At 42.3% G+C, this 72089-nt stretch overlaps 2 protein-coding genes across 2 annotated transcripts; one reads left to right on the plus strand and one right to left on the minus strand.

The window, feature by feature from the left end:
* Nucleotides 1-1326: 1326 nt before the first annotated feature.
* Nucleotides 1327-14708, minus strand: LOC139396914 (chondroitin sulfate synthase 2-like). The gene is made up of 4 exons (XM_071143846.1): nt 14231-14708; nt 8508-9072; nt 3583-3765; nt 1327-2957 (listed from the first exon to the last, which is right to left on the minus strand). Exons 1-4 carry the CDS (start codon nt 14509-14511, stop codon nt 1695-1697), a joined length of 2292 nt encoding a protein of 763 aa, XP_070999947.1. The 5' UTR covers nt 14512-14708; the 3' UTR covers nt 1327-1694.
* A 7345-nt stretch (nt 14709-22053) lies between these two features.
* On the plus strand, nt 22054-48923 carry LOC139406005 (protein Wnt-6-like). The gene is made up of 4 exons (XM_071148467.1): nt 22054-22133; nt 28189-28409; nt 46983-47293; nt 48462-48923. The coding sequence occupies exons 1-4, from the start codon at nt 22054-22056 to the stop codon at nt 48921-48923; spliced, it is 1074 nt and encodes a 357-aa protein (XP_071004568.1).
* The last annotated feature ends 23166 nt before the right edge of the window (nt 48924-72089 follow it).

Raw genomic sequence — 72089 nt, forward strand, 5'->3', positions numbered from 1 at the left:
ATAAACAAGTATATGCCTACTCGACAAACAGATGTGGCCATAATGCATCACCATGCAGTGCTCAATGTGAGTGTTCATCCATTATGAAACGTGTCAAATGATCACTGGTGATAACTGTTCCACATGCAATGCGCATCACTTTGCACTGGCAACTTTTTTTCCATTTGGAAAAATATTCTGTTCCATTTTATTCTGTTATATTACATCGTTTTTTAAATTTATTTTAAACAATGAAATGTGTTTTGACTGTGATAAGGGCTCGGGAAATAAGAGCGTATTGTCTGCTAAATTAACAAAAGGCTAAGCCATTGAACAGCCACAGGGTTCTACAAGTAAGCGCAAATGCGGAGGTTACTGCCTTTTTGAAGATTGTGCTCCATGATATAATATAACCAGTTGATATTACGGCTTCAATAAATTAATTTTAAAATGGCACTTGCCTTTTTATTGTTTTAATATACAGGGCAATTAGGATTTGGGTTATTTGAGTACTCGAAAAAAAGGGGTCCACGAACATTCAACAATTGTAACAATGGGGATGGGCCCTATAATATACACATTAAACCGATCATATTCACCGTTTCAAACATTATCTTCCGCGCTGCATAGGTGTGGGAATCGTCTGTCTTTGTCCTTTTTGTGCAATGCACTTCTTTAAAACAAGAGGTGTTGTGCCTACAAGGAAGTCTGTAGTGTTGAAAGCGGTTGTAGTATGAAACCAAATCAGTATGTCAAGCAAAACCTTTCAACCTCTTAATTTCTATTCCATTCGATTAACCAAAAGTTCAGCGTCTGAACTGTGAGTTAGCCTCTCAACAAGGACTCTCACAAAATATCGTCAGACAAACGTATCTGACCAGGGGTGTATTCAGAGTTAAAACATTCAGATCGTTGCATATATAAATGTAATGGATAAAGATGACATAATTCCCTATTCTAAAGAAGAGACAATCATATCGTTCTCTTTTTTTTATACTGTAACCTCCTGAAGAGGCTCTACATCTACAGGCTTGTTTGTGATGTCACCTATGGGGACCTACAGCACCAACACATACCATCCAATCCTCTCAACCCAACAGTAATCTCATTCTGCATCTGATGACGTCAGTGCTGTAAAGCTTCCTTCCCGTTAACATGCGAGTAGAGTGAATCTATATTGCAGATGCCAGCTCATTCATTCAAATGTGAAAAGTGTAATGTGAAAGGAAGGGACTCAAATATTGATGAAACGTATACAATGTAAAACATCTCTACTTATGTTGCTTGATATGATAACGGACATGAAAATACAAGAGGACTGATGGACGTTTAAAAAAAGAAAGAAAAAAAAAAGGCACACAGATGTGCTTTAGTAGTGATTACTAAACTGCAAATGACCAAGTATCAAAAGCTGTGCAGGTTTAAAGCCATACCCTCAAGAGCCACAAAAGGTATGTAGAACTTTTGTAACACGTTAAAATAATGAGATGACCAGCATGACCACCAAATCCGAATGTTTAAACCACATTTGGTTCCACCATCGTTTTCTGTACGGACAGCACATTTTTATTGTAAACATTTAGTTTAAAAAAAAAGTTTCCACTTAGGAATGTACTGCATTAGTTTTAAAACAAACACGCACGCATACACACATCACACTCACGCATACACACAATCACATACATACTAGGTCAAGTTTCTAAGGGGGCTGGTGATCAAGTGCTATTTCCTTGCTCTTGTTCAAATAACAGCATGGCGAGCTGGGAACGGGATCCCAGGCCATCCAGGTTGCTCTGGACACACCTGTGGTAGATGTCCTCACTGAGCTGCGGGTTACAGGCCTGGTAGTGGTACTTCTGGTGCAGAGCCGGCTCCACAGCCCTGAACACATGCAGGGTGGAGTACCTGACAAACATGTCGTAGATATCCAAGGTCTCCATGATCTCCTCGTTCTCCTGCACGTCGGAGGCCATGCGCGTGCGCGTCACCATGTAGTCGGAGTTGTAGAAGCACGCCTCCTCGAAAGAACTGCGGTCAAAGTGTCCGGCGTCCTTGACCAGGTCTACTGTGGGTGGGGGCTCCTGGTTGTGGAAGGCAATGTCTGGGTTGTAGTCCTGGAAGTGGATTGGGAAGAATACCTGCCAGTTGTTGATGGAGTTCATGCGGCAACGGTTGAGGAACTCGGAGTTGACGTTGGTGTTGACGTTGGTGATGAAGAACAGCGTGTCTACTGGGTGCTTCTTGGAAATTATGTCCATAAATTTGATTTGAGAAGGGGTTTCTGTCTTGACACTTATCCACAGGATCTTCACTGCCGGATACTTGCGTTCGTATGCATTGATCTGCGCTTTAACACTGGTGAATATGTCATTCTGGTTGACCTGCTGGGCCTCGAATGGGTCGTAGATAAACAGTAAAGTCAAGATGGCGTTGTCACTGGTCTCAAACAAATTTGTGGCAAACACTTCTAGAAAATGGTTGACGGCACCCCGTTCCTGAAAAGTCAACGGCAAGATGACGTGAACCCTGGTGGCCTCTGTGACGTAAGGCATGGGGATGATCTCGATGCGACTCAGGGGACGCACCAGGTGGACCCTCTTGGTGATGGAGCGACTGCGGCCCTTCTGATTGACCACCTCCAGCTGCAGGTCCAGGGTGTACTCCATGCCCCGAGTGGGGTCGAAGCGGCGGTAGCCGTTGATCAGCTGCTGCTTCTTCAGGTGGAGGACAGGCTTGTACTTCTTGTTCAGCTCCCCCATGGCTCTCTCGATGACGTCGGCCACGTCCAACCGATCAATGCCACGCAGTTCACACTTGGGGGAGCCGTCAATGCATGAATAGACCTGCTCCTCTGTGAAGTAGTCCCATCGGATGACCTCAAAACGGGACTTCGGCTCAAACGTAGGATTGATCCCAACGGGCCACTGGGCGCTCCGGTTGCCATCAAAAGCCACTTTGCTCACATTCTTTATCTCTGCCTGTGGACACATGAGATGTACAGATATAAAAAAAGAACCTCTAAAGTCAAACTGACAGTGATACTGTACTGCTACAATTGAAGAGATTCTCCAGTACTTTCGTATGTTTCAGCCAGTAGTTCTGAAAGTAGTGCTCACGAGCCAAAAGTGGTCTCAGGAAATGTCATACTACGTCACATGCAGATATTTGCACAACATCCTCTCTCTCTCGCTCTCTCTCTCTGCTGCTCATCTTGTTAGCTGTCACTCAAATGGCGAGGGGCTGAATCTCATTGGCATGAACTCAAATTGCTAGGGAGCTGGCCCACGTGGGGAACATTTTTGGGAAAAAGGCACCGCAAGGCTTCCAGAAAACTTTCAAAACTAGGGAATTCTGCATGAATGAACTACACAACTCATCCAGCCCAAAGCAGGAGGTTTACAAAATACTAGTTGGCAAAGTTCCCAAGCATATCTTTAAATGCCCCTTATGTCCAACCAAGAGAACAGTCATTCACAAAACAAATATTCAACTGAAATAAGCCTTCAGCGCTCAATGTTAAATGAAAACAGACAGGGGAGACTGACTGCATCGGTGTTCACTGGACAAAGGATGTTTTGTGGCGTTCAGGATTAGATCGTTTACCTGCAACTTCTCGATCTCATCGTATGTCCTCCGAAGTTCGATTTCAGTGAAGTGTTTGTGTAGTCTGTACATCTGCTCAGGGTCAGATACCGGGTGGACAGTCAAGGCATTATTAAACTGCACATTCTTCACCTTACTCGGATCCGAGTTCTTGCCCATCTCGTAATGGTAGTACTGCAGCCCCTGAAAACAAAACAAAAATGTACGTACAGTGCCAGTCAAAGGTTTGGACACACCTACACATTCCAGGGTTTTTATTTTTTACTATTTTCTACATTGTAGAATAATAGTGAAGACATCACAACTATGAAATAACACGTGGAATCATGTAGTAACACTTTTTGGGGGGTTATCTTCTGCATACCAACCTTGTCACAACAACGGATTGGTTCAAACGCATTAAGGAAAGAAATTCCACAACTTAAGGCACACCTGTTAATTGAAATGCATTCCAGGTGACTACCTCAGGTTGAGAGAATGCCAAGAGTGTGCAAAGCTGTCATTAAGGCAAGGCAAATAATTTAAGACTTTTTGGGGTTACTACACGATTCCATGTGTTATTTCAGTTGATGTCTTCACTATTATTCTACAATGTAGAAAATAGTAAAAATAAAGAAACTCTGGAATGAGTAGGTGTGTCCAAACTTTTGAATGGTACTGTACATTTAGCAAAGTGGTAACATGGGAAATTGGGTGAAAACAAACAGAAGACTGAGTTAAGTCTTGGGTTCCATTTCATCAAATCTAAGGCAAATGGTAAATGTTAGAGCTGTCAATAGTGCTATATTCTTGGTATTTTCACAGCTGGAATTATGGCTGTAGTGGCGGGAAAGGGCTGGGTTTTGATGAATAAATAAGTTGTAGGTGGAGGCTTGACCCCTCACTGGCCAATCAGAACCTGCTCCATGGCTAAATAGGTGGTTGCTTCAAGTTGTGCATTTACGTATTGTGTTGTCATCAACGCTGATTTGAATGTTAGTTTGTTATAGCCTACTTTGTTAAATAGCCTACAGAAACAAAATATATGTAGGCCTGTCCCATATTTGCTAAATATGTTGAACATGTTTGCAAGGCACATTGTTCTAAGAAGTAATTGCACGGCTTCAATATGGAAATGCATTGTTGAACATAGCATTTTTCATTGATATATTGGCTAGGCCAACTGTAAAATAGCATTACGTCTGCCATGTCTCAATGATGGACATGCCAAACATTGTCAATAAGAAAGATTAAAGTCACTACTGATACGGCTTAAAAAGCGAGTGAACGATTATAAAATCAAAACAACTTGTTTTAAATAGGCCGTCTAAATATAGTTACAGCCACAATAACGGCTCCCTGCGAGGACATAATAAATGAGGCAATGTAGACGACAGAGGGTTTTACGCACTTCCAAAACTTTTCATAGGAGATCCAAACAAAGATCCAAATTCAATATAAAAGAGGGGGTAATGTCCCCTCATCATTATAGGCTACACATCCACTCTACAGATAGCATTCGCACTTCTCCAGAAATAGCAGACAGCTCCTAAATTGCATTGCATGCGAGCCATGGACGTTCTCACCAGGAAGCCAAGGACGTTGAATCATCCTAATAAACCGTTTGGTTTTTAATTAAAAAATAGATATAAATACGAGGGTCACCGACCGGCACATTTCTTATGGACATATGTACATAGGAGGTTTAACGCATGTCCAAAATAATACATGGGAGCTGGCTGAAATAACTTATCCACTCACTGTTTTGCTGCTTCCAAATTTGATCTTTAAGTAAAGCTGTGGGTGATTAAGGTTTATTTCAAAGCAGTCTCGCTAGTCAATCCCTTTATTCATAGTCTGCTACCAAAAACAAACTGCCTTCTGAGGGGGAGGGGAGACTATGCTTGTTTTTTTAAATCAACTTAAAAACAAAAAATGTCAAATGTTTTAGGTTTCTAAATGCCAGGGTTACCAGCGCAAAATGCAAATTTCCCCTCTTGTTACAGGAGCGTATGTGTACTGTGCGTCATGGCTGAATAGGTTTGCGCTCCCGCCCTCAAAATCCATGTCATTACCATCCATGTTACCGCGAAGACCTGCTTTTCGTTGGTCTTAAAATCTCACCCTTTGTGCTCCATGAAATTTTCAGACATTTAGCCCTGATGATGCTCCACGATCAAACATTGGTCCTCTGACATGTTTTAGAAAAACTTTTCTTAGCGGCTGTTTCACTAGCAGTTTCCAAACCCATTGACCCTTACAGCCCGTATCGGTCATAGCAAAAGTCAAAGTAAGGCTTCTTTTTGAGCAACAACTTTCTGTACTAAGAGTTCCGACAACCATTGTATTACAGATCCTAACAACATGTAAGACTAAAGCACTTTCGATTATTATTATTTTTTTTCAATTAATGAAATAAAAATACACATAGCCCACCGGTTCAAATGCTCTGCAAGACCCTCCAGTGGGTGGTGAAGACGGCCCAGTACATCACTGGGACGATACTTCCACCCATCCAGGACATCTACTCAAAACAACGCCTAAGGAAGGCACGTGGCATTAAGGGACCTCACACAGACCTATTGGAACATGAGGTCTGATAGTTTCTATCTACAAGCCTTTACACTGCTGAATACTTGAACTGGACTGACCACCTGCTCTATTGTACTAAAAATAGTTCCTTCCTGTATTATACTTATGCTAAAATGTTTTCTATTCTTCTGCCATTTTACTTTGTTGTATTGTTTTACTATTTCTTATTGCTGTTGCATTGTCGAGAAGGAACCTGCAAGTAAACGTTTCGTTGGACGATGTATACCTTGCTTATCCCGTACTTATAGCAAAATAAAACTTGAAAGAACTTCTGTCCAAACAATTCATGTTTAACAAACTTTTAGAAATGGCTTCATAGGAAAAACACTACTGGAATGTATGGTGTCACAACCTAAGAGGAATCAGTGTACGAACACCTACATTACCATAAGTAATAAGACCACTTAAGATGCACTATGCAGAAATCGCTCCGCCATTTCCAGGTTGCTAAAAGTCTACTGCATGTTCGCCTAATTTCAGTGTGACAAAACAAGCAAGTATAGTGTACAGTAGATAATCATTATACCATCTAAACCGCTGGTGAAATATTTCTTATTATTATTTTTCCCCCCACTAATTTACAAAACAAAGTAAAAGCAAAAACTTAAGCACACAGAACAGATCCACCGCCTCTAGGACTTGCTTTCGGTGAGCATGACAGATCTATAACTCACATTTCTATGTGAATTTGGTCAGGTTGCCCAAAAAGGTATGTATTGCAGCTTTAATCTAAAGAGACAACCATTTAGAATAGAGTAAGCATCTTAAGAAGTTAACCAATTCGGAAGAAAGCATTTATCCAATCTGATCAAGCTATTAAAATAACAAATAATGAAATCGCATGAACCGAGGTCACCAACCGTCGGACTGAAAAATTAATTGCAAAGGTCTAAAGAATCAATGTCACTTCGACACAACTGACAACTGTTACAAATACAGTTGTGGAATGTGAGTTGTACTTCCACGTAACACTCTCCCATGTTTTTTCATCTGACTTTTCCCCTACTTCTCCCTCCTGGAGTTGTGCTGGCCCTGAGGCAAGATGACCACGCAGCAGTGAAACAGGCCCTCCGTTTCTGTTCCAATACACACTCTTAAACAAGATGGTTTCCTGCTCAAATGCGACCATAGGAAAAAAATAAAAAATGGAAGCCCAATTAAAGAGGGTATAGAACGTAACACGCCACAGAAAAAAGTTTAGGCAAACTCAAACTGTCTTGCATTAACTACTCATTATGTAAAAAATAAATCCACTTCTAAATAGTATTGCGGAAGAATGGTGTATAACTGGTGATATTGCTGGAACAAATGCAGGTGTAATGTGCATGCGGCCACACTATGGGCCAAAACGGGTAACATATACAAACAGATGAAATCAATGTAGTTATCGAAGGTGCACAGTCTTTAAACTGTCACTTGGACAAGCAGTGTGACTGTGACAGGGCTCCACTGGGTCCCTGACTGTCAGTGCAGAACAGGAGAAGCAAAGCTCCCCGTCACAGCAGAGGGGACAAGTACCCTCAGGGGCCCCAGTGTGAAGACGGGCAAATCTGTCTCTACAGAGAATGCAGTGCTAAAACACCGATGGTGTTACAACCATGTTTTCGCACTAATAATGGTGCAACATGCTTTATTCTATAGATGTCACTAGTACACCCTTTAAGGAGACTACTTTTTAACTACAGATGTAGTTTGGAAAGAAAGTATTCTAACGTGAGGCTGGTGGATCTTGAAAGATGGCTCTTGTGTTTTGATGTTGTAGTATATGGCCTTCAAGTTTTTTTTGTTTTTTTTACAATATGGTGTGCGTGTGTCTCAAGCGATTACGGAGCAGGAACCAGCCGACTACACTGACAGATAATGAGTCAAGTTTATGAGGCGTCATAAAGTCAGGCTCCGTTTCATCTTTTTGGGGGAAGATGCCAGTGAAAGGCAATCGACTTTGTAGTTTCTATTCAGAGCAGACCTGGGCCAAATACACATGTTCAATTCTTGAGCGTCCACTTTTGTGACTATACATTGGTTCTATTGTACTGGACGAACTAAATCCAAGTATTTGACATTATGTATTCAACACAGGTCTGCTTTGTTGACACAAGAAACATTCACTTACTGCGAAACACTTGGGGATGCTTTTTCAGGCACAGATTAAGCCTAGTCGGGGCCTTAAAAAAAACTGAATAGAGAATCTCCTTACTGAATAGAGAATCTCCTTTAAACAAGCTTCTTATTCTAGGACTAGGCCTAATCTATTCCCGGAAAACAGTCGCTTGGTCAAAGGGATCATAAACCCATGGAAAAGAACTCTCTTAGTGGAACTCGTCTGTACAAGACAGTAGCAATATATAGCCTACCTCATGCTCAGCCACACAGTTGGTGTTGGCATAATCAATGATGCATCTGCCCAGCCACTCGTCAGGCCTGGCGCTCAGGATGTCATTCCTACAGTTCTCCAGGAAGGGTTTGAGCCGGAGCAGCAGGGTACGGGACAGGAGGTATCCGAACCCACCGTAGCAGTACCTCCCCTCCATCTCCCCACCTATAAACTCCTCAGGGCTGCCCATGTAAAGCTCCCGGTCTATGCTCAGGTGGTCCACCAGCTGTTGGATCCGGTCTGCCTCGGTGTAGGTGTCGTCCTGGGCCAGGTAGAACCAGTCATACTCATGGACATAGTGCTCCAAGATGTACTTGATGGTCTGGAAAATGTTCCATATGAGCCTCTCGTCCCCATGGGTGACCACGAACATGCCGTGGGGCACTTTGCGGTTGCGCATGCCGGTGAAGAAGACCACAGTGTCCAGGTGGTGGCTGATGGTGCGGTTCACGGCCACCCCCAATGTGTTGATGGTGCTTTTGGACGTCAGGATCCCTACGAAGAGGCGCTGCCGGATCCCCAGCTCTGTACTGATGTACTTAGCCCTGGAAAACATACACACTCATTAATGATTATTATTAATTTTTTTTAAATGCGCAATCCTTAAATTGAAAACATTAAGAAAGTGTCATCCCCAAAACACAGTTTCAGTAAGAAGCTGAGGGATGAGGCTGGAGAAATGGAACCTAGGCTATGGATGCAAGGACCGATCATCCGTGATATCAAAATGGTATTTAAAAACAGTGGTCATTTACATTGTTTACAAAACATTGGAGTTTATTTTTTGGTGTACGACAGTTGTACTAAGCTCACGAGGCATTTGTGTTATATTCTTCAAGAATCAGATGGGTACTTATCAATCAAAATGTATGTAGCAACTATGGATCGGAACTTTAAGCGATTGCTGCTATTTTCAAATGGGAAAAGTTCAATCTAGAGAATCAAGTACACAAAAACACACTAAACAGAGATTTTGTACATATTTTTAGAGTTCCTCGCAAAAGTATTCAGAACCTTTGGATCTCTTCACATTGTGTGTTACAAAATGAGATTACAATTTATTTGTCATTTTTTTGGCAACAATTTATACAAAATACTAATGTTCAAGTGAAAGGAAAAACTTGAACATTTAATAGATTAATAGAAATTAAAATAGCAAATGTATAGTCGTTGCATAAGCATCCAGCTCCCTATGTCAATACATGTTAGAAACACATTTGGCATCGATTACAGCTGCGAGTCTACTTGGGTAAGTCTATACTATATGAGCTTTGCACACCTGGATTGCACAATATTTGCCCATTATTATTTTCTAAATTATTCAAGCTGTCAGAATTTTGGGGGTCATGGCTAGACAGTCAATTTCAAGCCTTATCAAATATTTTCAAGCAGATATACAGTCATGTGAAAAGTAAGTACACCCCCTGGAAAGTATAGATATTTTTTTAACATATTTGGACATGCATATTTGAGCTAAATTCCCACCACATTCTTTGAAAGGTAACCCAATTTAACAAACCACACACAAGAAAATTCACTTTGAAAATGTTACGCAATTAAAATAAACAAATGCATTTTACTTATGAAGAAAAAGTTAGTACACCCCTACCTTTACCATCATATAAAATGGCTAAAATTAGAACCAGGTGCACCAAAACAGGTGATTAGAAAGTCATTGGAGAGAAATGTAGGCCGGTCCAGCCTTCCATAAAGATTAGAAACTTGGTCTGGTTCGGTCATAACCATATGGGTGTGTGGTAACACACCAAAAGCAAAATACCTATCCGAGGCTCTTAAAATAATAATTATTAATGCCCATGATTCTGGGAGGGGTTACAAATCCATTTCCAATAAGTTTGAAGTACATCATTCCACTGTCCGATGGCTCATCTACAAATGGAGAAACTTCCAGGCCACTGGCAATCTACCTAGGACATGTCATCCCACCAAATTCAGCTCAAGAGCTGACTGAAATATGCTCATAGAAGTCTCTAAGAACCCCAGGGTAACATCAAGGGATCTTACAGGCCTCTCTTGCCACAATCAATGTCGAAGTACAGGAGTCATCTGTCAGAAAGAGACTGCATAAACTTGGCCTACATAGCAGGTCAGGAAGGAAGACGCCTCAAGACACGACTGACGTTTGCCAAACAACACCTGGGTAAAGACCAAAACTACTGGAACAATGTGCTCTGGACAGATGAGGTGAAGTTGTTTGGCCGCAATGCCAGACACCATGTTTGGCAAAAACGAAAGAACCTCATACCAACCATAAAGCATGGAGGCGGTGGCATTTTGGTTTGGGGCTGCTTTGCTGCCTCAGGGCCTGGCCAACTTGCCATCATTGAGTCAACCATGAATTCTAGGATTGTACCAGAGAATTCTTGAGAATGTTGGGCCATCTGTCAAAAAACTGAAGCTGAACCAAACATGGATCTTGCAACAGGACAATAATCCAAACCCCAGAAGCAAAGCTACAACAGCACGGCTCAAAAAGAAGAAATTGAGGGTTATGGAATGGCAGAGTCAAAACCCAAATCTCAATCCTATCTAAATTTTGTATGGGGACTTGAAACGGGCCGTGCATGCAAGAAAGCCCTCAAACATGACAGTTGAAGCAGTGCTGTAAAGTAGAGTGGACAAAAATTCCTCCCAGTCAATGTAAGAGACTGATAGACAGTTAAAAGAAACAGCTACATTAAGTTATTTCAGCCAACGGGGGAAACACAAGCTATTGAAGCTAGGGGTGTACATTTGTTGATTTTTGATGAATAGATGATTGCAAAGTATAATCTTTCTGTGTATTTTGTAAATTAGGTTACATTTATCTGTCAATAGTGTTGAAGTGAAGATCACATATCCATCTGTCCAAATATGTTTAAAAATAAATAAAAAAAATCTGGGGGTATGCCTACTTTTTCACATGACTATGTTCCACTTAGGAACATTCGCCGTCTTCTTGGAAATTCCAGTGTAGATTTGGCCTTGTGTTGTAGGTGATAGTCCTGCTGAAAGGTACATTCTTCTCACAGTCTCTGGTGTAAAGCAGACAGAAGCATGTTTTCCTCTAGGATTTAGCCTGTGCTTAGCTCCATCCCATTTATTTTTATCCTTTAAAAAAACTCCTCAGTATTTGCCAATGGCAAGCATACCCATACCATGATGCAGCAACCACCATGCTCGAAAATAAAGAGGCAGTTCCTCTGATGTGCCGGATATGCACCAAAATTTTTTTGGCAAAAGTGTATTCCTTTACAGGATTACTTTAGTGCCTCGTTGCATACAAGATGCAAGTTTTGGAATATCTAGGTCATTATTGTGGAGTCATCCTCAGTTTTCTACCATCACAGACATTGAACAACGTAGCTGTTCTAAAAATCACCAATGGCCTCATGGTAACATCCCTGAGCAGAAGGACGATTATCTTTGTGTCTGGGTGGTTTAATATATAAACCCCAAACAATTATTAACTTGACCATGCTTAAAAATATATTGAATGTCTAATTTGTTATTGTTACCCATCTAACAATCACTGCCCTTCTTTATGAGGCTTATCAAAAGCTCCCGGTCTTGGTAGTTAAATCTGTGCTTGAAATGAGGGACCATACAGATGTAGTATGTATGGGGCAGATGAAGGGTTAATCATTAAAAAAAATCATTTAGTTATTCAGTTAGTGGCTGAATACTTATGTAACAACTAGTGGCTGAATACTTATGTAACAACTACATTTTAGCTCTTGTTTATTTTTAAAATCAAAATGACAATTACATCCATTTTAATCCCACTATGTAACAAAATGTGAAGAAATCCAAGGGGTCTGAATACTTTTGCAAGGCACTGTACATATACATAGAGTACCAGTCAAATGTTTTAGAACACCTACTCATTCAAGGGTTCTATGTATTTCTACATTGTAGAATAATAGTGAATACATCAACACTATGAAATAACACATATGGAAACCTGTAGTAACCTAAAAAGTGTTAAACAAAGCAAAATACATTTTATATTTAAGATTCTTCAAAGCAGCCACCCTTTGCCTTGACAGCTTTGCACACTTTTGGTGTTCTCTCAACCAGCTTCATGGGGTAGTCACCTGGAAAGCATTTCAATTAACAGGTGTGCCTTCTTAAAAAGTTAATTTGTGGAATGTATTTCCTTCTTAATGTGTTTGAGCCAATCAATAGGGGTGCTATACAGAAGATAACCGTATTTGGTAAAAGACCAAGTCCATAAATTGGCAAGAACAGCTCAACTAAGTAAAGAGAAACAACAGTCCATCATTACTTTAAGACATGAAGGTCAGTCAATACGGAACATTAAGAACTTTTAAAGTTTCTTCAAGTGCAGTCGTAAAAAAACATCAAGCGCTACGATGAAAATGGCTCGCACGAGGACTGCCACAGGAAAGGAAGACCCAGAGTTACCTCTGCTGGAGAAGATAAATCCATTACTGCACCTCAGATTGCAGCCCAAATAATTGCATCACAGAGTTCAAGTAACAGACATCTCAAAATCAACTGTTTAAAGGAGCGTGATGCATCAGATTACCTGGCCTCCACAAATCACTCAACCTCAACACAATTGATGGTTTGGGACTGTTGGAAATGCATTCCAGGTGAAGCTGGTTGAGAGAATGCCAAGAGTTTAAATGTATAGTAGTACAAGTCAAAAGTTTGGACACCTACTCATTCCAGGGTTTGTATTTTTTTTAAACTATTTTCTACATTATAGAATAATAGTGAAGACATCAAAACTATGAAATAACACATGGAATCATGTAGTAACCAAAAAGAAGTGTTAAACAAATCAAAATATATTTGAGATTCTTCAAAGTAGCCACCCTTTTCATTGACAGCTTTGCACACGCTTGGTGTGTATATACCAAACTTGTGCAAAGCTGTCAAGGAAAAGGGTGGCTACTATGAAGAATCTCAAATATATTTTGATTTGTTTAACACTTCGTTTTGGTTACTACATGATTCCATGTGTTATTTCATAGTTCAAGGATTTTTGTTTAACTTGACTATTTTCTACATCCAGGGTAATACACAACTACACCATGATGCAAAACTTGACTGTGCATCCTACGCAGGGTTAGGCAAGCACATGGCACCACATTAAATGCAATTCTCCAAATATTATTTCACATACAGTAGGTAGACTACATCAATACAATACTTTACAATAATTTGTTATGGCCCAAAATACTGTACTCTGGTAGCCGAGACTAGAGGGCACAGATAGGGCGAAGGTTGTAAAAATGAGTGATATAGTTTCAGGAATGTTGTCCGTTCACAGATGTTTGTTTTAGTGGTCATAATAAAAGCAGACTCCACAACGGACTGATTTCCAATGTAATGTTATATTGTTCATCAATTGCTATCTGATGTTGTTTAAGTGTGCTTGACATGAGTTGAAAATAATGCCAAAAATGAACAACTGCCGAAGAAAGGTGAAAAACAACCACATGCCTAAATTAACCTAAACTCGTAATATACCTCTGAAAGACAAATTGGCAACATTGTTTTATTGGGAAAATGGGCAATAAAATATCCATTCTGAAAAAAAGTTGTGGGGCAATAGCGTCAGACAGAAGTCAACTGGAAAAATAAGATCTAAAGTAGGCTACACTGTTGAATCATGTTTATAATAACACATTTGACCTTTTCGGGTTTCAACCATCCCTTTTGAGTGCTTACCGAAAAAGTTGCTTTGTTTGGCTTTGTTGGACTGGTTTATATGGCACTATTCTTGGCTCAAAATCTTCCTCGGCATCCACAGTCGATATCGAATTGGGTCTCCTCGCTCCTTTTGAATTCCCATCTTGGGCCAAACGTATTTCTTCACTCGCTTTCCCGTCGAGGACACAAGTTTCCTCTACCCAATTCACACTAAGCAAACTCAAGGTAAATCCCAAAGAAACACCGATAATAACCGGGCCGATCGGCCTCAGCAGAGAAATAAACATTGCAAATCTCATTTTCAACGTTGACTATAGACTACGTCGCCAGCCTACACGCACCCTAATGTGCGACTCGTTGGGTAATTTTATGCATCAACCCGAATAGAAAACATTAGCAGCTGGTTGTATTTAAAAAGGACATTATTCTCGACTAAAAAGATGTAGGCCTATGTAGCTTCTCCTTTGGAATTAATGCAGGATCCTTACGTGTCAGTGGTCTCTAGCTCCGCCTCAAATAAAACACACCAACGTCAGAAATACATAAGCATAGGCGTTTCCAGCACTCTTTCTGTAGCCCTCTGAATCACAGAATTGGTCAAATAAAACCCGCCGACCTCGCCCATGGCTAAATAGATCACAATACTGTGGCCTAGATAAATGTTGGTTTTAATAAAACATGAGCTGTTTTTAAGTCAATCCTTGCTTCAGCTGAAAAGCCTATTTACAGGGGTGCGCTGTCACACTAGAGGGCATCCTAGAGTCACATTCAATCGAACACAAAGCCCAGATTTGCGGGTTAAGACAAAATCAAATAATAATGATTCACGGTTGCTATGAATTATGATACACGGTTAGTGTGTGAAATTCAACAAATGTTAAGCTGCACGACTGTTCAAACATGCCCTACAAGAAGCACGTTGTTGTTGTCTTCTTGACTTGGAAACCTTGGCCTGGTTTTATGAAGGGCCTTGGGTGTCACAGGCCAACAAATGCTAATTAAATAATAGAATAATGATTATGTATGTATTTTTCATAATATGTATCTGAGAAACCTTCCCTAAGAGACTAAATAGAGGACTATGAGGATATGTGCAATTTTAGAGGATAACGCTCTCTGATTGTCACTTTTTTTTACCTTGCAAAAATGACCCTAAAAAGGCCCTAGATTAGAAAGAAATTGTTATGTGTTTAGAACGACACTACATATCTTTCTCCAGGTCAGGCCAGTAGAGGTCACAACCCCTCAGACCAGGTCACTGTCCTATAAGCCCCGACACCTTACTAGAGGCTATGGGAACTAGGGTACATAAATGGATGATAGTAAACACTCAGTTAGATCTGACACTACAAAACAACCTTGTAGATGTTACACTGCAAAATAGGCCATATTTCCAAAATATTATTGTAATAGGCCCATTTAAAAAACTTGTGGTAGCATTAACCTACCTGAACGAGAGCGACTCTCCGTTTGGGCTGATCTGTGGCCCACTAGTACCTCCCCCAATCAGAGGGGAATAAGGCAACCTCAAAGTTAGATCACTTTATTGTCATAGAGACACACAAACAACAGATAGGGGCGTGGAAAGGATGTGGTTCTGTGACACAGGATAAGCTCATGGATCCAGAATAAGACAGAATGCAATGGACTACTAACAACAATAGCACAACTGGAGCAATAATATCACTCATAGCAAAGGACTGTATAATAGAGCTAAATATGGAAGCATCAATCAGCAACTACAACCAACAGTAACAATAAACACACCAAGTTACAATAACAGTAACAACTCACTACCGCACGCACCCCCATCCCACAAGTCCACTCAGAGAAGAAGTGAGGAGCTTGGGAGGTGCTGATAAGTCACTGACCTATATGTGAATGGACCTGGTTAACCACTTGGTGTATTTGTTTTAGTATATAAGAAATGAGGGGGTTTGGGTTGTGCAAAAGGATCTGCTTCACCCTCTCCCAATAGCTGTTTATGGTCCACCTCTTGGCAAGAACCAACATGCGACCAAATGCACCATGTCATTTGACACATATTTTCACGTTTTGCCTCCCCGTTGAAGCAACAGATAGCACTGGTAGTAACCTTGGCTACTTTGCATACATGCATTGCTCATGAAGATTTCCAAACGCAACTGCGATGCGGTATGCAAATTAAATCAAGAACATTTTCACGAGGCAGACGTGCACCAAATCACCGGAAGGTCAACCTATTTTGAGTGTTCCTTGCTATCGGGATCCTTGGGAAGCCCTTACCCAATTGAATTTCAATGGTTAAGGGTTAAGGTTAGGGTTAGGTAAGGATTATGGTTATGGTTAAAGGCTCAATGCAGCCGTTTTTATCTCAATACCAATATTTCTGAGTAACAACCTTACTGTGAATTTTCTCAATAAAAATATACAAAAATACACAAAAATAGCTTTTTACTAGGACTGTTTGAGAGTCGTCTGAGTGGGGAGATGCAATCTGAAAAGTAGCTGTTATTGGCAGAGAGGTTTGAAACTCTCCTTCTTATTGGTCTATTAACACATTTTCTGCCTAGTGATGTCACCAGACAGGCCAAAACTCCATCCCTCCAAAACAGGCAGAAATTTCAGGCAGTCTTTTCAAACATCTCTTAAACTTAAAGGGCATCATACATTTCAAAATGTCACAGTATTATTCCAACCACATAGTGTGGAAATACATATAAAATTCAGAAAATCATGTTTTTGACTGCAATGGGCCTTTAAGGTTATTGTGAGGGTTAAGGTTAGGATTCTGAATAGGGAAAGGGAAATGGGGATGCGTTATCAGTTGTACAACTGAATGCCTTCAACTGAAATGTGTCTTCCGGCACTAACATATTTTGAGTAGGCTATCAGAGATACTCTATATAATGTGTTTAGGCTCCCGAGTGGCACATCGGTCTAAGGCACTGCATCTCTGTGCTGGAGGTGTCTCTACAGATCCTGGTTTGATCCTGGGCTGTATCACAACCAGCCGTGATCTGGAGTCCCATAGGGAGGCACACAATTGGCCCAGCTTTGTCCAGGTTAGGGGAGGGTTGGGCAGGGGCAGGCCTTCATTGTAAAATAAAAAAAATTCTTAACTGACTTGCCTAGTTTTAAAAAAAAAGGTTAAATAAAATTATATATATATATATATATATATATATATATATATATAATGAGGAGATGGTCTTGTTTCTGCTCTAACAATGGGAGTCGTTGCAAAGACAGGAAAAGGAGGTGAGATCAGGTGGGAACATTGTAGCCAATGAGAGGGCAGATACTCGTGTGTGAACGACAGACACAACTCAAATATAAAGTTGTTTTCTCAAAGTTGCCAAAATGCCACGTGCGTCCACTTATATCAGAATATTCGTAACAACCTAGATATATTACGGCACTTGTATTCGATCAAATAAGCCTCACTTAGCAAATTAGCAATCACATATTTTTGCTGACCAAATCCGACACTCTCAAATACCTCCATGCAAAAAAATCCCCACATGGTCTGATTATCGCTATATTCTCGCGTAGATAGATTTTGACGGGAGTGGGGTTTCGCTTCGCCTCTGAGGCTACTCAACTACTCAACCGCTGATTACCAAAGTCGCACTCGCAAGCAACGATCATCACATCAATTATGGTCCCCTGGACGGCCGCAGCATTAGGCTACTGGTTTTCATGCTGATTCAGACCTGTGACACCAGAGACCGGTTCAGGGGGGGCGCAGAACGTTCAGAGAGATTAAATGTAGCATATTGAAAATTATTGTAGCATCCACATTATCCTTAATGTAGAATACTATAATACTGCATGGAATCGTATAGTGTTTTAATAAGATCTCTCTCTATGTTTATAAATTCATGGCACACCTCATAAAATAATTGATGACATCAAAGCTCACGCTACAGAGTAGCCAAGGCTAGTCATGAATTCTTTCCTCTCTTCTCTCTGAAGCGTCCTTTACATATATTTCCACAATGTGGCGCTATATACTAATAAACCATATCATTGTTTTTCAGACAAAACGAATAAAACAAATATTTCCAAAGTAGCAGGGCTTGACTATGTAGTCTACCCACTGTACATACCATCATAATGAACAATAATGTAGTGAAGGTAATGAAAAGAAAAGCACACTGTGGCCCGACAAGGTTTTAGTACTGTACATCTCATTGTGAGCACTGTGCATGACCTGGAGTTATCATTCCAGTGATCCGTGTGTGGCCTGTTAACTTCTGATCACCTCCCTGCAAACGTGCAACACAAACAAAAGACCTCTGAGAGAGGTCTCTCCCGGGAGAGATTCACTAGTAGTACATGAATACTGTATTTCCTTTGTAAGACACCGGCACTGTTGACGCAAGGCAGCACACGGAGACACATGTTGAGCGAGCGAAAATTCAGAAGCAGCTCCACTTATCTCCTTTTGTCTCTTTTGTCTTTTAAACACAGGCCCAAGATAAGAACACATCTGTAGTGCCATGGCTTCGTGTAAAAGGACCCTGCCCAATAGGACAGATCTTGGTGAAATAAAAGCAGCTGTGCATGTACGTGATAGGCACACTATCAGATAGACACTATCCGAGAGACAGTGGGTCTCACTTTCACGCAATTGATTGGACCAAACCTAATCTAATAAACAAAAGTTCAACAGTGATGCTATTATGGAGTATTAAAAGTGACGCACTTGGAAGATGCGAAAACCGCTGGAATCAATTATGTTTTCAATAGGCTGGCCCGATTCTAAGGGGACAATTTGCTGCTGAGGGGGTGAGCTCATGATCAGTAAAAAATGTAACACGTTTTTACAGTCAGAATGCGTAATCTGCATGGGAATTAGGTTTGTGTCGAGGAAGCATGCGGTCTGGACTCACCGCAAAGGGTCATAGGTGACAGTGCAGACAAGTGACATTGATTTGTAGGTGTCAACACCAACGGGCCTTGCCTATGTGAGAATACGAGATAATCCTTTTTTTTTCTCTGTGTAATTTACTCTGAGCAATTTACTGTTTTCCTAAAAACATTTACACAATTTGGATGAAAATATTGCATCCGTCTCCCTCGTTTGCTGTAGTCAGGACATCATATCATATGACATATGACGACAACACAATTTATTTTTCCAAACAGACGTAGTGTTTACAGATATGTGGTATCATGTGGCAATATTGATGTTTTCTAATAACATTTCCTTACCGGTTGTGAAAAAAAATGGCTGTGGTTTGTTTAAAAAGGTTAAGGCACATACACACCAGGCGAGTTTGATTTAGCCTTAAATTAATTTGTGTGATGGGATTTCGAATCATTTTGGATGACAATCGCAGGGGAATCCATTGACAGACTTTGTTTTGCCAGATTAAGGGTATTTTATAAGATTTGAGAAACAAAGGGCTAATGTGTGGTAGAAAGATGAGGCTCTGGTAACCAGAGATAGGAGGTGCAATCCCATGGCAGACAGTAGCTCATGGTTGGATGAAGGCAGTGTGAAAAGGTGAGTACACTGAGCCACGTTGCAAGCGCGAAGTATGAAGCACATGCTAGCAGTACAAGGGATTGTTGAAGCACTGTCAGCTAAAGACATACTCTAGTTCTGCTTAGGGCTGTTCCCAGGAACACTCAGCCAAGGCCCCAGGCTCAACACCCTGCTGTACTTTGAAATGGGATCTTTATTGTCCATAAAGTTTAAGCCAAGTATGAAGAATCAGTCTTCCCTAACAAAAACACTCACCCATACAGAGCAAGAGGGGAGGGGGGACTACAAGTGGAGTAGTCATGCTTGCAATTATGCCTCAGTTAAATATAGACGAGGAGTGATAACCCCATTTTCATAATTTTATTATATGATTATGAGTGCAATTCATATAAATAGCAGAGCATTTTCTTTGCAGGAATTCCAAAAATGTAAGGGTAGATTTACGTAGGCCAATTTATTGGATTAGGTCAAATGTAATGCATTGCACTCAAAGCTGCGACATGAACTGTCTGCATGTGGTTGATAAAGAGAGACTTCAAACTTGATACAAAATTGCACAGAAAATACACAGTTCAGTCTACTTTGAATTGTGTCCAACATGTGATCTTGATTTTACTGTAGGTCACACAACAACAACAAAACTTTAGATTCAATCAATGTCTGCTTTGTCACATGACCCATTGATGACACATTGAGCCAGATATCACTTTTTTTTCTTCTTTTTTTTAATCTAATGATAAATTGAACTATCATTACAGTGACACACCTGCGGCTTAGACAAAACTCTTCCATATCTCACCTTTGAAGTTGGAGGGGAAACAAAAGGTATGAATCAAAGAGACCTGGACATGAGATAGTAGACAAGGCTCCTCTTCTTTCCTCTTAGCCGCTCAGGGCTATAAGAGAGAGAAATGAAAAATGCAAATGAGACTAGTGAAATTACCTGTTTGCTTGTGTTTATATTGTGATTGATTGGATCACTGTAATGGAATGCAGGGGTGAATCTTTGATGGGCTACATGAAGACAGAGATCTTGAATTTCAAGTGGGATGCCCTTGGCAACTCTAAAAGGAGATAAGTATATGGTAATCCTATCTAAAATAGGTATGACACATGGGCACAAAGTGTCCTTTTGTCGTGAAAAGATTGTAAATAATTTATTAACGACTAATATGAAAAAATAGAATGTGAGCTCAGCAAAGAAAAAGCACGGAGAAGGTTTTTCCATACAGTATAATGTAAACAAATCATAAAATATATTTCAGCACAGACGGAGGTAATAGCCCAAAGATTACCTTAGGCTATTTGTCCTGAATAAATAAATACAAATATAGATGAATGGATGAGCAGAAACATATTATCTCTCTCTCTCTCTCAATAAATATTTTTTATGAAAAAGTTATTGCCTTTCCACAACTGTTACAGTTGCAATGGAAGTTGGATTTACTGGTCTATTGGTCTACTTTATTTCGGAAAAACAACTTTGGGTCTACATCGTTTCCCCAGAAGTATGCATGTTCACATTATCAACAGATATGGGCAAATATGACAAAGGAATGCAACACCTGAAAGCTCTCATTTCTTCACTATAAACACACAGGGGAAAATGTTTCCCTTTCTCTGCCATTCTGATGTAAAATATATTTTTTGCACACAGTCAGGTTCTTCCAACTAATTATCCCGTTTTTCTGAGTGACAAAATAGCTCTTCACTTGGCCCGAAGATGAGCGCATATTTTATGCAAAGGAAGTACATTCCCACTTGAAACGTGCATTAGAGCGCAGACACCCGGATAAATTTACGGGCTTTGCGCCTACCTGTGAATCGAAAAGTACCCGACACTTCGATGCCGAGTAAAAAATTACAGTTGTTACCAAGGCCAATAGATTGTATTACTTTTGCACTAAAACATTAGCATTGATTGTCCTCACGGAATCTGCTGGTCCATGGGTTTACTTTTCTGCCCAAGGTCTGGCTACATTCCATCACCCCCGGGCTGTAGTATCCTTGCTGCCAGATTAAAATCGCTGTGCTATTGGAATTTGGGTGTTTTAGTCAGGACGTGCTTGTCACCTCTGCCTCTGGTGTTTCAGTCTTGAATCTATCTGCCAGAGAGACGACTATGAAGAGGTTAACACACTTCATCACGATGTCTCTTCCCTCCTGACCGTGTAATCGAACTTTAGTGGTGCATCCAAAGAGGGGTTCAAATGACTTTTTGAACATTTAGTGGGTGTGCTGAATCCTGCAGATTACGAACTCTGCAGGACATCCAATGAAAACAACAACACCTTAATTGAATTGGGGATTGGCGCCTCTCACTTTTTAATTTAACGTTGTTGTTTTTTTGAAGGACACTCTCATCATGACGATTCCATTATCTCGGACTCAACTAGCCCTGTTTTTCATCCTCCTGTGTCCGGTCAATATCATTGGGTTATGGTGGTAAGTCATGCTACAAACAATTAACATGTGCGTCAAGTTGAGTTGCTAATGTAAATAAGGTTTCTTAGAAAACGGTGTTTTTTTGTCATCTGATGTTATGTAAGGTTATGTTTTGCACGCGTCCACGGTTGATATCTGGCTAAAGATTGGCATGATGTCAGGTTGTACTCAAATACATGCAATTCTTAATTTGACTCTATTGATACAACCACTATTCAAAGAGCCTCGTATTGACAAGTGTAATAACATGGTACTACTTTTGATGACCTTGACCGCACTGTGAAGCATTTCGTAATACTTAGCCTACAATTACATACTAATTAAACGTTTTCGTTTTCTTTCATCTATCACCACCTCCCTACTGCAAACTCACTCAAAACAATTGTAATGACTGATCAGACAATCTCTAAAAATGTCTTAACGAACCACAACATTGATTTTCAATACAGCATTTTTTATTGTTGGTAACAAACTAATATCTAAAATGTGGTTAAGTAACTCAATGAAATCAACAATAAAAAACTAAAGTCCCTAATGTTATGACTCAGCTAGCCAAAAAAGATTCAGCTTCAGCTTGTGGAGGTCTGCAATTGCCTGTTGTAAAAACAGAGATATTAGGGAGGTCAGAGTTGGAATTTTTTCCTGTGGACCTTGAGGCAGTGGATATGTCATCATAAAACAATTATTTGTTCAGTACTCTGAGATGTATGAGACTTAAAAAGACACAAGACAGATTATTTTTTTCTGAAGTATAATCAATTCATTTCAGACACGCACATCTGAAGAGGGATGTTTAACTAAATCAAACCTTTTCAAGTTTGAAGGCCAGCTATTAGTACTGCTAAACTGTGAACCTCTCTCCCCAAAGACAAAATTGGAGTACTCAGGTGAGCACACCTGGAGGTCCTGCAGTTTGACAGGACAAAGATGCTTTCTGTTGAGAGCTGTGCATGCCATCTCACTCCTGTCTCTCTGCCCCTTGTCTTTAAAAGCAAATGGTTGTCAGCCCGACCAGACAGACAGGATGCCATTTGTGGGGGTAGATGAAACGTCTCTGAGATAAACCTCTTCTTTCAGAGCTTCTTTGATTAGGCTCTAATCATTTTGGCAGAGAGCAGTGAAGACCAGAGAATTTGGAATGCCTTTGCAAGTTTCAGGACAAGTAAACTCCCGGTCCTCCTGGCTGTGTGTGGGTCATAGTCTGGCAGGCAGCCAGGAGTGTGGCCCACAGGTGTGCATATAGCGTGTGCCATTTCCACTCATCCGCTCCTGGAATGGGTTCTGGGCCAAGCTTCGGCTCGGCATCATCTGTAGAGAAGCACTTCATTATACCAGATCATTATCAAATCAAATCAAACATCACATTTTATTTGTCACAATGCCCTGAATACAACCTTACAGTGAAATGCTTACTTACAAGCCCTTAACCAATAATGCAGTTTTAAGAAAATACCCCCCAAAAAGTAAGAGATAAGAATAACAAATGATTAAAGATCAGCAGTAAATAACAATAGCGGGGCTATATACAGCGGGTACCGGTACAGAGTCAATGTGCGGGGGCACCGGTGTCGTGGTAATTGAGGTAATATGTACATGTAGGTAGAGTTATTAAAGTGACTGAGCACGCGGACTGAGCACGCACCCCTGAGGGGCCCCCGTGTTGAGGATTAGCATGGCGGATGTGTTGTTACCTACCCTTACCACCTAGGGGCGGTCGTCAGAAAGTCCTGGATCCAGTTGCGGAGGGAGGTGTTCAGTCCCAGGGTCCTTAGCTTAGTGATGAGCTTTGAGGGCACTATGGTGTTGAACGCTGAGCTGTAGTCAATGAATAGCATTCTGACATAGGTGTTCCTTTTGTCCAGGTGTGAAAGGGCAGTGTGGAGTGCAATAGAGATTGCATCATCTGTGGATCTGTTGGTGCGGTATGCAAATTGGAGTGGGTCTAGGGTTTCTGGGATAATGGTGTTGATGTGAGCCATGACCAGCCTTTCAAAGCATTTCATGGCTACAGACGTGAGTGCTACGGGTTGGTATTCATTTAAGCAGGTTGCCTTAGTGTTCTTGGGCACAGGAACTATGGTGGTCTACTTGAAACATGTTGGTATTACATACTTAGACAGGGAGAGGTTGAAAACGTCAGTGAAGACACTTTCCAGTTGGTCAGCGCATGCTTGGAGTACACGTCCTGGTAATCCGTCTGGCCTGTGGCCTTGTGAATGTTGACCTGTTTAAATAGCTGGATTTCTTATAAGCTTCTAGGTTAGAGTCCCGCTCCTTGAAAGCGGCTAGCACTACCCTTTAGCTCAGTGCAGATGTTGTCTGTAGTTCATGGCATCTGGTTGGGGTATGTACGTACGGTCTCTGTGGGGACGACGTCCTCGATGCACTTATTGATAAAGCCAGTGACTGATGTGGTGTGCTCCTCAATTCCATCGAAAGAATCCCAGAACATATTCCATTCTGAGCTAGCAAAACAGTCCTGTAGCTTAGCATCAGTTTCATCTGACCACATTTTTATAAACCGAGTCACTGGTGCTTCCTGCTTGAATTTTTTGCGTGTAAGCAGGAATCAGAAGGATAGAATTATGGTCAGAATTGCCAAATGGAGGGCGATGAATAGCTTTGTACGCATCTCTGTATGTGGAGTAAAGGTGGTCTAGAATTGTTTTCCCTCGGGTTACACATTTAACATGCTGATAGAAATGAGGTAACACTGATTTAAGTTTCCCTGCATTAAAATCCAGGAGCGCAGCCTCTGGATGAGCGTTTTCCTGTTTGCTTATGGCGGTATACAGCTCATTGAGTGCGGTTTTAGTGCCAGCATCGGTCTGTGGTGGTATGTTGACAGCTATAAAAAAATACAGATGAAAACTCTCTTGGTAGATACGTGTGGTCTACAGCTTATCATGATATACTCTACCTCAGGTGAGCAAAACCTCGAGACTTCCTTAGATATTGTGCACCAGCTTACATGAATGCATAGGCCCTCGCCCCGTGTCTTGCCAGAAGCTGCTGTTCTGTCCTGCCGATAGAGTGTATAACCCGCCATCTTTATGTTCTTAATGTCGTCGTTCAGCCATGACTCAGTAAAACGTAAGATATTACAGTTTTTAATATCCCGTTGGTAGGATAAACGTGCTTTCAGTTTATTTTTTATATATTTTTGTCAGTTTATTTTTTTTTATTTTTCATTTATTTTTCCAGCGATTGAACGTTAGCTAGCAGGACGGAAGGCATGGGCAGATTAGCCCCTGGTCGCCTGAGCCTCACAAGGCACCCGGATCTCTTTCCGCAAAATCTCAGTTTCCTTCTCCATCGAATAACGGGGATCTGGGCCAGGTCGGGTGTCTGTATTATATCCCTCCCGTCCGACTCATTGATGAAGATCTCTTCGTCCAGTTTGAGTTGAGCAATCCCAGTTCTGATGTCCAGAAGCTCTTTTCAGTCAAAATAGACTGTATCAGCAACCTTATGTACAAAACAAACAAAACAGCAGGGTTGGTTGCGATCCAATAAGACGGCAGCCTTCCCCTCTGGCGCCATCACAGCACTAAATCCAATCGTGCACAACACTGATGCACCGCTGCTGTCTGTCACACGTTTGTCTTGCAATAAGTGACAACTTGAGGTCTCATTCAATGACAGGGCTTGGCCTGGGGCTAGTATGTACACTGTTTCACCACAGAGCATGTGGCCTCCACCAATTTCCAGACATTGAGGTTTTTCAGTGCGCGCATAGACCTCATGTGGTCCTCACTTATTGCAAGACAATCATGTGACGGACAGCGGCGGCGCGTCGGTGTTGTGCAGGATTTGAGTTCAGGATTTGAGTTTTAGAGACAATTGTGCCGTGGCTCGGCGACACGGACCAGAGAGCTGAACACAAGCCACTCTCCACAGCTAGGGTTCCAGCCTTGTCATGACCGACTTCGTATCCACCATAGCCGGCATAGAGAATTAGGAGGATGAAATGTATTGTTTTGCAAAGTGAGAAAAAAAAGCCTTTATATCTATGGCCATGCACTTCATAATGTCACTTGAGGTCCACACAAAGCAAGAAGAACAGCTTATCTCCAAACGATCATGATGGCCCACATGGAGACTAGATTATTTGGATACATGTCCTTTATCAGTGTTTCCCTTTCTATTTTGGTCTCTGGTTATCTCTGTGATATTTCATGCGAGGCACTGTTTGGAGGGCTCTTGATGGCGTAGATGGTAGTGCATCCTCCTTTCTCTCGTGATAAGACTCTGTTTCAGCATTATCGTGCCCAGGAGCATTACCGTGACTGATAAAGGAGACGGAATAATGAACACATTGCATGGACGTGGAAGATTTATTGCTTATCTGATTTTGTAGTTCCGATATGTGTGCTTTTATAGAGATCCCTATCCTTTCACATTCAACACTGATAACATTGTGTTCCTCATAGTGAGTGCTTTGTTCAGGTCGGTCCTGGTTTGTATTGACACTGGAACACAGCATGGTGTTCAAGACAGAGAAATGTCTTCATCATACATATTGCCGGAGCCATATTCAGACCGCATGATTCGTCCTTGCCAGTGTTCTAGCTGCTTCGGCTGCTCGTGTGATATAAAAGCCTTGCTTTTGAATTGGGCGAGGAGGGTTTGCCCTTTCACTTTGACAATGACACAGGACTTGGAGAAGAAACTCAAACATGGTCTGCTTCTTTTTTCTTTTTTCTTTTTTTTTACGAGTCTACACCTCCTGCTGTAAAACCTGGTCCCTTTTTTGTGAGCAGCTTGCCGAGCCAATTTCAAAGCTATGATCCTGGCTCGCAGATCCCCCCAGGTTTGACGATCCATGACACGTCAGATAATCAGGGGTTGTTAAGACTCGGTGTGTCTGCTAAGTTTTGGATCTGCCCATGTCACTTGCACATGGGTGTGGAATCATTGGGATCTCAGATCTGTGTAGGTATACTATAACGCGCCGGAGATGCGTTCCCCTGTGATCCGTTTCCATAGAGACGCTGCCAATACATCATCAGGAACTGGCAGTAGGATGTCAGGATCCCAGAAGCCGGTGACGCTGGACTGTCGGAGTCAAGTTCTCACACTTCAGTGAAGACAGCTCACATTGTGGGCATTAAGCTACTGTTCACTCCCCATTTTTAGGGCAGTGTGAATTATTAGGCTTTCAATCATTTTTCTATACTTAATCTGTGCAGCCATTATGCTATTTTGTGTACAGTATGTTGGCAGTTAAATTTTAGTTTTCCATGACGCTATGGCTAGAAAAGGTGCATCTCACTGCAAATAATTGGTATTTTGATTGAATCACAGATATACAGTGACGTTTCAGACATTGATATATAAATGGTTTCGACTTAATAATGTAATTGACTTACTGGAGATGGGATGCATTACATTTTAAGAGCAACGGTCCTGTGTCTCATGCTTCTTATCAGGCCACAAATGCTCAGGATTGGCAAGAGTGCTTGTTTGACTTCTTAAAACAAACTCACAAGGCAGATGAATGTTATTAGTCAGGAAGATTAGCTGTGACACGGGTGAGCGAAAAGCAATGAGGTATTCTCACACACTCCTACTCCCACATAATGATAAAAACGGACCCGAGCTTTACGGATCACATCAGCTGAACTGGAGTCAGATGCAGAGTTATTGAATCGAGGGAACAGGGGGATAGGGCTGTTCTCACATTATGTCATAGCAACTGTCACGAGAAGGACTGGCGAGAGTTCACAGTGTTGAACCCGAGGCCCGTACTCCCGTTAGAAATTGAAATAAACAATTTTCCTAAAGGGTAAACATACATCTGTCAACGCTAGGTAAGAAACCCGGCAATTAACACACAGCTCTCTAGCTTCTTTTTATGTTTCCGCATCACTGCAGCTTTACTATTTCTCTCCACACCCGATGTCAGGTAATCAAACGGCCTAAAAGAAGAACACATACATTTAGCTTTAGTGATACTTATATGGAGTAAGAGTAAGACACGAACACATCATAATGCTATGCCGCTGTAGTGTGATTTGTAGTCACAGTCTATCTGTTGTATGCTTCCCTGTAGGGCAGTGGGGAGCCCTCTGGTCATGGACCCCAATAGTATCTGTCGGAAGACCAAGCGACTAGCGGGAAAGCAGGCTGAGCTGTGCCAGAACCAACCAGAGATCGTCCACGAGGTCGCCAAGGGTGCCAAGCTGGGTGTGCGGGAGTGCCAGTACCAGTTTCGTTTTCGCCGCTGGAACTGCACCAGTCAGAACAAGTACTTTGGCAAAATACTCCAACAAGGTGAGTGAGCACTTGTCATTATGGAAAATAGGACCCTATGATAATTTCCCCCTAATCTTTCCAATAGCTCCGCATACACACGGCCTGCCTGACATAGAAAATAATAATCTAAGTGCCTTTCAAATGGTTTAACAGTGTCTCACTTAAGACGTGACCCCTTGACCTTTGAGTGCACAGCCAATGGCCTCACTTCAACTTTACTCTGATCCAAAGTGCAGTGGAGAACAAGGCCAGCTGTTGTATGTTAACAAGACTGATTTACACTTGACTGCTCCTCTTTTGCATCAAATTGCAAACTCCAAATTACCCCCTAAATTGCTTCTCATATAACCACTGATCTCTACCATTGCCGGTGCTCTTTGAACTGAGTAATAAAACAAATGTAGGCCCTGCTACTATGCAATTATTGTCTTGCTTTTTGTACGTTGTCTCCTCCCGTTGCACTTTTCTTATGCTTGCTTAATAGAGACCATTCTGTGTGTACCAACAAGGAAGTGTTTTGTCAACAAACCACCGTTTAGCTCCAGTATAGTGTATCCATTATTGGTTTTTATCTTCAACTATCTAGCTAATGCATGCCTTCAGTTGTTTGAAAAATCTATAGAGCAGGTCTTTCATATTCTAAACAATTAGAGTACCGTTGCAAGCATCCTGCTGGCGTTGACAGAATTCCTGTTCTTTACCGTCATTAATCTGACACAAGAAGTGTCCATTATAACTTTCCCTTCAAGATGTTGTCTCGAGGAACCGCCGCTTAGTTCTAAAGACTAAATTCTGAGTTTAAAAAAACATCTCATGCCGTAGCCATTTAAGTCATTACAGATGAAGCCTTTAAATCTCTTGAGGCAAAGCTAAGTATTCTGCAGGCGCTTTAAAGTTATTTTGTTCACTCGGTGAGGAATATGTGGGTATTAAGATGATACCTTCTATAGTGCTAGATTATATACATCATCTTCCTTTAAACGGTGGTTTGCAACATTCCTGTTTTGTTGCTGAGAGTCAGCAGAGGGCAGAGTGCCTGTGGTGCGGTTAGTCTCCTCTGGTCAGATGTGAATCCAACCGTCAGATGTTGATCCAAGGAACAGCTAGAACATTGATCTGACCTGGTTTTATGTGACCGCTCTTATTGGACTGGGCCCGGTTTCCCGATAGCGATGGAAATTATGCTTACTAAAGTGTTTTAACGATGCATCTTTCCCACAACGGCCGAAGATGTAACATGAGTTTCCCAAAAACACCACGCAGAAAGAACGTTCGCGAAGTGCGTCACTGGACCATTTGTCGATACTGAGAGGAATGAAAGAAAGGCAGCGCAGCTCTCTGATTAGCTTTCTCCATTCAAATCTTACCTTAGCTTTAGAATTATTCCACAATACTGATGACAGACCAGCTCCTAGAGAGCTATCACCATATGGCTGCAAGTATTGAGGTGGCTCATTCTAATGCTTACTCCATAATAATGCACTAAATCACAGATTAATTTGGCACTTCATTGCACACGTTGTTACACCTCATGAAATATACTGAGGCGTTACAGACAGTGTAGCCTACAAATAGAACTCAATTGACTGAACAATAAATATATATGTATATATATATTTATATAGGCCTATGTTGCCTATAGCCCTGCTGTGTTTTGTTTTAATGCAGTCATCTCATAATCATCTTTTTATTCTTCGCTTGTTAAATTGCGAAGACAAAATTGTATCGCAAACAGCTTGATTCTATGTTTAGCAGAGATCTTCTGTGTGTAAAGCGACGCGGAACGGCAAAAAATAATCTAACAACTACCTTAGCTGTTCTATATGAGTGGTCTGAGACGGTCAGTAGATAACAAGTGTTTTCAAGTGCAACTTTACTTATGATGCTTTTGGGAAACAACTCGGATACTTAATGATGCTCCTACGAAGGTTCTAACAAACACCAGTGTAACTAGATGTAACTATATGTAATCGAAAAGGTAATTTACGTCATCTCCAAAAGTAATTATTTATCACGAGAGAGCCATAAACAATAACTAGTAATGCTGCATACTCAAAAAAAAAAAAATGGTTATAAATTGCTGAGGTGTACCCAATTTTGAGGACGTGAGCTCAAGCACAGTACAAATACGATAAAAAATATCTATGTATTTTGTATTCAACAAAACTGTATGAATAAGGATCAAAATGACTTATATGCTTTCTAAATATAGTATAATGAAATTATAAAATGACTAACTATAAGATTTCACCCTTCTAATAACTGTAAAATACATATTTGTATGTTTAGCGTTAGAGATCAAAACATCTGCCTCCACAGCTGTGAATGTCTCACCGAGCTCTGGCTTGGCTTCCTGAACTCCTTAGGAGTTCATCTCATCTAAGACAAACAGAATGTGTTTTTTGTTTAAAATCTATGAATTATTTTAGAATAATGGCTTTTTTTTTTATCTCTGAATGTGCAGTTATGACGAAATCACTCTCTCCTGCTGCACTATTAAATAAGGATTGCAGGCATGTGCTTTGTCAGTGGCTGTGACGTAGGGTTCAGCCAGGAGTTGATGGACAGTCGGAAGAGCGAATTAAATGGTAGGAGGGACATCCCAGCTTCAAGTGGTTTCATATTTCACATACGCCCTACGTCACACAGGCAGACAAAATATACTACTGTGTCTGTAGGAACCAGGGCTATCGCTCAATGCAAGCCATGTTGATCGACAGTGTCCACAGATCAATTCGTAAGCCAAAAAGTTGCTCGGAACCGGTACCAGAACAACGCAGACCCCTAAACAGGGAACTTTACATCCAAGAGGTTTTAAGATGCTTTTGAGAACCCAGGCCCTGATTTGTTCCCAGACAGACGGATCTAAATAGCATCTTTGTAGCTTTCGTTGAGTGTAAATTTAGTGAAGAGTTTTTGCTGTCAGTATAAGGATTACAACATTAGCTACTCCTTTCATTGAGGACTGGAGAACTCAGTGAAACTCCTTGCCAAAATGGCAATTAATCACAAATTCCTCCATGTCTATGGGTATGGCTTAAGTGCTCCTATGTTTTGAAGCATTCCGAACAATTACCAAGATGTAGCTCTAATGACCATTTGTCAGTGCAGGAAGATCTGCAAGGACAGGTTCACTTCCTCACATGCACGCGGCGGGCTGGGGGTGCTGTGCCAAGTAGCTTACATCTTTCTCCCTTTGCAAAAATAACTGGAGGCTTTTTCTTCCTATATTCAAACATATAAACCAGAGATGTTGTTGTGTTGACTTATCGATGCCAGGGGTTGCCAGGGGTTTGCTGTGAGCTATGCTGGCTGCTTCGACATGTTGTCTCATGGTTGTAATGAAGTAATTTAGACGTGCTCAGAGACAGTATGCAGTTGTGACAAGATAGAATAATCATAATTCTTCTGCCACCTCAGGAATGCAGCTCATTATTAGCTCTGTTAAAATGCTCCTGCTTCTGTCTGCTTCTCTGTCAATCATCATTTGGGAGCTTTGCATCGTCTGGCCGGGGGGGGTTTTCTCCAGACTTCTGGAGAGAAAACAAACACCACACATTTGAGGTCTTTCAGTATCTGTCCTTTCTAATGAATGTGACACACTTAGTCTATGTCCCAAATAGCACCTTATTCAGCGGTCAAACGGCCTCCACTCATCACTGTCAAACGCTCCTTAAAACACTTCTGCGAGCAGGCCTTTCTAATTGCCCTGGCCGGGGTATCCTGGAATGACATTGACCTCATCCCGTCAGTAGACGATGCCTGGCTATAAAAATTTAGAACTAGGAATAGATGTAGTCCTTGGTTCACTCCAGACCTGTCTGCCCTTGACCAGCACAAAAACAGGCTGTGGCGTTCTGCATTAGCATCGAATAGCCCCCGTGATATGCAACTTTTCAGGGAAGTTAGGAACAAATATACACAGGCATTTTTCAAATTTGCATCCTGTAGTACTAACTCCAAAAAGTTCTGTGACACTGTAAAGTCCATGGAGAATAAGAGCACCTCCTCCCAGCTGCCCACTGCTCTGAGGCTAGGAAACACTGTCACCACTGATAAATCCACTATAATGAAAATTTCAATAAGCATTTCTCTACGGCTGGCCATGCTTTCCACCTGGCTACCCCTACCCCGGTCAACTGCCCGGCACCCTCCACAGCAACCCGCCAAAGCCCCCACCATTTCTCCTTTACCCAAATCCAGATAGCTGATGTTCTGAAAGAGCTGCAAAATCTGGACCCCAACAAATCAGCTGGGCTAGACAATCTGGACCCTCTCTTTCTAAAATAATCTGCCGAAATTGTTGCAATTCTTATTACTAGCTTGTTCAACCTCTCTTTTGTATCGTCTGAGATTCCCAAAGATTGGAAAGCTGCCGCGGTCACCCCCCTCTTCAAAGGGGGTGACACTCTAGACCCAAACTGCTACAGACCTATATCTATCCTACCCTGTGTTTCTAAGATCTTCGAAAGCCAAGTTATCAAACAGATTACCGACCATTTCGAATCCCACCGTATCTTCTCCGCTATGCAATCTGGTTTCAGAGCTGGTCATGGGTGCACCTTCATCGACCTGGCCAAGGCTTTCGACTCTGTCAATCACCACATTCTTATTGGCAGACTCGACAGCCTTGGTTTCTCAAATGATTGCCTCGCCTGGTTTACCAACTACTTCTCTGATAGAGTTCAGTGTGTCAAATCGGAGGGTCTGTTGTCCGGACCTCTGGCTGTCTCTATGGGGGTGCCACAGGGTTCAATCCTTGGGCCGACTCTCTTCTTTGGATACATCAATGATGTTGCTCTTGCTGCTGGTGATTCTCTGGTACACCTCTACGCAGACGACACCATTCTGTATACTTCTGGCCCCTCTTTGGACACTGTGTCAACTAACCTCCAGACGAGCTTTAATGCCACACAACTCTCCTTCCGTGGCCTCCAACACTCTACTCAACAAACTGGATGCAGTCTATCACAGTGCCATCCGTTTTGTCACCAAAGCCGCCCCATACACTACCCACCATTGCGACCTGTACGCTCTTGTTGGTTGGCCCTCGCTTCATACGCGTTGCCAAACCACTGGCTACAGGTTATCTACAAGTCTCTGCTAGGTAAAGCCCCGCCTTATCTCAGCTCACTGGTCACCATAGCATCACCCACTCGTAGCATGCGCTCCAGCAGGTATATCTCACTGGTCACCCCCAAAGCCAATTCCTCCTTTGGTTGTCTTTCCTTCCAGTTCTCTGCTGCCAATGACTGGAACGAACTGCAAACATCTCTGAAGCTGGAGACTCATATCTCCCTCACTAGCTTTAAGCACCAGCTGTCAGAGCAGCACACAGATCACTGCACCTGTACATAGCCCATCTATCTACCTACCTCATCCCCATACAGTATTTATTTATTTATTTATCTTGCTCCTTTGCACCCCAGTATCTCTACTTGCACATTCATCTGCACATCTACCATTCCAGTGTTTAATTCCCATATTGTAATTACTTCGCCACCATGGCCTATTTATTGCCTTTACTCCCTTATCTTACCTCATTTGCACTCACTGTATATAGACTTTTTGTTTTCTTTTGTTCTACTGTATTATTGACTATGTTTTGTTTATTCCATGTGTAACTCTGTGTTGTTGTATGTGTCGAAGTGCTACACTTTATCTTGGCCAGGTCGCAGTTGCAAATGAGAACTTGTTCTCAACTAGCCTACCTGGTTAAATAAAGGTGAAATTAAAAAATTTTAAAAATTAAATTCCCTATATGGTGTACCTCATTTGATCAGGACCCATAGGACTCTGGCCAAACTCTCTGGATGAGGTGAGACACTGTGGCATAATGTCATAATGTCAATGAAATGATCCCAGTTAAACATGGGATAAATTGCACTGTAAAAAAAAAGTTGTTTCAATTAAATGTGATTAAGTAACACTTTCCGCTGCCTTTCTTTTTGTTTACTCAACTTTTTGGTCAAAGTGTTACCTGAACTTAACAAATTTGGCTCCAACAATAAGAAAACATAGGCAAGAATTCAGTCAACTTAAAGTGATGGGGTTTGCTCAAATGATCTCATATGTTCATTCAACTAGGGTAGCTGGAGTCTTTGACAATTTTTTCAGAGGAAGGTCCTAAAAATTGTCTCCAGCCACCCTAGTCATAGACTGTTCTCTCTGCTACCGCACGGCAAGCAGTACCGGAGCTCCAAGTCTAGTCATAGACTGTTCTCTCTGCTACCGTACGGCAAGCAGTACCGGAGCTCTAAGTCTAGTCATAGACTGTTCTCTCTGCTACCGCACGGCAAGCTGTACCGGAGCTCCAAGTCAAGTCATAGACTGTTCTCTCTGCTACCGCACGGCAAGCTGTACCGGAGCTCCAAGTCAAGTCATAGACTGTTCTCTCTGCTACTGCACGGCAAGCAGTACCGGAGCTCCAAGTCTGGGTCCAAGATACTTTTTAACAGCTTCTACCCCCAAGCCATAAGGCTCTTGAACATCTAATCAAATGCCTACCCAGACTATTTGCAATGCCCCCCTCTTTTACGCTGTGGCTACTGTCTGTTATTAACTATGCATAGTCACTTTAATAACTCTACCTACATGTACATATTACTTCAATTACCTCGACTAACCGGTGCCCCCGCCCATTGACTCTGTACCGGTACCCCCTGTATATAGCCTCACTATTGCTATTTTACTGCTGCTCTTTTTTATTTTTTTTATTAAAACTGCGTTGTTGGGTAAGGGCTTGTAAGTAAGCATTTCACTGTTGTATTCGGCGCATGTGACAAATAACATTTGATTTGAACTAGAAACTATTATTTGGACGTCTTAGGGTGTGGAACGAGTTACACACAGTGCTTTTAACATACAATGTTTCCAACGTACAGATTTGACACACATTGACATACTTGATTACATTGTGCATGTACACAGTAATTAGTATTCAAAATGCCCTCAACCTGGTATTTGAACTCAGAACCTCTTGGTTCACAGCATTACAATATTCCTGCTACATCATCATCATGTCTGTGTCAATTACTGATTTCACCTGTATTGCTACACTTTGCACTTCACTGTAAATCTCAGCTCTGTTAAAAGTACACTCAAGAAAAGATATTATGTTCGTCATAGTGATTCAGGAGTAACATTAAAACAGAGTAATATGCTCCGCCAACATTAGACAACTATACAGAAAAAAACAAGAATCACTTAAATAAGTCCATCAAATCAACGATGAGAGAATAGTCAGGTTAAGTGAAAATTGTCACAGACATGGTTGCGTAGCAGGAAGCTTGGAATGCCATGAACCAAGAGGTTGTGAGTTCAAATCGTAATTAGTGTATGAATGAACATTCAACGTCAGCGTGTGTCAACTATGTACATTGGAAACATCGTATGTTAAAAGCAGTGTGTGTGTGTGTGTGTGTAAACAGTTGCACACCCTTTTTTAGTTAAGCTTCCCTCCAAAAACAAGTTTAACAAACACCATTTTTGCCAAAGTTTTCTCAAGTTGGAGCTAAGTTTGGGCCAAATAAATGTTTTACTTCAGGTAACACTTGGACCAAAAAGTTGAGTAAATTAAATAAAGGCTGTGGAACCAGTTACTGAATAATAATTAGTTGAAAGATTATAGATACATTTTTTTTTTTTTACGGTGTGGACAAAACGTTACGTACCACTGCGAACATTAAAGTCTGGTACTATCCACTTGTTTTTAGGCAATTACTGTTCTCGGTAATGATCTACCACCGTAATTGCCTTAATCTCTGTTGTGTTAGAACCGATTAGCCCTGAAGTGTTAATTACACAGGGCTTATCCTGATCCTGTGTCAGGCCCTGACACTGATACGATCAAAGTGGAGATGTTGCCTCTTCTCTCCGTTCTAAACTCAGATAAAAGAGGGTGTAATGGCTTTGTTGTATCAGGTAACACCGTGCCACTTTAGATTACACTCTCACGAGTCCACTGGAGTTCAGCTACTGTAGCTAATCGTCTCTCGTGTTTCCTCAATGTCATCTTTTTCATTCACCGTAGTGTGCGTCCGTTGAACACCAGTGTTCAGCCACAATCTTAAACATTCCTCTGGTTGTAAGTTGAGGGCTTGAGTGGGTCATATGGCCTTGGACTAGAAATCCAGGGTCCAGGAATGGCCGGAAGAATTGCAATTTTTACCTGAAGCTTACTCCGCAGAAAGCACGACTGGGTGATCTGAAAAGTCATAGTCTATCAATCAATACTATAATGCATGATGAAAGAAATACTGTATGTGTTGATTGAGAGATCAACAGAGCAGCTGCATTTCGTCAATTTTCGGATTATAGTCAAATCTGTGCGATAAAAGGCTATGCATCATTTTTAAGGTGGAATGTGTGTCATTTTGAGTATGTGTGTTTGTCTGCTTGATGCATGTTTAGGGATTGCTTGGTGTACTCACTGTTCTGTAAGTCTCAAGGTAACCGAATGGATTTCAGAGATGCAATGAGATATGCGCTGTACAAGACTTGAACTTCCCCTGGACTGTGGCACAGGGCAGCAAAATCAATCAACCAAAATGATTCGCACTCATCAGGCTGTGTCACATGTACTGCTGCATAGAGGGGCCCTGGGTTTCCTCGATTCATTTGAACCTGAACGCATGCATCATTGACTCAAAGATTGAGTATTAAAAAAATATTGTCTAATTCCTTGCAAAGCCCCTTCTGGCACCAAGTTATCTCCCAGGCAGGCCTAGGCGTAGGCTGCTGGAGAATTTTGGGGGGAATTTGTGTCTCCGAGGAAAATAGAAAAATGGTGTTCATTCAAATCAAGATATTTAAAAAAATACTTTTTCATAACCTCTTCTCTCTTTGTCATGTAAGCGTGTTTTTATTATCTTAGTCAAGGGGCTGGGTCACATGATACAACTGAACAGACTTACTTTTTGATTGTGTTATAACATTTCATTTCACTTCTATGAATGAAATGTCTTCTTTCCAATATAGACACGATGATTGCATTGCTCAGGATAAAGACGAGCGAGCAGGGGCTAAAGACGAGCGAGCCCGAGGGACATTACTGAAACACCTATGACTGTAGCTTGTCTAGACATAGACATTTTGCCCGCTTTGAGGACAATACAGTGCCACTGACACGGCCTGCAACGAAAACATGCGGTCTCTCCTTCACTGCAGCCGAGGTGAGTAAGACATTTAAACGTGTTAACCCTCGCAAGGCTGCAGGCCCAGACGGCATCCCCAGCCGCGCCCTCAGAGCATGCGCAGACTAGCTGGCCGGTGTGTTTACGGACATATTCAATCAATCCCTATACCAGTCTGCTGTTCCCACATGCTTCAAGAGGGCCACCATTGTTCCTGTTCCCAAGAAAGCTAAGGTAACTGAGCTAAACGACTACCGCCCCGTAGCACTCACTTCCGTCATCATGAAGTGCTTTGAGAGACTAGTCAAGGACCATATCACCTCCACCCTACCTGACACCCTAGACCCACTCCAATTTGCTTACCGCCCAAATAGGTCCACAGACGATGCAATCTCAACCACACTGCACACCGCCCTAACCCATCTGGACAAGAGGAATACCTATGTGAGAATGCTGTTCATTGACTACAGCTCGGCATTCAACACCATAGTACCCTCCAAGCTCGTCATCAAGCTCGAGACCCTGGGTCTCGACCACGCCCTGTGCAACTGGGTACTGGACTTCCTGACGGGCCGCCCCCAGGTGGTGAGGGTAGGCAACAACATCTCCTCCCCGCTGATCCTCAACACTGGGGCCCCACAAGGGTGGGTTCTGAGCCCTCTCCTGTACTCCCTGTTCACCCACGACTGCGTGGCCACGCACGCCTCCAACTCAATCATCAAGTTTGCGGACGACACAACAGTGGTAGGCTTGATTACCAACAACGACGAGACGGCCTACAGGGAGGAGGTGAGGGCCCTCGGAGTGTGGTGTCAGGAAAATAACCTCACACTCAACGTCAACAAAACTAAGGAGATGATTGTGGACTTCAGGAAACAGCAGAGGGAACACCCCCCTATCCACATCGATGGAACAGTAGTGGAGAGGGTAGCAAGTTTTAAGTTCCTCGGCATACACATCACAGACAAACTGAATTGGTCCACTCACACAGACAGCATTGTGAAGAAGGCGCAGCAGCGCCTCTTCAACCTCAGGAGGCTGAAGAAATTCGGCTTGTCACCAAAAGCACTCACAAACTTCTACAGATGCACAATCGAGAGCATCCTGTCGGGCTGTATCACCGCCTGGTACGGCAACTGCTCCGCCCTCAACCGTAAGGCTCTCCAGAGGGTAGTGAGGTCTGCACAACGCATCACCGGGGGCAAACTACCTGCCCTCCAGGACACCTACACCACCCGATGTCACAGGAAGGCCATAAAGATCATCAAGGACATCAACCACCCGAGCCACTGCCTGTTCACCCCGCTATAATCCAGAAGGCGAGGTCAGTACAGGTGCATCAAAGCTGGGACCGAGAGACTGAAAAACAGCTTCTATCTCAAGGCCATCAGACTGTTAAACAGCCACCACTAACATTGAGTGGCTGCTGCCAACACACTGACACTGACTCAACTCCAGCCACTTTAATAATGGGAATTGATGGGAAATGATGTAAATATATCACTAGCCACTTTAAACAATGCTACCTTATATAATGTTACTTACCCTACATTATTCATCTCATATGCATACGTATATACTGTACTCTATATCATCGACTGTATCCTTATGTAATACATGTATCACTAGCCACTTTAACTATGCCACTTTGTTTACATACTCATCTCATATGTATATACTGTACTCGATACCATCTACTGTATCTTGCCTATGCTGCTCTGTACCATCACTCATTCATATATCCTTATGTACATATTCTTTATCCCCTTACACTGTGTACAAGACAGTAGTTTTGGAATTGTTAGTTAGATTACTTGTTGGTTATTACTGCATTGTCGGAACTAGAAGCACAAGCATTTCGCTACACTCGCATTAACATCTGCTAACCATGTGTATGTGACAAATAAAATTTGATTTGATTTGATTTGATTTGACCTCCTCAGAGATTCTGTGGAGGCTGATTAGTTGTCTACGGTTCGATTTCTCTTTGCATCGTTTTAATCTCCGCCTCTCCAACTGAAACAGTAAACAGGCGTGACTGTTAGACATTTACCCATAATCCCTCTATGGACGCGTCGCAAATGGCACCCTATCCCATATATGGGTGATTCAACAGAAGAGGGGTACATTGCTGTCCCACCCCAAAAACAACTATTAAAAAAATAACAAATTATGCCTTGGAATGCTTTAATTCATTCCAAGGCCATAACAAACACATTGTTACATTAATATAGTACAAAATCAGTGTTTATACACCTATTTCTATTGAGAGGTGGCTGTCCCACACCCTGACTCCTAAACTTCATGTTTGAAAATGAAGCACATCTTAATTTATGATCTTTTTGTTTTTACCCCTATTATTTCAATAGAACATGTCGAGTTGTTCTATAATTACATTGAAAGACGCTGTTCTAATCAGTAGTTTTGTTCGTTTTTTAAAGATCCCCCCCCCCCCCCCCCCCCAAAAAAAATGCTGTCCCACCTTTTGATGACACTACCGAGACACACACATTAAAAGACTGCAGAATTAATTAAGTGATGATGCCCGAGAAGCCGGTGTTTGGAGGATATTGGCATGGGTGTTGTTAGGCCCGAGACAAAGTGCCAATATATCCTCCAAACACTGGCTCCGAGATTCATTATCACTTTTATACAACGGGTTATCAACATATTCAAATAATGATTGACATATTTTCATTAAAAACATTATTTTGATACATTTTTTCATACTATTTCATCCTTCCACAATATATAGTCCCGACACAAATCTAGGGTTGCTACCCAAGCCGGCTGGTCATTCGTTCTATCGGTTCGGTTGCCAGAGACACGACCCAGTCATTCAGTCTTTTTGTTCTGTATGTATGGACGCGACCCAGTCGTTCATTCTAAATTTTCCATTGCCATACTGGCTGGCAACGTTCTTATCTCTTGCTTGCTAGCTAGCAACGACGGCTAATTTACAGCCACGTCAAAAAGTGCAGCCAGAATAACAGGAAATTAGCTGCATTTGCATTTGTTTAAGGTGTTTTATATTGACATTTCATTGGATACATCCATAACAATGAGCTAATGTGGCACGATTTCACCTGGCATAGAATATTTGCTCTTTAGTCAGGACACTGTTGTTCAAAGGAGCTAGCCAACAACACAGCTAACACAATCGTCCCAACCACTGACACTTTCATTACTATAGGACAGCTGGAGATCGAATTTGAATATTGAAACAATGTTACAAATGTCGGAGAGACAGACAGCAAGGTTTATACAAATCTCTGCTGTTGAAAACGAAATGTTAGTCTAAAAGAAACGTGAGACAATGTCGAGATCAAGTTTATAAATTGCTTGGCTGGGCTGATGAGACAGTGAATTGCGCAGTCAGATAGAGCAGAGTAAATAGGCATTTTAACGTCATAGATTTAGCCGGTGGTAACTTGTGGAATAGACACCGGCTGGAATGTTGTTTTAATCAATCAGCATTCAGGATTAGACCCACCAGTTGTATAATGTGCCTTAAGCCACACCCCTACAAATATCACCAGGTGATGGGATCGCACCTCTCTCCAGCATGGCTGGTAGTCTATGTGCAAACATTTTAGAGAAAATTAGTGAGAAAAATTGGTAAATCTTCATGTATTTTTAAGAAATGTCACTAGCGAACATCTAATATTTCAATAAATATGTAAAGTATGGTTTTGGGTAGGGGTGTGAACGTTTAAATGTTAAAACGTTAAATGAAACTGGGATCCTTAACGTTAAGAAAAATGCCTGCCTATACTGTGCTCTCTCCGTCCCTCGCTAGCTCGCTATGAAAGATGCGTGTGTTCTCGGAAGTACAGCAACTGATCAGTCTCCTCCTTTTAAAAAAAAATACTGAATCTTAAGAGTCGATTCCTAGTTGAAGATGGGATTTCTTTCTACGAAATGTTTTAGTAGGTCACAGTATTTAACTAACTTTGAAATTCTTTAAAATGGTGGAAGCCCTCAATTGCAATGTCCATACTTAAATGGGTCATATCCATCAAGAGTCCTCTATTTATCTCTATGATTGACACTTGATTTTTAGTCCGTAATGGGTCTGCGGTCAAACGACCACCCCTCATCAGTGTCAAACGCTCCCTAAAACACTTCAGTGAGCAGGCCTTTCTAATCGATCTGGCCAGGGTATCCTGGAAGGATATTCGCCTCATTCCGTCAGTAGAGGATGCCTGGTTATTCTTTAAAAGTGCTTTCCTCACCATCTTAAATAAGCATGCCCCATTCAAAAAACTTTGAACCAGGAACAGATATAGCCCTTGGTTCACTCCAGACCTGACTGCCCTTGACCAGCACAAAAACATTCTGTGTCGTTCCGCATTAGCATCGGATAGCCCCCGCGATATGCAACTTTTCAGGGAAGTTAGGAACCAATATACACAGGCAGTTAGGAAAGCTAAGACTAGCTTTTTCAAACAGAAATGTGCATCCTGTAGCACAAACTCCAAAAAGTTCTGTGACACTGTAAATACCATGGCGAATAAGAGCACCACCTCCCAGCTGCCCACTGCACTGAGGATAGGAAACACTGTCACCACCGATAAATTTCAATAAGCATGGCTGGCCATGCTTTTCACCTGGCTACCCCTACCCTGGTCAGCAGCCCTGCACCCCCCCATAGAAAATTGCCCAAGCCTCCCCCATTTCTCCTTCAACCAAATCCAGATAGCTGATGTTCTGAAAGCGTTGCTGGGTTAGACAATCTGGATCCTCTCTTTTTTTTCTCTTTTTTTTTCTCACCTTTATTTAACCAGGTAGGCTAGTTGAAAACAAGTTCTCATTTACAACTGCGACCTGGCCAAGAAAAAAGCATAGCAGTGTGAACAGACAACAACACAGAGTTACACATGGAGTAAACAATAAACAAGTCAATAACACAGTAGAAAAAAGAAAAAAAGAGTCTATATACATTGTGTGCAAAAGGCATGAGGAGGTAGGCGAATAATTACAATTTTTCAGATTAACACTGGAGTGATAAATGATCAGATGGTCATGTGCAGGTAGAGTTACTGGTGTGCAAAAGAGCAGAAACGTAAATAAATAAAAACAGTATGGGGATGAGGTAGGTAAATTGGTGGGCTATTTACCGATGGACTATGTACAGCTGCAGCGATCGGTTAGCTGCTCAGATAGCAGATGTTTAAAGTTGGTGAGGGAGATAAAAGTCTCTAACTTCAGCGATTTTTGCAATTCGTTCCAGTCACAGGCAGCAGAGAACTGGAAGGAAAGGATGGCCAAATGAGGTGTTGGCTTTAGGAATGATCAGTGAGATACACCTGCTTGAGCGCGTGCTACGGGTGTTGCCATCGTGACCAGTGAACTGAGATAAGGCGGAGCTTTACCTAGCATGGACTTGTAGATGACCTGGAGCCAGTGGGTCTGGCGACGAATATGTAGCGAGGGCCAGCCAACTAGGGCATACAGGTCGCAGTGGTGGGTGGTATAAGGTGCTTTAGTAACAAAACGGATGGCACTGTGATAAACTGCATCCAGTTTCCTGAGTAGAGTATTGGAAGCTATTTTGTAGATGACATCGCTGAAGTCGAGGATCGGTAGGATAGTCAGTTTTACTAGGGTAAGTTTGGCGGCAGGAGTGAAGGAGGCTTTGTTGCTGAATAGAAAGCCAACTCTAGATTTGATTTTAGATTGGAGATGTTTGATATGAGTCTGGAAGGAGAGTTTACATTCTAGCCAGACACCTAGGTACTTATAGATGTCCACATATTCTAGGTCGGAACCATCCAGGGTGGTGATGCTAGTTGGGCGTGCGGGTGCAGGTAGCGAATGGTTGAAAAGCATGCATTTGGTTTTACTAGCGTTTAAGAGCAGTTGGAGGCCACGGAAGGAGTGTTGTATGGCATTGACGCTCGTTTGGAGGTTAGATAGCATAGTGTCCAAGGAAGGGCCAGAAGTATACAGAATGGTGTCGTCTGCGTAGAGGTGGATCAGGGAATCGCCCGCAGCAAGAGCAACATCATTGATATATACAGAGAAAAGAGTCGGCCCGAGAATTGAACCCTGTGGCACCCCCATAGAGACTGCCAGAGGACCGGACAACATGCCCAACATGCCCTCTGCTGCCTCCTGTAGTCCACGATTAGCTCCTTCATTTAGTTGACGCTGAGGGAGAGATTATTTTACTCCGCAAGGGCTTTCACCTCCTCCCTTCAGGCTGTTTCATTGTTGTTGGTAATCAGACCTACCACTGTTGTCGTCAGCAAACTTGATGATTTGAGTTGGAGACGTGCGCGGCCACACAGTCATAGGTGAACAGGGAGTACAGGAGGGGTCTGATCACGCACCCATGTGGGGCTTCCGTGTCTGAGGATCAGTGTTGCGGAGGTGTTGTTGCCAACCTTCACCAATTGGGGTCGGCCCGCCAGGAAGTCAAGGACCCTTTTGCACAGGGAGGGGTTCAGACCCAGGGTCCCGAGCTTAGTGATGAGCTTGGAGGGCATTATGGTGTTGAAGGCTGAGCTGTAGTCAATGAACAACATTCTTACACAGTAAAAAAGTGGGTGTAAGAATTAGTGCGGACTTATTTTAACCCGGGATGAGTTTTTTCAACATTATGAGGTGTCAATGAGCTATAGGGTCGGAGTGTAAAATTATGCAGCCGTTGCAGTGTAATTCAACTCAATTCAGTGCAATGAAAAAACGTGCCAATCCTCTGCTGTGGTTGTGGATGATCATTATTTCAACTTACTTGTCAACGCAATTGTAAGTAAGGTCAACAACTAATAGCAAGGTTTTCACTTTGACATTTACTTAATTATAGAGTAATAGCCTATATATGTTAAACCAGTGTTATTACACATTTATGTGTGAATTTTAACACCATTTTGAGTCAAATTAATTTTTAAAATGTGACACTACCTGTAGAGTAACTTTAACTCTATGTGGACTGGGACCAAATGTTATCTGAAACAGTGTTGAATTCAACTCTATTGGAGTTAAATTAACACTTTTATTTTTTACTGTGCAGGGCAGCAGTGAAAATGCAGAAATAAACAGAAAGACATTTATTGATTGTGATATTTATGTGTATCATATTTGATATGGTTTCAATTAAGTAAGCACTTAAGTTCCTAATTAAGTTCCTAATGTGACGCCTGGTCACTACCGAAACGCCTGATATTTTGCCACAGAGACAAAGTGACAATTGAAACATCTAACGAACATAACTAGTAGATGCATAAGTAATTCAATGAATCAATAGGTTTCAGATTCTGTCACGCCCTGACCTTAGAGATCCTTATTTATTCAGTTAGGTCAGGGTGTGACTCGGGTGGGAGAATCTATGTTTTCTATATCTTTGTTGTTTTTGCCGAGTGTGGTTCCCAGTCAGAGGCAGCTATCGTTGTCTCTGATTGGGGATCATATATAAGTTGTGATTTTCCGTTTGGGTTTTGTGGGGAGTTATTTTCTGTTTAGCTGTTTTGTTGCCTGACAGAACTGTGCGCTTTCGTTTTTTATTAAAGTTTATTAAAAATCATGAACGCCTACCACGCTGCACCTTGGTCCCCTTCTTCAACCCACGAGAGTCGTTACAGATTCATAAAATCAACATTGAACCTTTTATAGAGAATAATAGAGATTATATTTATATAACTGAAATTGAAAGGTTTTGAAAATCTGGTTAAAAATCATGTTTTTTCCTATTTCGTAAATGTTGTCTGCAAATAACGTTTAATAAATGTATCTGTAATAGAAGGTTAATCAAAATGATCACTACTGTGCATGGTTCTCACTTTGCTGCAGCTATCACTATGTTTCGGTAGTGACAAATTTATTGGCTTGGAGTTCGGTACATTATTTCAAATATGCAATACAAACAAAGTGTGTGAGTAGTAGATATCACAGGAGGTTGGTGGCACCTTAATTGCGGAGGACGGGCTCGTGTCAAGGGCTGGAGCGGAATAAGTGGAATGGTATCAATTACATCAAACACATGGTTTGTGGCTCCGTTTTAGCCATTGTTATGAGCCGTCCTCCCCTCAGAAGCCTCCACTGGTAGATATGTCTATCTGACATACAGTGTGTTGTAAGACGTGCTTAAAGTTTTGGAGAAATAGGATACAAAAACATTTAACCCCCCAATTTGCATCACTTCTGTAGAATGGCCCATATTCACTGAGATTACAACACATTAAGAACACTTGCTCTTTAAATGACACATACTGACCCAGTGAATCCAGGTGAAAGCTATGATCCCTTACTGATGTCACTAGTTAAATAAACTTCTCAGATGAAGGGGAGGAGACATGTTAAAGAAGGAATTTTTAAGCCTTGAGGCAGTTGAGACGTGGATTGTGTGTGTGTGCCATTCAGAGGGTGAACGCAACTCAACATTAGGAAGGTGTTCTTAATGTTTCGTGCACTCAGTGGACCCTGGTCGAAAGTAGTGCACTATAAAGGGAATATTGTGCTATTTAGGATGCAGCCTATATGAAACTTCCTGCAAAAGCAGACATGACTGGCCTGTCTAAGAGAAGTCTCAACAGAAGTTATTGAGTTAGTCAGCTCTGTCCCTTCTGTACGCTCAATTGTTCTGGGAGGAGAACATTTGTCGTCCCCCCCCCCCCCAGATCTATTACAGCCTAAACCTGAGATGAAACAGGGATGGTGTGGGATGGGGAATGGCCTTCACAATGCACACGACAGGCAGGCAGGCAGGGAAGGGCTTTATTGGAGCAGTATGTGAGGAGAACTGTGTGTTCAGGTGCTGGTCCAAGCTGGGCTGGAGCTGAGGCTGGGTCTGGGCTGGCAGGAAGACGCCACACACACAGAACCGGCCTGTATGGAGCCATCAGTGGGTGTGCAGACGGACAGCTGGTATTAATATCACCGGGTGCTGGTCTGAAGGGCCCTCGCACGGCACCGATTCCGTTTCACTAGATTTAATGAATCCCATTCACTGAATCATGCGATATGGAATTGGCACAGGGCTAAGCGGTGACGACACGCTCATGTCTTCCAGCTCCAGAAAATAAATGTCATTCATTTCAGCTTCGACACAATGGACTGCTAACTGCCTACCTCCTCTTCTCCCCCATAGCAGCTAGGAACACTGCATAGACGTGTTGTATTTTCCAAAGCAACAAAGGACAATACAAATTAGAATGATGTTGTGGTCCCTAAGATAAAGACAGAGGATCAATCTGCAGTTGCAGCCGTACATCCCTCTGGGCTAGAGTGGTAAACTCCCCTACTACACAAATAGTCCTGCAGCTGTGTCCTAGCCCCCCCCCCCCCCCCCCCCCCCCCCCCATCTCAGATACCAGTGGTATCAGCACGGTATGTGACCTGGGTCACAGTTCTGTTCACTCCTCTGATGATACCCCTGTGTGTGTGTGTGTGTGTGTGTGTGTGTGTGTGTGTGTGTGTGTGTGTGTGCGCGTGTGCGCGCGTGCGTGTCTTTCAGACATCCGGGAGACAGCGTTTGTGTACGCCATCACAGCGGCAGGGGTGACCCACACGGTGACTCAGGCCTGCAGTATGGGGGAGCTGCTGCAGTGTGGCTGTGAGGCGACCAGGAGCAGGGCTCCCCCCCGGCCTGCCTCCTCCTCCACCACCACCTCTGGCGAGGGAGTCAAGTGGGAGTGGGGCGGCTGCGGAGACGACGTGGAGTTTGGCTACGAGAAGTCCAAGCAGTTCATGGACGCCAAGAGGAAAAAGGGCAAGAGTGACATCAGGACGTTGATCGATCTCCACAACAACGAAGCAGGACGACTGGTAGTGAATTAACTTTTATTTTTTTAAATAAGAATTGCGGGACTCCTTTTGTACTTTTTAATCCTTTATTACAAAGGGTAGAGATAGAAAGGAAATTAAGCTGAAAGGGCCCCTTGCTGCCAGCGGTACAATGTACAGTACACATGCTCCAGAGGCAGCAGCTTAGAACACTAGACCATCCCAGGCTGTGAATTAAATTTTTATAATTCCCTCCAAACACACTCATCTCCTATCTTTTATTTTACCTGTGCTGATTTAAGCAAAAGTACAAGCAAGCATACATGTGAAATGTTTTTTATATTATGCTCACTATCATCAAGTGAAATTATTTAATTTATTTGTATGGCTTTTTTTTAGAAACAAAGTTGAAAATTGGGCCTAAGTGCTGAAAGTATTCATTATTTAGCTGAATGTTCCTCTTTTTATCCAATGCATCATCCAAGACAGCCTCTAGCTGTAGTTCTGTAACAATGTAAACTGATATTTTAACCAGAATCATATTTCGGATAAAAGAAAACAAGTGTGAGCCTCAGTTTGTTTTCAAGGCTTTAAGGCAAGTAGCTGCTACTTTTTATCCTTGTAAAACTTGAACTTTTTCAGGTCTTTGTTAAGGACTCAATACAGTACATGTATGTTAAAAATGTCAAATATTGGATTCACAATGGCCTCCTTGTTGAGAGGAAGAGAGGAGCATTGCACTCAGTTAGGAGGTTGTCTGCTCTTTTGAGAAGCCAATTACAGGTTATTGCTTTGAATTTCCTGGGACTTTGCTCACCCCTGTCAGTATTGCTTCATCACAGTATGTTACATTGGCACACAAGCCAAAACCTTTCCCAAGGGGTCAGAGACAGGTAAATGGGGAGGAGTGGCTATGTAGTTGGGCCAATTATAGTCTCCGGAAGACAGGTTTTTGAATGAAACAACAAGAAGAAAAAGGTTGCACACATGTAGAAAAACAACAAAGTGAGGTTAAAGACTTAGGAGCTTAGAACTCTGCATGCAAAATGGGTTAATTACCTCAATTGTAACTCAATGATCTCTGTTCTGATGTCAAGGCCTGTGAGCTCTGGGAAGGCCAGAGGCCGGTTGCGGGTGGGGGAAGGGATACATTCCTTCTGAATAGTGTCTGCTTTAATCTCACCTATCTATCTCTGTGTCTTTACTACAGGCGGTGAGGAATTATATGAGGACTGAATGTAAATGTCATGGCCTGTCCGGGTCTTGCACACTCCGGACCTGCTGGAAAAAGATGCCTCACTTTCGCGAGGTGGGTGATCGCCTCCTAGAGCGGTTCAATGGCGCTTCCAAGGTGATGGGAGGCAATGATGGCAAGACCCTGGTTCCCGTAGGCCAGAACATCAAGCCTCCGAACAAACAGGACCTGATCTACTCGGCCGAGTCGCCCGACTTCTGCTCGCCCAATAGGAAGACGGGCTCGCTGGGCACGCGGGGCCGCATGTGCAACAGCACAGCCATGGACGTGAGCGGCTGTGACCTGCTGTGCTGTGAGCGTGGCTACCGAGACGAGACGGTGGTGTTCGAGGAGAACTGCCTCTGCCGCTTCCACTGGTGCTGCGTGGTGCAGTGTAAGAAGTGCTCGGTGAGGAAAGAGCTCAGTCTCTGTCACTAGCATTACCATAGTGAAGCTGGGTTGGCTTCAGGCCTGGCCTCTTCTGCCTCACACGAAAGATGCACTGAGATCATGCTCCCACAGTTCAATTCAGGAGCACGCTGAGAGATTAGTATCTTATCTAGGATCATCTTGGACAGACAGTTGCGGTAACTCTTCTCTCAAGCTGTAGAACAGTCCAGAATGGCCGCTACTCCAGTGCTCACCACATAGAGCTCTATGACCCAGACACGGAGGCTCTTTTAGGCTCTTTTTCTAGAAACCCACTGGAGGAACTTACCCAACAACTGTTCCAGCTCTCCAGAGTGGAATATTGAAGGTCACATCTAAGGTTAAAAGTTCAAATTCAGCTCCGAGAGCGCTCTAGAACAGAACGGTTCGGTCCCATCTCATAGAAGACCATCAGACAGCTTGGTACCATTCCCAGTCGTCGGTACGGAGGTCGTTGCCTCTAAAGCAGTGGTTCCCAAACGTGTTTGCGCAGTGACCCACCTCAAGCCTTTCGCCATTGAACCAGAAAATAGCATAACAACTGTTTCTAGCCTCAAACCCAATGCCAATGCCCTCTAGGAACATGCTACAACCCACAATTAGGGAAACACTCTTCATAGTCAGTTAACCATGTAACTACAAGTGAGGACTATTGTAACAAAAGCATAATGACTTTTGAGTGTGGAAAATAGGACTCATGGTCTTGGTAACAAGATAGCAAGCACATCAGCATGCTACGTTTCTACACACGGTAACTGGAATGTTATGGAAGAAAGGAAAATGGACACGCACAACGTGGAATACAGGTATCAAGCACAAAACGTATGAAAAAGGGAAATCTGGGGATTATTTGTTTGGAGGACGAACCCCATCACGTTTCATGGTGAGGAGCTGAACTGACACCCGAGGCTATTATTTATGGACATTTTATGACAAGACTACTCATAGTGATAAGGTGAGGAACGTGCCTACCGTCTCTCTGAAAAGCACTTTGGACATGGGAGCTATCTCTGTGAACCATATGTTACATTGGTTGTTGTTTGAGTAGTTTGCAAATGGAGAAACGTGTTACAACTTTCTTTCTTTTTTTCGTACGAGGTGCAGTTTCGAGAAAGTATAATATAATGTTTATCTGTTTAATATACAGGGCTTTTGTAATGCACTTTCAATTAAAGCATTTGCTGCGTGTAGATTTGTTACATATAGTCATGTTGTGCAGAATGGCCATTCCACAATCACATACAATGCTGACAATGAATCCATCCATTTGTCTCTTTGATAAGTCAACTCGCTGAAGTGAGTTGGACGTCAGGAAGCCCATTTCTTTTGACTCTCTGCCTACGTTCTTCGGAATAGGCAGATCAGATCTCTGCTTATTTTTAATTTTTTTTTTTTTGGGGGGGGGGGGGGGGACAAAACCTATCTTCACCGTCATTAATGATTACAATTACTTACGAAGCGTGTTGTACCCAAACGCGCTGTACATTTTCACTTTTTACGTGTATAGGTCGAAGGTATTCAAGTGTACTGTGTCTTACCCTTCCATTAGAGTATGATTTTGTTGCTACTTACCTTTCAGGGATCTGTAAGATCTTTTGTTGGGCAAAAGAGAGAGAGAGAGAGAGAGTACAATGAGGGATGACATCGCTACAATTTATTGCCAATATGCCATGGTTTATGACCAGATTATTCCTTGCCAGAGGGTTCATCGTTAATATTGTTACCATGACAGTGGATACACACTGCACAGGATTACTCTGTCCTCGGAGCTACTAGTCCTGTCTGTGGAGTCAGCACCATTCAATTTACCTAAATGTAGTTTTTGTACAAAAGCATATCACGTTAAGGGATAAAAACTTGGTATAGTGGAACTATTCTGACTGAGCTCTGCAACAATATTAGGCATTCTTCACATGGTAAAGTGGTCAACTATTCTGACTGAGCTCTGCAACAATATCAGGCATTCTTTACATAAGCAGTAGAATTGGCCACTTTACCATGTTACGTTTGGGTCGCAGTCTACCAAATCAGGAAATCAGACCAAATGTGGCTATTCCTATGCGAGACACACTCAGTGGCCAGTTTATTAGGTACGTTCACGAAAATGGTTCGCTCCTACAGAGAGTGAGCCACGTGGCTATGGCTTGCTATATCAAGCAGGCAGACGGGCATTGAGGCATTCAGTTACTGTTCGATTGAACGTTAGAATGAGCAAGACGAGTGACCTAAGCGACGTTGAGTGTGGCATGATCGTTGGTGCCAGGCACACTAGTTCCAGTACCTCGGGAATTGCCGGCCTGGGTTTTTCACGCACAACAGTGTCTAGCGTTTACTGAGAATGGTGTGACAAACAAAAAAAACATCCAGTCAGTGTCAGCCCTGTTGGGGAAAATAGCTTGTTGATGAGAAAGGTCGAAGGAGAATGACAAGAATCGTGCAAGCTAACAGGGGGGGCCACAAACAGACAAATACCGGTGCAGTAGAACAGTGGTGTGCAGAACAGCATCACGCAGCGTACAACTTGTCACGGATAGGCTATTGCAGTAGATTCCACTCCTATCAGTCAAAAACTACAAGAAGTGGCTCCAGTGTGCATGCAATCATCAACACTGGACAACTGAGGGTGGAAAAACATTGCCTGTTCCGACGAATCCCGTTTCCTGTTGAGTCGTCAGGATTTGCCATAAGCATTATGAGTCCATGGTCCATCCTGCCTGGTGTTAACGGTATATGCTGGTGGCGGTGGTGTGATGGTGTGTGAAATGTTTTCCTAGCGACGTTTGAACACCACACCTTGTAGAATCCACGCTGTTCTGGAGGCAAAGGGGGGGGGGGGGGTCTGACCCAGTACTAGATGGGTGTACCTAAAAAACTGGCCATTATATTTCCCCCATAGAACAACTTTAGGACTTGTTGGGCTGCCAGGAGTTTTCCGATGTTACTGCATGTATGTTTATTAAACAGCCCTTGTCAAAATGGAAGACAGCTGTTTTGACGGTTTGATTCAAGGCAAGACCCAATTTCCAAGTTTTGAAAACATCATTATGTCAGGGCATGTTGAATGATCTAAAGAGAAGTCAGCATTTGTTTGGGTTCAGAGACAGGATTTTGATTTCATAATTGCTTGTTCATTGATTAAACTTTTGTATTCTACAAAGTTAGTTTCATATCCATTTTGTTATTTTCCAGTTACAGTATGTGTAGAAATTGGAATGAATTGACAAGTGAGCTTCTGCATTTACTATACAAATAAAAAGTCAACTGTTCTCTCTACTCTTGATTTTTGGGGTATTTCATTTTTAAAATATTTTTGTTGTATTTGATGTGAACTACATCAACTAACTTTTTTAGACCAAGATAAAGCAGAGGTTTAGATTCATTACCCTTGTATAAACTGGTAGACTTATAGAAACGTATGTCACTTTTTCCTTCCATTGACCTTCAACACATCGTGTAAGTGTTATTCTAACTGGTTGACTTCATACTGGGTCAGGGTTGAGGGTTTCACCTCACTCCCAATGACCATTCTCGAAAAGATATTTTCGACACTTCTGCTTCAACTATATCCTTTTGCCACTCAGCAACAAAGGTGTTGTTTTTAGTTATTTATGGTGTTGGAGGGGGGAAAAAACTCCCGCTGTATTAGTTTGAGCCTTGCAAGTCGACACAAGTTCATATTATCCAGGAATTCAAATTGCAGCAGAGCCAGCAGTGTTGAAGGCAGAGGTAGGCCACAGACATGGAGAGCGCCCGAGGCGCTCTCTCCTCAAGCTGCCACGGCTCAGCAATGGTAAAGTCAGAGAAACTGCATAGACAGTGGATAGATTTATAGAAGCTCTGGTATTAATGTGGCTGCCTCTCTCGCTCTCCCTGCCGTGTTTCAATGAAGAGGTTGTACTTTTCCATATGTCCCCCTCCAAACAGTGCCCCGAGGAATGCGGTGTATTCGGAGATCTGTCTGTCTTTGCCCGCTGATTGTAAAACACACAGAGACATTAATGAAGGCCTGCCACTGTAAGTGGATATATGTCATGAGGCAGACAGTCATTTTCTTGGATCAATCAGACCAATAGGAGTCCTCCTGGGGTAGCGTCTGGTTATCGTAAGGGCAATGAATGAACTCCCGGTGGTCTAGTCACTGAGCTTAGAGGTTATCATTAAAGGTGCATACTGTAGGTCTTTAGATACTATAACTTTTGTCTATGTCCCAAATGGCACCCTGTTCCCTATCTAGTGTACTACTTTTGATCAAGACCCATATGACTCTGGTCAAAAGTAGTGAGTGCACTAAATAGGGAATAGGGTGTCATTTGGGAAACATGTTTGTCACAGAAAGCCAGTTAAATGTACTTAAATGTGAATCTCTTCTTGTTCGCTCCTTTTAATCAAGGAGATCTTTCTCTGTTGTCAGGCAGCTTGACTCGTTGCTAAGAACAAATGAGAGAGTGAGAGCTAGAGTAGCTGTTACAACATAACACCATAATGTTCTGTGAACTTCTGTGAATTTCTCTTGCTCGTCACTGAGATGCTATCGACTATAAATCTACTCACAAACGTTGTGTGAGATTTGATCCGATCCATAATCAATCTAATTATAACCCACAGAGTGTAAACCTCCGTTCTAGCAGCGTGTGAGCGCTGTGTTTGGATGAAACAATGATACTCACGAGCGAGACGTCCCGCTGGAGCTGGAAGTTCAGCTGTTGTCTGCGTGGTGGACTGACTGAGAGGGGCCCACCATGGTCCACGGCATTACACTATGTGAGTAACACAATTACCTACAGTGTATCATTACTTTGGCTGGATGAACATACAATTGAGCACTCTTTGTTTAGTAAAAGTAGACCTCCTTGTTATCCTTTGCAGTAAAAACATTGCTGCTTGGTCGGGGGGTGATTGAGGAACCTGCTGTTTTAGGTTGACTTGGCAATGCCTGTTCAAAAGAAAACAGGCTTCAGGACAGTCCCTCCAGGACTGTGTCAATAAACAATGTTGTTTGCGAACACTCCATACGGGAATTCCCTAATGTAGTTGTCTCTGTCTGGAATCAAATGTTGATTTCACTGTTTGAGTACATCCCTCTTGTTGAGTATTTATGATACAGTATATGGCTCAGTTTCTCTGGTGTCCTGGCCGTATGTGTCATGCGTCTCAGAGCAGTAGTGTTGATCTAGGATCAGGTCCCCCTGTCTATGCAATCTTATTCATTGTGATCGAAAAGGCAAAACACCTAAAATCGGCACTGAGATTCAGGGCCAATTTAGAGGACAGTATGATCTTTTGACACAAGATGGCGCTGTTTGAACAGGGTGTTTTTTTTCCTCTCCCATCTGAGCCATGCTTCAAAGACAACTCCTCGAAATGTTGCGTCATGAAATAACTGGTTAATTGCGATGGATGACTTGCAACACCAATACCTATGGGTTTGGAGCTTTTTGTTGACTGTGTGGCTTTCAAAAAACTCTCTGTTCAAGGTCACTGGCCAGCCAAAGTGATCTGTCGCCTGGTCAGCCTGGTCAGCTCAGTGCACGAATGTCTCCGTCCCAAATGGCACCCTATTTCCTTATATAGTGCACTACATTGAACAGAGGAGCCCTATGGGCCCTGGTCAGATGTAGTGCACTATACAAGGAATAGGGTGCCATTCGGGATGGAGACACTCGTGCACTGAGCTGACCAGACCTAGTGGGCCAGGTGCTTCAACAGACTGAAATCCCTGCTTTCTCATCCTTATCTTCATCTCTGTCACCTGAGATCACTCCACTTAAAGGTTTTGAAAGATTCCCGGGCCCAGCATATCTTCAGATCTCTATCTTCACCCCGTTTCTCTCCTCAGATTGCTCATCGATAATGCCTCAAGCCACTTCTTTCTCCTCCTTTCTGGGGTTTATGTGCAGTTTACGTAAAAGTTGTAAAAGTTCCGCTCCGTAAATTGTTGCGATCCTTTGTCTTGATAAACAAGACATTGGTGAATGATTCACAGGAGGCCATGGAGAGAGACAGTCCAGATGATTGGGTCAGCACTGCCTATGAGAGAGAGAGAGAGAGAGAGCGAGAGAGAGAGAGAGAGAGTGAGATCCCACTACAATATTCCCACAGTAGAGCAAACAAACAGCAACAAACAGCAGATATTTCAAAATGTGTATTCTATCCCAGCAAACATGACCACATTGGCACGATTTGGGCCCAATGCAGGAAAAAATATTGGCCCCATATCGGCTGCCAACATTGGGCCAATGCACCTTTGCTCATTGGCTGGACATTAGCCCCCAAGGCATTTGCCACGTGTGGCCTTGTGTGAGAAGCCCATATCTGATGAAGGCAGCACTCACTTTGTCTGAAATAAGCAACAAACAAAAAAATACTAGCAAATATTCCCAAATTGGCCCAATGCAGGCTAAAATATTGTCCCCGTGTAGGCTGCCCACATTGGACCAAGGCATCTTTGCCATTTATTAAGAATTTAACTCGATGCATAAATTGCATAATTTCCAAGTGTAAAAGGTTTTTATGAAATGTGATACATTATTGTATTAGAAAGACATCTGTAATAGTCCTATGTGTAGCTGGTGTAGAGAGTCAGGCACAGGACAGCAGATATGAGTAATCAACGTACTTTACTCAAAATACAAAAATACACAGCAACATAGCGAGCCCACAAAAACGAACTGATGTACAATGATCAATCACTCACAAACAAAACATGGGCAACGGAGGGTTAAATAATAAACAAGTAATTGGTTGAGTGAAGCCAGGTGTGAAAGACAAAGACAGAACAAATGGAAAATGAAAAGTGGATCGGCGGTGGCTAGAAGGCCGGTGACGTCGATCGCCGAACGCCGCCCGAACAAGGAGAGGGACCGACTTTTAAGTTTCTCATGTCACATGCACTTTTTGAAGACTTCATTATTGGCAGTGTACAAGATCCCAAAAATTGGGCATCTCACAACATAACGCTTAAACTGGAACAACACTCTCAGTAATGGTTGCATAAAAGTAATTGTGTGCACACCACCCAATAATCGAATGAGCCCCCTTCTCTAGCTGGGCTTAGTATGGGCTATCCTGTGTTGGGCTTGGTATGGGCTATCCTGTGTTGGGCTTGGTATGGGCTATCCTGTGTTGGGCTTGGTATGGGCTATCCTGTGTTGGGCTTGGTATGGGGGGCTTGGTATGGGCTATCCTGTGTTGGGCTTGGTATGGGCTATCCTGTGTTGGGCTTGGTATGGGCTATCCTGTGTTGGGCTTAGTATGGGCTATCCTGTGTTGGGCTTGGTATGGGCTATCCTGTGTTGGGCTTGGTATGGGCTATCCTGTGTTGGGCTTAGTATGGGCTATCCTGTGTTGGGCTTGGTATGGGCTATCCTGTGTTGGGCTTGGTATGGGCTATCCTGTGTTGGGCTTGGTATGGGGGGCTTGGTATGGGCTATCCTTTGTTGGGCTTGGTATGGGCTATCCTTTGTTGGGCTTGGTATGGACTATCCTTTGTTGGGCTTGGTATGGGCTATCCTGTGTTGGGCTTGGTATGGGCTATCTTGTGTTGGGCTTGGTATGGGGGGCTTGGTATGGGCTATCCTTTGTTGGGCTTGGTATGGGCTATCCTTTGTTGGGCTTGGTATGGGCTAGCATGTGTTGGGCTGGTGTGGGCTATCCTGTGTTGGGGTTGGTGTGGGCTAGCCTGTCTTGGGCTGGTGTGGGCTTGGTGTGGGCTAGCCCGTGTTGGACTTTGTGTGGGCTAGCCTGTGTTGGGCTGGTGTGGGCTTTCTGTGGGTTAGCCTGTGTTGGGCTTGGTGTGGGGTAGACCTGTTTGGCTGGTGTGGGCTAGCCTGCGTTGGGCTGGTGTGGGCTAGCCTGTGTTGGGCTGGTGTGGGCTAGACCTGTGTTGGACTGGTGTGGGCTAGCCTGTTAGGCTGGTGTGGGCTAGCCTGTGTTGGACTGGTGTGGGCTAGCCTGTGTTGGGCTGGTGTGGGATAGACCTGTTGGGCTGATGGAGGATTGCTTTGGGCCTGGTGTGGGCTAGCCCGTGGCCACCTTGCCTACCAAGTACCCACATGGGGCAAATGGGGTCATGTTTGCTGAAATGTTTTCTGTCTTACATACTTCTCTGGTCGTATCTCCAGCATTGCACAAACAGATGTTCTTACACAATAACAATATCAAACAAACATGTAATTATGCCCAATTAGGGATACTCAGGAGTAATTCAAGCGGTAACAAAAATAAGCGATGTTCTGATTTTCCTCAATGAGCTCTGGAGAGCCAGAGCCAGCTGATAGGTAAACACCAGCACAGAAGATTCCCTGCTTATTGCCCTCCAGGAATTAATAACACATCCAATGCTTAGTTCAAACCATAAACTACCTGGTCACGGAATATCTGGGAATAACTGAGGATACCCAGACAGTAGAGAATAGAACGGAATATAATAGAATGCGGTAGAATAGAATATGATGGAATAGAATAGTAGACATTTTAGCTTTTTTGTTTTTAAGTGAATTTTACTTTACCAGCATGAAAATCCAATCCACACAGGACATGATACAGTGGAGCAGGGCGCGTCACGCAACGCAAATATCTGAAGTGGCACACAGTACGTGAGGATGGCTTGAGGTGGCCCGTGGTCCCTCTGTCACGTTCTGACCTTAGTTCCTTTGTTTTTGTCTTTGTTTTAGTATGGTCAAGGGCGTGAGTTGGGGTGGGAAGTCTATGTATGTTTTTCTATGTTGTTTTTTTGTGTTCGGCCTAGTGTGGTTCTCAATCAGAGGCAGGTGTCGTTAGTTGTCTCTGATTGAGAATCCATACTTAGGTAGCCTTTTTCCACCTGGGTTTCGTGGGTGTTTATTTTCTGTCCAGTGTTTTTCCAGCACCATTCAGGACTGTTCGTTTGTCGTTCTATTTATTGTTTCAGTGTTCAATTACTTTATTAAAGAATATGGACACTTACCACGCTGCACCTTGGTCCTCACCTCCTTCCACCTACGACGACGCTCGTTACACCCTCTTTCAGGAAGTTGGAGAATTTTGAATGTTTCAAAGACATTAAACAGTTTTTTTCTACAATCTAGAGCCATAATGATTATGCTTAATTCTATGTTTATTTTTCTGCATATCTAAGCATACCTCTCAAACTGTCTGTACCCTCCTGACTAGTAGTTATTTTTTAAAGAAATGAAATATGCTTCTCTTCATCTCTGCTAAAAATCTGGGTAAAAGATTGAAAGGAATGTGAGTCATATTCAGTACATTTAGTAATTGCTTGCTTTTCTAAAGTCTACCAACCTTGCCAGAAGGTATGCCAGCTAAGGTAGTTAGACAAGCTAGCTGATTGTTGTTTGGCTGATACCTGATCCTCCTTATAATTTAATTCTGAATAAAAAACTTCAACATCACACTTGGTGTGTACCTTTTTACTACGCTTTCACCATCACATTGAAATTATACTGTGAAATTCATTTTCATTAAATCTATTGAAATTTGGAAATTATTCCAATGTCTCGAGTACTATTTACCTTTTTTCATGAAATAGAGCACATTGATAGATATTTAAGTCAACTTTGAATAAGACTATCATTTAAACTGTGCAGCCAGCAGAGTTTTATTGAAGACTACCTGTTCTGAAGGATATCTGCAATTTATTATTTTTATTAGGACCCCCAGGGGCGTTGCCAGAATTGAAGGAAAAAAAACTACCGGGCCCCTAACATAGAAATTAGAACATTTCAGATTAAAATAACGTACCGAACAATATGTGTTATTACATGTACTAACTATAAGCTTCTGCTGCTCTATACTACAATTGTGCAGATTCTAGTTTCCACCTTCGTCCTTTGCCTATATTAACAGTACTGTAAACATTTTTGGTTCCTAATGTTAACAAAAGCAGTCTGGGTCATGCCATTTTTATGATGCTTTATTATAAATAACTACACAATTGGTGACTTATTTTTTAAAATGTGTTATTGTAGTCAGTTTTAATGAAGAAATAACCAATGATCCATGTTTCAGATTAAAGAATTGAATACCAATTCTTATAAACAAGGCTAACCATCTTCTGCCCTATGCATAATTCCTAAATATATGTCTAAATAACATACCCAAAATAAATATAAATGTCCTGAACTATGTGGACTGCAGGCATAAATGTGGTATCTACAGAGAACAAGCATCTGTGAAACTGCAACTGTAGTGTCAAGACATCATGTGGGCATTCCTGAGTAAATTCAACAGGAGATAAACCATAGCAGATAATACTCTGAAACAGTATTTTGCCCATCCCCGGGCAGACTTGGGTAGAACAGGTTAAGGCATTTGTCCTTGCGTTTGTTCCCTGTAAACAAAACTCAAGAGGTTACACTGCACCAAGAGCCCAGCGTCGAGCCTTCTTGTGAGCAAACTCATTCATAATGTCTTTAGAGTTACATTTTCTAGCTAACTGGTTTTCAATTGAAAGGATAGCAAGGATGTCCAACCTGTCTTGGCACATCGTAGATCTTAGACAGTTCATTGTAAGTTTCAGCTTACTGAAGGCACGTTCACCTCCAGCAACTGTTACAGGTCATTGTACAGAAGATTCGTGGTGCAACGCATACCTCTCCAGAAATGCTCCGCAGCTGCATCTTGTGGATGGCATTTAGGATCTCTACAGGAGAAAGACCATCTGAAAAAGTGACACCATATATCGTCTTTGGATGTCGCACTTCATGTTCAAATCCATCTGTGAGATCTTTGGAGTACTTGTTTCTCAATTTGTGGCAAGATACACGAATTTGGTTATCAGTCAATTTCCTAAATGTAAGTATTGGTGAAAACTCCTCACGTATAGCTGTAATCGTGTGGAACCGCACATCCAAATGACTGATTATACAGTGCCTTGCGAAAGTATTCGGCCCCCTTGAACTTTGCGACCTTTTTCCACATTTCAGGCTTCAAACATAAAGATATAAAACTGTATTTTTTTGTGAAGAATCAAAAACAAGTGGGACAGAATCATGAAGTGGAACGACATTTATTGGATATTTCAAACTTTTTTAACAAATCAAAAACTGAAAAATTGGGCGTGCAAAATTATTCAGCCCCTTTACATTCAGTGCAGCAAACTCTCTCCAGAAGTTCAGTGAGGATCTCTGAATGATCCAATGTTGACCTAAATGACTAATGATGATAAATACAATCCACCTGTGTGTAATCAAGTCTCCGTATAAATGCACCTGCACTGTAATAGTCTCAGAGGTCCGTCAAAAGCGCAGAGAGCATCATGAAGAACAAGGAACACACCAGGCAGGTCCGAGATACTGTTGTGAAGAAGTTTAAAGCCGGATTTGGATACAAAAAGATTTCCCAAGCTTTAAACATCCCAAGGAGCACTGTGCAAGCGATAATATTGAAATGGAAGGAGTATCAGACCACTGCAAATCTACCAAGACCTGGCCGTCCCTCTAAACTTTCAGCTCATACAAGGAGAAGACTGATCAGAGATGCAGCCAAGAGGCCCATGATCACTCTGGATGAACTGCAGAGATCTACAGCTGAGGTGGGAGACTCTGTCCATAGGACAACAATCAGTCGTATATTGCACAAATCTGGCCTTTATGGAAGAGTGGCAAGAAGAAAGCCATTTCTTAAAGATATCCATAAAAAGTGTCGTTTAAAGTTTGCCACAAGCCACCTGGGAGACACACCAAACATGTGGAAGAAGGTGCTCTGGTCAGATGAAACCAAAATTGAACTTTTTGGCAACAATGCAAAACGTTATGTTTGGCGTAAAAGCAACACAGCTCATCACCCTGAACACACCATCCCCACTGTCAAACATGGTGGTGGCAGCATCATGGTTTGGGCCTGCTTTTCTTCAGCAGGGACAGGGAAGATGGTTAAAATTGATGGGAAGATGGATGGAGCCAAATACAGGACCATTCTGGAAGAAAACCTGATGGAGTCTGCAAAAGACCTGAGACTGGGACGGAGATTTGTCTTCCAACAAGACAATGATCCAAAACATAAAGCAAAATCTACAATGGAATGGTTCAAAAATAAACATATCCAGGTGTTAGAATGGCCAAGTCAAAGTCCAGACCTGAATCCAATCGAGAATCTGTGGAAAGAACTGAAAACTGCTGTTCACAAATGCTCTCCATCCAACCTCACTGAGCTCGAGCTGTTTTGCAAGGAGGAATGGGAAAAAACGTCAGTCTCTCGATGTGCAAAACTGATAGAGACATACCCCAAGCGACTTACAGCTGTAATCGCAGCAAAAGGTGGCGCTACAAAGTATTAACTTAAGGGGGCTGAATAATTTTGCACGCCCAATCTTTCAGTTTTAATTTGTTAAAAAAGTTTGAAATATCCAATAAATGTCGTTCCACTTCATGATTGTGTCCCACTTGTTGTTGATTCTTCACAAAAAAATACAGTTTTATATCTTTATGTTTGAAGCCTGAAATGTTGCAAAAGGTCGCAAAGTTCAAGGGGGCCGAATACTTTCGCAAGGCACTGTACTATCCAGAGCCACATAAAACACTGTGTTGCGAAATCCAGTGTCTGGCGGTTAATTTGCTCTGTCATCTTCGGTCTCGTCAGGGAAACATTTTCTTTTTTTTCCTGGCGGCTCCTCTGTTCACTGTGAAACTGAGTAGTTACACCCATTTCATTTGCCACCGTGGAGGCTTCTGCCAGAAGAGCGTTCCATTGATTACGCAGAGCCTGTATTTCTTCCTGTAGTGCCTTATTGTGTGTCCAGGTAAATATTTCCTGACTGAAGAATTAGGCTTCTATTCTCAAAATGCTGCAAAACTTTTACCCAGAAAGTGAGCAGGAAGATTGCCTTGAAAGACATGAAGTAGTACTAAACACGGCTGCTAGGCTTCCTGTTAAGGCAAGGCCTGATTTGAAGGTTTTACTGCTAATCTACAAAGCATTACATGGGCTTTCTCCTACCTACCTTTCCAATTTGGTCCTGCCATACATACCTACACGTACGCTACGGTCACAAGACGCAGGCCTCCTTACTGTCCCTAGAATTTCTAAGCAAACATCTGGAGGCAGGGCCTTCACCTATAGAGTTACATTTTTATGGAATGGTCTGCCTACCCATGTGAGTGACGCAGACTCGGTCTCGACCTTTAAGTCTTTTCTGAAGACTCATCTCTTCAGTAGTGTAGTGTAGTGTAGTGTAGTGATTGAGTGTAGTCTGGCCCAGGAGTGTGAAGGTGAACGGAAAGGCACTGGAGCAACGAACCACCCTTGCTGTCTCTGCCTGGCCGGTTCCCCTCTTCCACTGGGATTCTCTGTCTCTAACCCTATTACAGGGGCTGAGTCACTTACTGGTGCTCTTCCATGCCATCCCTGGGAGGGGTGCGTCACTTGACTGGGTTGAGTCACTGACGTGATCTTCCTGTCTGGGTTGGCGCCCCCCCTTGGGTTGTGCCGTGGGGGAGATCTTCGTGGTGGTTGAAGATATCTTCGTTGGTGGTTGAAGATATCCCTCTAGTGGTGTGGGGGCTGTGCTTTGGCAAAGTGGGTGGGGTTATATCCTGCCTGTTTGGCCCTGTCCGGGGGTAGCGTTGGACGGGGCCACAGTGTCTCCCGACCCCTCCTGTCTCAGCCTCCAGTATTTATGCTGCAATAGTTTGTGTCGGTGGTCTAGGATTAGTCTGTTACATCTGGAGTATTTCTCGTGTCTTATCCAGTGTACTGTGTGAATTTAAGTATGCTCTCTCTAATTATCTCTTTTTCTCTCTTTCTTTCTTTCTTTCTTTCTTTCTTTCTTTCTTTCTTTCTTTCTTTCTTTCTTTCTCTCTCTCTCTCGAGGACCTGAGCCCTAGGACCATGCCTCAGGACTACCTGGACTGATGACTCCTTGCTGTCCCCAGTCCACCTGGTCGTGCTGCTGCTCCAGTTTCAACTGTTCTGCCTGCGGCTATGGAACCCTGACCTGTTCACCGGACGTGCTACCTGTCCCAGACCTGCTGTTTTCAAATCTCTAGAGACAGCAGGAATGGTAGAGATACTCTGAATGATAGGCCATGAAAAGCCAACTGACATTTACTCCTGAGGTGCTGACCTGTTGCACCCTCTACAACCACGGTGATTATTACTATTTGACCCTGCTGGTCATCTATGAACATTTGAACATCTTGGCCATGTTCTGTTATAATCTCCAACTGGCACAGCCAGAAGAGGACTGGCCACCCCTCATAGCCTGGTTCCTCACTAGGTTTCTTCCTAGGTTCTGGCCTTTCTAGGGAGCTTTTCCTAGCCACTGTTTTGGGTTTTAGGCTGGGTTTTTGTACATCACTTTGTGACATCAGCTGATGTAAGAAGGGCTTTATGAATACATTTGATTGATTGATTGATTGATTGAAGTAGCTTTTCAGATGCTTTGTCTCAGATTTGTCTTCGTTTGTCAGGCTGCAGGTAGCAAGAGGCATGTCTAGGCAGCAATACACACACTCCATCACGTGTCTGAAAGGCGATTAAGACAGCAGCCAGTTTTTTTAAACTTGAGAATGGCCCATCGCTCTGGGCTGGCACTGAACAGATTGTAAAGACAATTCACACAGTGAAAAAAGGTTGATACTTCTGGGCACGACTGAGCTGCACGTACACCCACAAGATTAAGAGTATGGGATGCACAAGGTGAGTATGCCCAAACAGTTCGAGCTTCTAATTTTAAAAATGAATCTCTCCAGAAATAAGTCTCTCACTGTTGCTGCCTGTTATAGACCCCCTCAGCTCCCAGCTGTGCCCTGGACACCTTATGTGAATTGATTTCCCCCCATCTGTCTTCAGAGTTCGTTCTGTTAGGGGACCTACTCTGAGATATGCTTAACACCCCAGCAGTCCTACAATCTAAGCTAGATGCCCTCAATCTCACACAAATTATCAAGGAAACCACCAGATACAACCCTAAATCCGTAAACATGGGCACCCTCATAGATATTATCCTGACCAACTTGCCCTTCAAATACACCTCTGCTGTTTTCAATCAGGATCTCAGCGATCACTGCCTCATTACCTGCATCCCCGCGATATGCAACTGTTCAGGGAAGTCAGGAACCAATACACACAGTCAGTCAGGAAAGGAAAGGCTAGCTTTTTCAAACAGAAATTTGCATCCTGTAGCTCTAACTCCAAAACGTTTTGGGAGACTGTAAAGTCCATGGAGAACAAGAGCACCTCCTCCCAGCTGCCCACTGCACTGAGGCTAGGTAACACGTTCACCACCGATAAATCCATGAAAATCCAAAATTTCAATAAGCATTTCTCTACGGCTGGCCACGCTTTCCTCCTGGCTACCCCAACCCCGGCCAACAGCTCTTCCCCCCCGCAGCTACTTGCCCGAGCCTCCCCAGCTTCTCATTCACCCAAATCCAGACAGCAGATGTTCTGAAAGAGCTGCAAAATCTGGACTCGTACAAATCAGCTGGGCTAGACAATCTGGACAGCGCCTTTCCTTCCAGTTCTCTGCTGCCAGTAACTGGAACGAATTGCAAAAATCACTGAAGCTGGAGACTTACATTTCCCTCACTAACTTTTAACATCAGCTATCTGAGCAGCTAACCGATCGCTGCAGCTGTACATAGTCCATCTGTAAATAGTCCACCCAATCTACCTACCTCATCCCCATATTGTTTTTATTTACTTTGCTGCTCTTTTGCACACCAGTATCACTACTTACACACCATCATCTGCTCATCATCATCTGCTCATCTATCACTCCAGTGTTAATCTGCTGAATTGTAATTACTTTGCTACTATGGCCTATTTATTGCCTTACCTCCTCATGCCATTTGCACACACTGTATATAGACTTTCTTTTTTTTCTATTGTGTTATTGACTGTACTCTTGTTTATTCCACGTGTAACTCTGTGTTGTTGTTTCTGTCGCACTGCTTTGCTTTATTCTTGGCCAGGTCGCAGTTGCAAATGAGAACTTGTTCTCAACTAGCCTACCTGGTTAAATAAAGGTGAAAAAAAAATGTGGCCAGTGGATTCTTTTCCAGTATGTGTGCTTGAACTCCCTTCCCTTTCTCTGACATACTTGCACCCTTAACATAGCCTTCACCACGGCAATCTGCTCTGCAATGCCAGGCCCTCTGGCAATCTGCTCTGCAATGCACTCAAAATCATTTCAGAAATGTCACTGCCTGTCTTCCTAGCAAAGTCTTTAAATTCAAGAAAACGTTCAACTATTTCCCGTTCACCTGTTCCCTGAACTTTATCGTTGTGGACATATCTCACCAATAATACATTTGCCTCAGTATGGGAAATGTCTGGAGTTGCATCACATATAACCGAGTAATAGATCGCATCTTCTCTTTCATAAAGTATTGTTTTCAACACCCTTTGACCACATTTTCCTATGAACACGTTTTGTCTCTCAGGGCTGAGGTAAAGAGTCAGTCGTGCTCATTTCTATTGGTCCCTGACTTTCTGTAAGTGCTCACCTAATAGCGGGTCATCATTTGACAACAATTCAAGTAAGCCTACAGTAGGTAATGTCCATTATGCACATCATCAAGATTAAGTGATTTCCCCCAGAATGGCAGATGCCTAGATGCTAAGTACAGTGTCCCATCCAAAATCCTTTCTTACAAGTGCTCTGTTTTTATACATTTCTGACTGGGTTTGCTTCTGCAGCTGACTGTCTATACCTGTAGCTGTTGTTACTATATGCTGCAGAGTTGTTCATTCCCAGTAACAGTTCTTGTGAGACTCGTGCTCTGGTGGATTGTCCTACATTCTCCGCCATTTCAGTGATGATATCTTATAGCCATCCTTACTATTCAGAGAACTGGGTGATGGTTCACTTTGCTCATGAGAACAAATAACACATGGAATGCAGTACAATGCCTTTACACTCCAACTATAAATAAGCCAGTCTCTCTGCACCTTTTCTCTTCTGTTTTGGTGACTTACTGTACTGTAAATAGTTGTGGAATGGCTTGCCTTCTGAGTGTGGGCGCATGATTTTATACAGTTCTGTCTCATCACCACACCTACTGGCTAGTCTGCGAACGATAGCTTTGAATCTTTGAATCTGTCCATACTCTTCCTTTCCCTTATTACTTGCTTGTTCAAATCTCTTCTGTCACCCCTTCACCAGCACTGCTGCTACTCTCTTAACTCCTCTTCCTCCTCCCTGCTCTCCTCTGCATCAGAGTCTGTCTGACAGCTTTCGGCTGAGATTCTGCCTACCTGGGGCTCTCTAGGCACTAGGAAGTGAGTTAACAAAGGGAATTTTAGGTTTAATGTATGCTCCTACAAAGGTTACCATACTAAACATCTACTACTGAAAGAAAAAAAAAACTTTTAATGGTATACATATCAAATATAATACGTACAGTGCCTTGCGAAAGTATTCGGCCCCCTTGAACTTTGCGACCTTTTGCCACATTTCAGGCTTCAAACATGAAGATATAAAACTGTATTTTTTTGTGAAGAATCAACAACAAGTGGGACACAATCATGAAGTGGAACGACATTTATTAGATATTTCAAACTTTTTTAACAAATTAAAAACTGAAAAATTGGGCGTGCAAAATTATTCAGCCCCCTTAAGTTAATACTTTGTAGCGCCACCTTTTGCTGCGATTACAGCTGTAAGTCGCTTGGGGTATGTCTCGATCAGTTTTGCACATCGAGAGACTGAAATTTTTTCCCATTCCTCCTTGCAAAACAGCTCGAGCTCAGTGAGGTTGGATGGAGAGCATTTGTGAACAGCAGTTTTCAGTTCTTTCCACAGATTCTCGATTGGATTCAGGTCTGGACTTTGACTTGGCCATTCTAACACCTGGATATGTTTATTATTGAACCATTCCATTGTAGATTTTGCTTTATGTTTTGGATCATTGTCTTGTTGGAAGACAAATCTCCGTCCCAGTCTCAGGTCTTTTGCAGACTCCATCAGGTTTTCTTCCAGAATGGTCCTGTATTTGGCTCCATCCATCTTCCCATCAATTTTAACCATCTTCCCTGTCCCTGCTGAAGAAAAGCAGGCCCAAACCATGATGCTGCCACCACCATGTTTGACAGTGGGGATGGTGTGTTCAGCTGTGTTGCTTTTACGCCAAACATAACGTTTTGCATTGTTGCCAAAAAGTTCAATTTTGGTTTCATCTGACCAGAGCACCTTCTTCCACATGTTTGGTGTGTCTCCCAGGTGGCTTGTGGCAAACTTTAAACAACACTTTTTATGGATATCTTTAAGAAATGGCTTTCTTCTTGCCACTCTTCCATAAAGGCCAGATTTGTGCAATATACGACTGATTGTTGTCCTATGGACAGAGTCTCCCACCTCAGCTGTAGATCTCTGCAGTTCATCCAGAGTGATCATGGGCCTCTTGGCTGCATCTCTGATCAGTCTTCTCCTTGTATGAGCTGAAAGTTTAGAGGGACGGCCAGGTCTTGGTAGATTTGCAGTGGTCTGATACTCCTTCCATTTCAATATTATCGCTTGCACAGTGCTCCTTGGGATGTTTAAAGATTGGGAAATCTTTTTGTATCCAAATCTGGCTTTAAACTTCTTCACAACAGTATCTCGGACCTGCCTGGTGTGTTCCTTGTTCTTCATGATGCTCTCTGCGCTTTTAACGGACCTCTGAGACTATCACAGTGCAGGTGCATTTATACGGAGACTTGATTACACACAGGTGGATTGTATTTATCATCATTAGTCATTTAGGTCAACATTGGATCATTCAGAGATCCTCACTGAACTTCTGGAGAGAGTTTGCTGCACTGAAAGTAAAGGGGCTGAATAATTTTGCACGCCCAATTTTTCAGTTTTTGATTTGTTAAAAAAGTTTGAAATATCCAATAAATGTCGTTCCACTTCATGATTGTGTCCCACTTGTTGTTGATTCTTCACAAAAAAATACAGTTTTATATCTTTATGTTTGAAGCCTGAAATGTGGCAAAAGGTCGCAAAGTTCAAGGGGGCCGAATACTTTCGCAAGGCACTGTATTTAAGTGTGTCTAAGTCATCATGTGCCTAACTTTACAATTTAAAAATGGTCTAGTTATGCTACTGCTGCTACAAAACAACTGCCTCACCTCCAAGGTCTGCTGTTTCCTTCTTCATGTAGTAGACACATGTTCGGATCTTTGTCTACAGCAGTAGTAGTAGTAACATCTACAGTATGGATAGGTAGTCTACATGTTAGGTTTTAATTAAAGTCTATCTAGCTAACAAATATCACGCAAATAGTGGGGGATACAGTTACAGTTGAAGTCGGAAGTTTACATACACTTAGGTTGGAGTCATTAAAACTCGTTTACATACACTTAGGTTTGAGTCATTAAAACTCGTTTACATACACTTACGTTGGAGTCATTAAAACTCGTTTTTCAACCACTCCACAAATTTCTTGTTAACAAACTATAGTTTTGGCAAGTCGGTTAGGACATCTACTTTGTACATGACACAAGTCATTTTTGAAAAAACTGTTTACAGACAGATTAATTGTGGGGGTGTTTTGCTGCAGGAGGAACTGGTGCACTTCACAAAATAGATGGCGTCACGAGGCAGGAAAATTATGTGGATATATTGAAGCCACATCACAAGCCATCAGTCAGGAAGTTAAAGCTTGGTCGCAAATGGGTCTTCCAAATGGACAATGACCCCAAGCATACTTCCAAAGTTGTGGCAAAATGGCTTAAGGACAACAAAGTCAAGGTAATGGAGTGGCCATCCCAAAGCCCTGACCTCAATCCTATAGAACATTTGTGGGCAGAACTGAAAAAGTTTGTGCGAGCAAGGAGGCCTACAAACCGGACTCAGTCAGGAGGAATGAGCCAAAATTCACCCAACATATTGTTAGAAGCTTGTGGAAGGCTACCCGAAACGTTTGACCCAAGTTAAACAATTTAAAGGCAACGCTACCAAATTCTAATTGAGTGTATGTAAACTTCTGACCCACTGGGAATGTGATGAAAGAAATAAAAGCTGAAATAAATCATTCTTTCTACTATTATTCTGACATTTCACATTCTTAAAATAAAGTGGTGATCCCAACTGACCTACGACAGGGAATTGTTACTAGGATTAAATGTCAGGTATTGTGAAAAACTGACTTTAAATGCATTTGGCTAAGGTGTATGTAAACATCTGACTTCAACTGTATAATAATATCTAAATAATAGCTAATTAGCTAGCCATAGCTGGTAGTGGTAGCTCATCATCATCATGTTAATAATTACTGCTCTGACCGAGCCGAGTGAGTCCAAGGAAGGCAGCTACCTATAGCTAGCAAGTTATCAAGCTAGCTTTATTGAGATGGTTGGGTAGAGATGCCTGATCTGATTATGGTTATTCGCTTTAATTTTCATCACAGATTTCTTTGTCTAACATTTTTTAAGTGATAAACAAATCATTTTCTAAACATTTAGGGGCCCATACAAAGCTAGGGCCCCATGAATCATTAATGTCCCCCCCTCCTTAACAACGCCCTTGAGGATCCCCATTAGCGGCGGCTAAAGCAGCCTCTACTATTCTTGGGGTCCACAAGATGATGCTGACAGTCTTAAATAATACATTAACGGCAAATCAATTACACTAAGTTGTCTTTCTTTTTGTTTGCTATCACAGTTTATCATTAGGTGTAACAAAGTACCTACATTTGTAACTTAAGAGGTTTAAGTATAGATTTTCAGTACTCACCTACCTCTGCAAAGGGGACATTATTTGTCTTTTTACCTAAATATGCAAACACCATCAGATAGAATTCATAGCAAGCAGTGCACTGGAATGACACTCATATGAACAGGAATGACATTCACTCTCATGGGATGGGTGGCCAAAAATAACTAACTGAAACCCACACCCCCAATAAGCTATAAATATGACCGCATTAAGGCATATATTTCTACAGCTACATGTATATGCAACATGCCACTGCCTACTGTACTTCATTTTTTCATTTAACAAACAAGATAGCTCATAATCCAGTGCCTCACCAGTGCCTTTATCACAGTCAACAAACCAATAGCTTTAAAACGGCAACATTTTCTCCCAGCCTCATGGCAAAATGTGTAGAATAGCAAGATTAGCTATACAACTGCACATTTTCCTCTCTGTCCCATGGCAAAATGTATAGAATTACAGGAAATGAGCTTTAACACAGCAATGTTTTATCTCAGCCTCATGGCAAAATGTGTAGAATAGCAAGATTAGCTATACAACTGCAAATGTTCATCTCTGCCCCATTGCAAAATCTGTACAATTGCAGAAATGTAACTGCCCCCCCCCCCCCCCCCCCCACCACCACCACCACCACCACCACCAATGCATTTCTCAAAACGCTACTGATTTGTTTCCTCTCGTACTCCAATGCATGTCAGATATCAGAGTGAGGCTGAGAGTGGCAAGTTTCATCCAAATGCCACCAGATTCCTTATATAGAGCCCATAGGACCTCAGGCGGAGACAGTGAAGGTGCATCAAAGCTGGGACCGAGAGACTGAAAAACAGCTTCTATCTCCAGGCCATCAGACTGTTAAACAGTCACCACTAGCCAGCCTACGCCCAGTACCCTGCCCTGAACCTTAGTCACTGTTCTAGCCGGCTACCACCCGATACTCTACCCTGCACCTTATAAACTGCTGCCCTATGTACATAGTAATTTAACACTGGTCACTTTAATAATGTTTACATGCTGTTTCACCCACTTTACATGTAGATACTGTATTCTAGTCATGGCTCATCCTTAACTTATTTTTATATTTTTCTGGATTATGTGTGTATTGTTTTGTTTTTTATTGCTAGCTGTTACTGCACTTCAAATCTGTGTACGTGACCAGTAAACTTTGATTGATTTTGATTTGATTTTTAGGACTCACAATTAGCGCACTACATAGGAATAGGCTGCCATTTACGACACACCCTATTTCAGCCTGACCTCCAGTATGTCCTTTCCAGATAAATAAACATGTAGAGTAGTGCATAGACACCACACTCTCTCTGGCTCATTTCACCATCCTTCCCGACTCTCTCGCTAACATCGAAACAAAGCCTGCCCCATTTTTCAACAGCCCACGAAAAGTTTTGCTAAATTTAAAGTCTCCCCTAGGCGACAGATTAGTGTACCTTCTGTGAGTCGTTAATGACGGTCCTAAATAAAGGTTTCACTCATCCCCAAACTATTTTTTTTTGTACCGCAATGACTCGTTAATTGATTAAAACCATACTGTTCTTCCACCCAGAAGATTGCAACACAGATAAAAAGGAATAACAAGGTCGGCCTAACCTTTCTGTTGCACCTTGCATCAGTTTAACAGTGCAGTTTCAATAATCAACATGTTTACAAAATTTTTTTTATAAGGTCTTGGCTTAAGACTTTAAAGAAGTTCATTCCCGGCATTACAGAGTCTCTTTTTTAAAAATACAAATTCGGCACAATCTTTCTGTACAACAATCACAACATTTCTATAGTGGTTGTTAGTATGGAAATAAAAACAGGCAGGCAGAAGTATTGACCAAAGTACTGGTCCGGATCTATAGCCCACTGCAATTGTCTGAGATGTAGGCCTATTGTAGAAGTGTATTCCTCAATCATCTAATAGTCCTGCATTAGCCCATAATTTCAATCTCAGGAACCGTGACTTTCTCTTATTTTGATGAAATTGTAATAATACCGATCCATTCCAAACACTGATTATTCCTCCAACTCTTAGCTATTATTTGTCTGCATAAGTGGAGAGTGTTCTCTGTGTTCTTTTTGACATAGTTTGTCTTGTAGTTTCTCCACCTCTCTTGATGTACTCTCAAGTATTTACCTATTAGTCTGTGAAATTGTTGTAATTGGCTAACCTTCTTCTCATTCCTTTACAAAACTCTCCAAGAAACATGAACTTGGCATGAGCTTTTGAGCTGTCGGCGGACAGTTTTCTCAGCAATATAGTGCTGTATATATCTACTAAAACTGTTAATGCTGTAAATACAGTATTGTTAATGTACATGTAGTGCAAACGTAATGTAAATATATTACCATAATAAGGGTTAGGGTTGGGGTTAAAGCTATTCAATTCAATTCAATTCTAATTAGTTATTCAATTCTAATATGTTTCTTTTTTCACATCTGCCAATTTTCAGACGGGGAGGGAGATGATTTTGAGAAAAGAGACATTCGATAGTGAGAGTTACCATAGCATCCTTTCTGCTATCTAAGCAACAATGCAG

This window comes from Oncorhynchus clarkii, chromosome 3 (assembly GCF_045791955.1).
Source record: "Oncorhynchus clarkii lewisi isolate Uvic-CL-2024 chromosome 3, UVic_Ocla_1.0, whole genome shotgun sequence".
NCBI lineage: Eukaryota > Metazoa > Chordata > Actinopteri > Salmoniformes > Salmonidae > Oncorhynchus > Oncorhynchus clarkii.

What these genes read in the sequence shown, in the direction of transcription:
- LOC139396914 (XM_071143846.1), bottom strand. Translation starts at nt 14,511, where the DNA reads ATGAGATTTGCAATGTTTATTTCTCTGCTGAGGCCGATCGGCCCGGTT. An exon ending in CAAACAAAGCAACTTTTTCG is followed by an intron (nt 9,073 to 14,230) that starts GTAAGCACTCAA and finishes TATGTTTTCCAG; the next exon opens with GGCTAAGTACATCAGTACAG. An exon ending in ACTGTGTGGCTGAGCATGAG is followed by an intron (nt 3,766 to 8,507) that starts GTAGGCTATATA and finishes TTTTGTTTTCAG; the next exon opens with GGGCTGCAGTACTACCATTA.
- LOC139406005 (XM_071148467.1), top strand. Translation starts at nt 22,054, where the DNA reads ATGACGATTCCATTATCTCGGACTCAACTAGCCCTGTTTTTCATCCTC. An exon ending in AATATCATTGGGTTATGGTG is followed by an intron (nt 22,134 to 28,188) that starts GTAAGTCATGCT and finishes GCTTCCCTGTAG; the next exon opens with GGCAGTGGGGAGCCCTCTGG. An exon ending in ACAACGAAGCAGGACGACTG is followed by an intron (nt 47,294 to 48,461) that starts GTAGTGAATTAA and finishes TCTTTACTACAG; the next exon opens with GCGGTGAGGAATTATATGAG.